At 33.8% G+C, this 66,201-nt stretch overlaps 1 protein-coding gene and 1 long non-coding RNA gene across 2 annotated transcripts; both read left to right on the top strand.

Annotated features, from left to right (window-relative positions):
* The first annotated feature begins 12,075 nt into the window (after positions 1-12,075).
* On the top strand, positions 12,076-36,377 carry LOC110097159 (mitogen-activated protein kinase kinase kinase 17-like). The gene is made up of 2 exons (XM_020823409.2): positions 12,076-13,476; positions 36,123-36,377. Exons 1-2 carry the CDS (start codon positions 12,199-12,201, stop codon positions 36,375-36,377), a joined length of 1,533 nt encoding a protein of 510 aa, XP_020679068.2. The 5' UTR covers positions 12,076-12,198.
* A 24,785-nt stretch (positions 36,378-61,162) lies between these two features.
* Positions 61,163-62,059, top strand: LOC114580756. The gene is made up of 2 exons (XR_003702312.1): positions 61,163-61,718; positions 61,804-62,059. It is a non-coding gene; the product is annotated as an uncharacterized LOC114580756 (long non-coding RNA).
* The last annotated feature ends 4,142 nt before the right edge of the window (positions 62,060-66,201 follow it).

Here is a 66,201-nt window from a genome sequence, read left to right as displayed (position 1 = left end):
CCCAATAATATTCACTAATATTGATATGATACAAATCTTCTAGTAAAAGATAGTAATCTGTAAATCAAAATCACTTGAGAGAGTTGTGTTAAACTTGTGATCTACTATGAATAATCAACATAATGAATCTAATTTAATTTTCAAGAACAATTCTTTTCATTTCAATAGGTGATAAGCAAGATAGTGCATCAGTGGAACTTTGTAAAACTTAGTAGTTTTGCGAGATTAAGTTCTTTGGTCCAATTCTTGTACACACTATAACTGTGGATTAACTTTGGCTTGATTATACTCCACGTTGTAACGGAAGCTGAAGACATTTTTTTAAATTTAAAAAAATTTTATGGACAACAACCGAAAACTATATAGAACTCTTCATAAGAGGTGGCGATAGCACCTTCACATGGGCTAATCTTCTAGTTTTTGAAATCATATTAAAGTCATTCACTATATATTATATTAAGCTGCCACAATTAGTAAAATCTTTAGTTTTTGTCTAAAAATTTATTTGCGTGATAGGTCTTGTTTGTTTGGTTTGGAGTCCCATTCTACATATAGATATAGAGATATACTAGGCTATCGGTTTGGAAGGCCGCAAAGTTAGTTTAAATCTTGTTTGGTGTTGATCTTGTAAGGAAAGTATAGATATAGACAGATATATATAGGAGATGGTTGTTTGCATATATGCTTTTGCTGAACACTACTCTAATGGGTTTAAATTGCTGTCTATTTACCTAGGCAATTGGTTGTTTATTCACCTTGCATGCGATCCGGTCTTTTTAGTGCTCTTTAAATATAGATATATATATATATATAGATAGATGTATAAACATAGGCATCTAATGTTGAACAATAATAATTAATTTAATGAGGTATTATACACACTATAATTTTGTCCAACCCCCTCTCTCTAATATCCGCTATTGCCAATCCTAATATAATTAATTTTAATTCTTGATTGTTGAATAATTTATGGCATGATATAGAATAAATAGGATCATGGAAATTACACATCAATCTCCTATTCTATTATATCACAATTTCAATGCTAAAGAGTAGAGGATAAATTATCGGGAAAACTTAAACTTCTTGCAGATTGATACAACTAAGTATTTTCCCAAAGTTCCTTCTTCAATTGGAGCTTTTTCGTTAGATTTTTTATATTTTTTTAGAAATAACACAACTTACTTGAATATATAAATATGTATATTAAATGTCTATTGGGGCTCATTACACTCTCATATATACTATATATATATATATATATATATATATATATATATATATATATATATTATATTATTATTAAATATAAAAAAGTGTATAGCTAATAAATTATATTATATATATAACTATATATACCTAGGGTTGGCTCAATATTACATTAATATTATACAATCAAAGATAATTACTGCATATTTAAATTTTAAATCATCATTAGACACATTTGATTATTCTTTTATTTGTTGATCTTTTTGACGAATTCATTGAGATTAAGACTATACTGTTTGGGACGGCATTCTTCTTTGGCTTTTAAAGTGACTTTTTAGTAAAAAATAAAATATTTGTACTAAAAGCCGCATTACAGAGGCCAGTAGAAAGATGTCCCAAACGTAGCTAAGTGTCACAATTAAACTAAATAAAGTTTTGTTTTAGACTTTTACTAGTCTCAATCATTTCGTCTTCATTTTGGTCTTTCATTAAACTAAATAAATTTTTATTTACTTTATAATATATAGCTATTAGATCATAAGTTTAAATGTGGTTTGAAATTGATTGTAATACATTGCAACGTGATGGGAGCGTACTATGGGCTCATTTTGTCGACAACAATTAATATGAATTTGCAATTGATATTTAAAAATATACACATCGCTTGCTTGATCTAATCGCTTTTTTCATTCTTTAGTCTGATTCTTATAACTTAATTCCTATTTCATGCTTTTGTTTAGACTTCGGTTTGGTCTTGTGGACATTCCTATTTTTCTAAACAATTTATTCTACTAAAAATTATTAATTAGAAAATTATAACTAAAATACTACTTCAAATTGAGTACGGCCTTCACACTAAAAGTAGTTGTTAGATCAAGAGTGGTGGGCTTTTGAGGCCTTATAACATATGTTTAAACACTTGCTCTTCCCAAATTTATGGAAATGATGCTGTGCTTATAACTCCTCCATTTGTCTTTATTCACTTATGAATCAACATTTACTTTATACAAGTTGTTAGTCGAATTTTTGTTTATTCGAACAGGCAAATTTATTTTAGTGGAAGGTTCTCTTGTCGTAGTCCTGGAAAACATGTATTAATGTATTAAAAGAAAAACTGATTTGTTGATTTAAATGATATAAGAGAATAAACTTGTTCCTCTTAATGCATCATTCCTCTTATGTTTTTAAATTTAGTTTTTAATAAATTTTTCATGATCCATCTCTAATGTACTCAAATCCAACTTAGTTTTAGTTTGAATAATTTTTTTACATTTTATTTTCTAGATCGAAATTATAATTTCTTATCTGATCAATATTTTTTTCCTTATTTAAAAAATTATTAAAAAATCCTTTTATCAAAATTTGAAATATTATTTTTCTACGTCTAACTTTACCCAAAATAGTAAAAAAAAAAACTGTTACTCGAAATAACGTCATGATTTTATAATACGTTTAGCTGGCGATGCATTCCTTGTGTGATTAGTTCAGCGGTGATGAGCATTATTGCATTATTGAGCTGGAGCTGGCCGCCTAGCGGGCCATGCATTGCAGTCCGGCACGGCCATTTCTACTTCCCCACACGTGGACACTTAGCCGTCGGGCAGCGTGAACGGCCGCTTCTCGCTTATGTGGACTCTTTCTTTTTTTTGCAAAAGCAAAAATAAAAACGTAAAGGAAAAAACAAATACAGGGAAGACAACAAGCGCAAGAAGTACACTCTCATCTTCCCTAACTCTTTCTCCATTTCTATATAAGCTTCTCTCGTGCCATATAGATAACTCACATTCGATCTATAAAATACTAGCTTATCTGAAAGCCAACCAACAAGCGTTCTTCCAATAATGGCGGCAGTGATATGGGCTCCGAGGCCCGCCATGGCCGCGGAGGCGACGGCCACCGTCTCCCTGCCCGCTTGACTGCACCGTCTGAAACTCTTCGCTGTCAAGTCAGCTGAGCTCTCCGCTCCGTTCTGCTACGCGTGAAGAGAGTATCCCTCTCCTGCACTAAACTCCCCCTCGGTGTCTCCTGCTTGGCTTGATATTGCCTGGACCCGGCGGAATCCTTTTCTACAACCTCTTCATGAGTACGCCGCTTGGCGGCTCCCTTTCGAATGAATCAAGCGATGCGCGGCAGCATCGACGAAACATCGCCCGATCATTCTTCTCGAGATCCCTCAATGGCCTCGCTTAGCTCCACGCCTCCGGGCATCGTCACTGCGACGTGAAGCCGAGATGTCTTCGATCGGATCGAATGCCGGGCATCATTGCCGATTTGGGAATGCGCGCGTAGAATATTGAGTGAGAGGAAATACGAGGTTCGCCGGATGTACATGCGCCGGAAGCGGCAAGAGGGAGACAGGGGACGCCGGCAGACGTTTGGGCGTTTGGGTTGCACTGTGGATAGGAGATGGTTACCGGTCAACTCCGTGGCGGACGTTGCGGATTCCGGCAGGCGGAATCCGTAGAATAGGTTTTTTTCCGGTGATGCGCGGCGATTCCGACCCATGGTTTTCAGATGAAGCAAGGATTTTTGTTGCTAATTGCTTTAGGATAAATCCAGAGGAAGGTGGACGGCGGGAACAACTTCTACGCCATCCATTCGTGGAATACCTCAGCTCAGCTGGAATTGCGGGAAATTTTAGGGTCTTCTCCAAAGAGAGCTCTGGATCTGAGTTTGTGGGAATCCTGGAAAAAGGGAGGAAAAGGAAGAAAGAAAAGAAGAAGGGAATTTCCCCCCTCCAGGAAGTCGCCGGTTTGGGGTTGGGGGGGGGAAAAGAAAATAACTGAGCTTTCGCGTCGGCCTTTTTCTTCCTAGCCCCAATTGGGATTTGGGAATTGAAGACTGGGAAAAAGAATTTTGCTCCCCGAAGCTTTAAAACCCGGAAGAAAGCCCAAAAACGGCCGGAGGGAAGGGAATACCGGGTCCCGCCGAATGTGGCCGGTGCGGGTTGGAGGTTAAGAGGGAAATTTTTTTTTTTTAATTTGGCCTGGCTGAAAATGAGAGAAGGGAAGAGAATAAAAAACTAAAACCCAGCAGCTTTTGCCGGAACCCGAAATTTGGCGGTAAAAATTTTATTTTTTTGCTATTTGGAAAAATGAAATTTTTTGGTGGAAAGTAAAATGCATGGTGAACATGTACTCGTCATTTTGGCGAGAAAAAGGGCCCGAAAATTAATGAAAAAATGAATTTTTTTTTTTTTTTTTTGCCCCTAAACTGCCTTTTTGTTAAAAATTTAAAATGAAATTAAAATTGGTGCCAATGAATAATGGAAAATCTTTTTTTTGGGCCTTTTTTTAAATTTTTGGGCCTTTCTTTTGGTTTTTGAAAAGTTTTTTTTCCAAATTTTAGCCGGTTTTGGCTTTTTTTATTTTGTTCCTTTTTCTTCCCCTCATGATATTCCTTCCCGTTTTTTTCCCTTCTCCTCCTTATAAAAAAAGTTTTTTAATGGCTCCTCATAAAACGTTTTTTGTGAATTCCCGTGCGGGCTTTTTAAAAGCCCAAAATTAGGACAATTGGAACCCTTTTGTGTGTGTGCAGACTAAGATATACACAAAATCATCTCCAAATAAAAAAATAAATAAGCTTTTTGGGTGCCCCCTTGAAACCATTTTGGGCCAAAACTAAGCCCAGAGCATAATAGGGAAAGGAATATGCCCCCTGACTTTTTATAAGAAAAAAGAAGACAACCTTAAAATTGAAAGTATTATGTATCCTTTTTTATCTTCGGCCAAACTTTTGGATATATTTGAATTGGATTTTAAAAAAGTTTTGGGGTAAAATTTGGGGTAATGTTTTTAGGGCTTTTTTTATTTTAAGAAAGATAAGGTTTTTTAAGTACGTTTAGCCTTTTTGGCCCATTTCTCAAAAAACTTTGACCCTAGCCCTACAATGAAATATTTTTTATCAATCACTAAATAAAATTTCAAATAATTTTATTATATAAATATATATATTAAATATATATAAGAAAGTTTGGCCCCCTATTTTTAGCCCCCTTCTTAAAGCCAAAATGGTCCCCCATTGAATACATACTAAGGGGAAGGATTTTAATACTCAATTATACTTTTTGAACAACATTCTTTCCCCTCATAAAAAATTGGGATAAGTGTTTTTTTGAATGTTAATCCAAGAAAATGGAAGGAAAAATTTAATAACACATTGGCCCACTTAATTCCAATTAAAGATGGCCCCCAAAAATAATAATAAAAAAGTTTTTTGTGTGTTATTCCGGAAGCAAAGTCTTTTGAAAAAATTATTTTTTTCAAAAATTAAAGTTCCCAAATTGCACAAATAAAACAAAGAAAAAAAAATTTTTTAACAATCAATTGGGGGGGAATGGGGGAAAATTTTGAAAATTAGTTTTTATTTTTAGTGGAGCTTTTTTTATAATTTTTTTTTTAATAAATTCAAAATTTCAAAAATTTCTCTCTATTTAATTGGAATTTTATAAAAAAAAATTTTGGGGAGTAAGTTTTTTTTCCTAAACCTTTTTGGGAAAAAAAAAAATAAAATAAATAAAATAATAAAAAGGCCCCAAACCTAGTAAAAAAAAAAAGTAAAAATCATTAAAATGAAATTTTGGTAAAAAAAAGTAAAGTATTTTTTAGAACTTATATTTCTTAGAAGAAAGTTTTCTTACTTTCCAAAAAATTTTTCCCCCCTAATCCGCTCTTGAAAAAGAAAAAACCAAATAAGGAAAATAAAAAAAAATAAAATTTTTTTTATTTGAAACAAAATTTAATGGGTTTTATCTCCAATTGTTGTAAGTAACAATATAATAAACTCCTAACTTTGGCAATAATTCTAAAACATGTCTTTACACAAGGAATTAATTAAATCATCCCCAAATGGCACCTGGGTTTTTTTTTCAAATTTTGGATCCTTACTATGGTTTATTTTATAGAGGAATTCCTCCCCTTAAATAATGTAAAAGTTTTAAACTGGTTTGTAAAATTTTAAAATCAACTTTTTTTAATTATTCCCCTTTTTTCCGACTTTAACCTCTTTTTTTTAAGAATCTAACCCTAAAACACCCTTAAAGTTTTTTTTTCCATCCCTTAAAGTTTGGGTAAGATTTCCCCTTTCCTAAAAATAGGGAAAAACCTTTTTTTTTTTTTTTTTTTAGGGTGAAATTTTCCAAGGACTTAGCTTTGGGGCCATTTTTTTTTTTCCCCCTAAAGAAGAAAAGCTTTGAAAACCTTTTTTTTAAAAGTTAAATTGTTTTTTTTTTTTTTTTCATTTTAAACTCCCTTATTTTTAAAGGATTTAAATCTTATCTCAAATTTTTTTTTTGCCATAAAAAAAGGTGTCCTAAAAATTTTTGCCTTAAAAGAATTAACTCCCCTCCTTTAAATCTTTTTTTTTAAAAATTAAAGCAATTTTTTGGGGGAAGTTTAATTTTTAAAGCTTAACCTTCATTTTTTTTTTAAAGGGTTTGGAATTTTTTAAAACATAAAGCCAAAAAAACCCTAAAATTAAAGTTTCTCCTAAATGGGCCCCAATTTTGGGCCCAAAATTTTTTAAAGGCTAAGTTCCCCGTTGATCCCCCAAAAATTTTATACTTTTTTCTCTCTCGGCACTTGGGCCCTCCGAGAAATTCTTCCTTTAAGGGAAATAATTGGGTTTTAAGTAAAAACCCTATTTCAAAAAAAAAGTAAGTTGGGGGGGACCCCTTTCTTCTAAGTCTTTATTTTAAAAAAGCAAATCTAAAACCCCTGCAAAAATTTTTTGGACCCACTAATTTTAAAAGGAATTGTTAGACAAACGGAAAAAACATATTTTGTTTTTTTTTAAGATCAGAAAACATTCCAAGGAACCCCTTAAGATTGAAAAAAAGAAAGAACCCCTAAAATTTTTTAAAAAATTTTTTCCCTAAAATTTTTTTTTTATTTTCCCTATGTTGTTTTAAAAAGTTTTTTTAAATTTTTTTGTTTAATAAATTTAATATTTAAATAAAATTTTGAAAAATTTTAAAGAGTAATTACCTAAGTTGGGTTTTTGGACTTTGGAAGTGGAAAACCCAACAATGGTCCCTAAATGAGTTTGTGGTGGGGGGGTGGGAGTGGGGAAGTGAGCTGTAAAATTTTGAAAAAAAAAAGTTCGAATAGGTTTTTTAAACTAAAGCACCTAATAAAAGGTTTTGTTTCTGTCTGCTAGGGGCTAAAAAAACAAGAGGGAAGGCGCCCAAAAAAATTGTGTGTAAATTGGTTTTAAAAATCCCCTCTATAAGTATATTTAAAAGAAAACTGAATTTAAAAATTATACGAGTTTAAACATAAATATTGGTTTTTTTTTTTTTCTTCAAAATAACTTTTTTTTTTTTTTCAAAATGAAACCAAAAATTCTTTTTTTCTTTTAACTTTTTTTGCAAAAAAATATAAAAATATGCAAAAAAAATATAAAAATAAAGACCCCAAATAAAAAACAATAACATCATGAAAAAATTTTAATAAGGTTGGTTTTTCGATTCCCAACAAGAAATCCCCTTATGTCCCCCTCTACTCCCCTAATGTACTCTCCTCATCCCCCTTTCCAGTGTATATTGGCCCTACTTATTTAGATGAGAAGTGACTCTCCTTTTTTTTATTTTTTTTTGGCCCCCCAACAGCAGGGAAATAAAGAAGAAGCCAAAAAATACATTTTATCCTCCCAGATACTTTACAACCAATCCACTTGGAGTGGCTCACTAATTTTGGTTATACTGACAAAAATACTCCTTTTTTATTCACACCCTTTTTCTAGTGTTTTGTGGCAGTAATTTTTTTTTTTTTTATTATCAGATCACCCTTTATTCTACTTACTTCTTTTTAAGTTCCAATTTCTTTTTTAAAGGAGTCTCTTAAAAATATAGTAAAAGCGGACAATATAAACCGTTTTGAAGCAAATTAAAAATTTTTTTTCGAATTTTTTTGAAATTTTCTTTTCCAGGGGAATTCGGCATCAATACTAAAGCACATCGTAACGTACGATTAGTTTTTTCAAAAAAAATTGCTTTCCCCGTATAATTCCCCCCTAAATACAGAAAACTAAACCGCCGGTAACACCGGCGGTCCATGAACCGCCGGTTGGAACCGCCGGTAATAGCCATTTTTCCTGTAAGCCTTCACCAGTGGTCCACTATGATCCTTAAACTATCATCACGCAAGTATGATCCCTTCAACCTCATCCGTTTCTGGAATATGGTTCTTGTACCACCATCGTCCGATAATTGTCCTTGAATTATTGGCATCTAACTTTGGTCTCCATACCACTGTTGCTTGATTATGGTCTTCCAACTACCATCACCTAACTATAGTCCTTGAACCATAATCATCAGTATGGTCCTCAGACCATTGTCACATGGATACAATTTTTCTAACCTCCTACAACTAATCACAATTCTCCAACTTCTATCGCATTCCAATTACGATCATCAGATCATAATCGCCCAATTATGTTCCTTCAAACTTCATCACCACATCAATGTCACATGACTACTTTTCCTCTTACCACTATCACCAAACCATAAAACTTTTTTCATTATTGCTTGATGATGGTTCTCTAACCACTGTTATCCATCTATAGTCCTCCAAATGTTATCACCCAACTATGGTCTAATGCCCTACAATAACCTAATCAATATTACATGCCTACTAAAATTCCCATAAATCATCGCTATTAATGCAAACACGTCCCATCACTTATAAGATCAATGAACGCCATCGATATTAATTTTAATACCCAAATTTAACACTTAGATTTATGTTGAATTCATTCTAAGTTAGTATCAAACCACATCAATGTGTAGGAAAGTAAATACATAACTCTAACACTTGCTTATGTCTAGTAAGAAAAAGGAATCAAAGAAAAAACATAAAATATACCTTAAAATAGAAATCTAGGGTTGAAAACTTGAAGTCGGACGGCGGTTTGGGATCGGACTGGGTCAGCGAGGTCGGACGTCGGAGTGCCGGTCGGATCTGGGTCGGCGGTCGGAGAAGTTTCGTCTGCGGAGGTCGGAGAACCTTCGTCGGTCGCGGTCGGAAGAGCAGAGGCGAGCGGAGGCGAGGGAAACGAGAGAGAAAGAACGAGAAAGAATGCAATGTGATCAGTTGCGGGCCTGGTCGTTTTAGGGCACTAACCGGCGGTTTTCCGGCGGTCCAAACCGCCGGTACAAAATTACTTATCAACGGCGGTCCAGGCCGCCGCTAAACCGCCGATGAATATTAGAATCCGACAGTTTGCCGGCGGTTTTTGGACCGCCGTTAATACCGGCGGTCTAACGTATAAAAAACACCGGCAGACCGCCGTTAACAGACGGCGGTGTAACCGCCGGCTAAACCGCCGGTAACACCGGTGGTCCATGAACCGCTGGTTGGAACCACCGGTAATAGCCATTTTTCCTGTAGTGATATAATATAAATAAGCTGCGACAATTAGTAAATCTTTAGTTTTTAGTCTAAACAATTATTGCTTGAGAGCTGGTTATGTTTAGATGAGTCCCCCACCCAAATTAAAGATTGGTCTAACTAGGCATATCGGAGGAGCCCGCCAAAGTTAGTTAAATTGTTGGTTTGATCTTGTAAGGAAAGTTAGTACATAACGAGCTCTACATTGGGAGTGGTTGTTTGCCCCTTGGCTTTTGCTAACAACTACTCTATGGGATTATGCCTCTATTAGTCAAGTGTTTCTTTCACCGCATGCGCCTCTTTTTACGTGCTCTTTACATGAATTTATTTATATCGCTGCAAGTTATCAACATAGGCATCTATGTATGAACAATAATAATTAAAATTTAATGAAGATATACTCACTTAATTTTGTCCAACTTTATTTCTAAATCGTATTGCCAATCCTAATATAATTATTTAATTTCCCTTGATTTGTAATAATTTGCATGAATATAAATTATTGTACATGAATTACACACCAACTCTCCTCATACTATTAATGTCCAATTTCAAATGCTAAAGATAAAGGGATAAAATTATCCGAGGAAAACATAACTTCTTCAGATGATACAATAAGTAATTTCCCAAAAGCTTCTTCTTCAATTGGAAAGCTTTCTTCGTTAGATTTTTTATATTTTTTTAGCAAATAACACAACTTTAACTTGAAAAATATAAAATATGTATAAAATGTCTATTGGGCTCATCAACATATATATATATATATAAGGGTTGGCCTCACATATTACTATTACTATTATAAAATCAAAGATAATTACTGCATATTTAAATTTTAAATCTCATTAGACACATTTGATTATTCTTTTAATTTGTTGATCTTTTCTGACCGAATTCATGAGATTAAGGCTTTGTTTGGGACGGCATTCTTCTTGCTTCTTAAAGTGGCTTTCTAGTACAAAAATTAAAATATTTGTACTAAAAAGCCGCATTAAGAAGCAGTAAGAAAGCTGTCTCAAACGTAGCCTAAGTGTCACATTAAACTAAATAAACTTTTGTTTAGAATTTACTAGGTCTCATATTTCGTCTTTCAATTTTGGCTCTTTCAATTAAACTAAATAAATTTTTATTTACATATTTATAATATATGCTATCTAGATCATAAGTTTATATGTGGTGAATTGATTGTTAATACATTGCCAACGCTGATGGGAGGTACTATGGCTAATTTTGTCGACAAAACAATAATATGAATTTGATTGATATTAAAAAATATAAAATAGCTTGCTTTGATCTATGCTTTTTTATTCTTTAGTCTGATTCTATTAACTAATTCCTATTTCATGCTTTTGTTTAGACTTCGGTTTGGTTTGTGACATCTTCCCTATTTCTTTCTAAAACAATTTTATTCTACTAAAAATTATTAAATTAGAAAAAATTATACTAAAATACTACTTCAAATTGCAGTAAGGCCTTCATCACTAAAAGTAAGTTAGAGATCAAGAGTGGCTGCTTTTGAGGCTTATAACATATGTTTAAACACTTGCTCTTCCCAAAATTTATGGAAATGATGCTGTGCTTATACTCCTCCATTTGTCTTTATTCACTTATGAATTCAAACATTTTATTTTACAAGTTGTAGTCGAATTTGTTATATTCGAGCAGGCCAAATTTATTTAGTGGAGGTTCTCTTTGTCCGTAGTCTGGAAAACATGTATTTGTATTAAAAAAAAAATTGATTTGTTGATTTAAATGATATAAGAGAAATTAACTTGTTCAATCCTTAATGCATCATTTTTTATGTTTTAATTTAGTTTTAATAAAATTTTCAATGATCCAATCTCTAATGTACTCAAATCCAACTTAGATTTTAGTTTGAATAATTTTTTTACTATTTTATTTTCTAGATCGAAATTATAATTTCTATCTGATCAATATTTTTTTCATTATTTAAAAAAATTATTAAAAAAATCACTTTCTATCAAAATTTGAAAATATTATTTTTCTACGCTAACTTTACAAAATAGTAAAAAAAAAAAACTGTTACTCGAAATAACGTCATGATTTTATAATACGTATTAGCCTAACGATAACGACCATTAGACTGTTTTGCCTTTGCGAGGAGAGAGAAGCTCTGCTAGGGTTTGTTTGCCTTTGCGATTTCTGCTTAAAAAAAAAAAAAAACTGTTACTCGAAATAACGTCATGATTTTATAATACGTATTAGCTGGCGCATGCATTCCTTGTGTGATTAGCGCGGTGATGAGCATTATTGCATTAATTAGCTGGAGCTGGCCGCCTAGCGGGCCATGCATTGCAGTCCGGCACGCGCACTTTCTACTTCCCCACACGTGGACCACTTAGCCGTCGGCGCAGCGTGAACGGCCGCTTCTCGCTTATGTGGACCTCTTTCTTCTTTTATCAGCAAAAGCAAAATAAAAACGTAAAGAGAAAAACAAAATACAGGAAGCAACCAAGCGCAAGTATACACTCCATCTCCCAAACTTTTCCCATTTCTATATAAGCTTCCCCTCCCACCCTATTGCAAACTCATTCGAACTTAAAATACTAGCTAGTCTGAAAGCCACACACAACAGGCGTTTCCAATGGCGGCAGCTGATTGGCTCCGAGGCCCCGCCATCGGCCGCGGAGCGACGGCCACCGTCTCCCTCGCCGCTGACGCCACCTCTGGAAACCTCTTCGCTGTCAAGTCAGCTGAGCTCTCTCGCTCCGTTCTGCTACAGCGTGAAGAGAGTATCCTCTCCTCACTAAACTCCCCCTCGGTCGTCTCCTGCCTTGGCTTCGATATTGCCCCTGGACCCGGCGGAATCCTTTTCTACAACCTCTTCATCGAGTACGCCGCTGGCGGCTCCCTTTCCGATGAAATCAAGCGATGCGGCGGCAGCCTCGACGAAAAATCCGCCCGATCATTCTCTCTCGAGATCCTCAATGGCCTCGCTTACCTCCACGCCTCCGGCATCGTCCACTGCGACGTGAAGCCGGAGAATGTCTTGATCGGATCGAAATGCCGGGCCATCATTGCCGATTTGGGATGCGCCCGTAGGATATCTGAAAGTGAGAGGGAAATACGAGGATCGCCGATGTACATGGCGCCGGAAGCGGCAAGAGGGCAAGAACAGGGGACGCCGGCAGACGTTTGGGCGTTTGGTTGCACTGTGATAGAGATGGTTACCGGCCAACCTCCGTGGCCGGACGTTGCGGATCCGGCAGGAGGAATCCGTAGAATAGGTTTTTCCGGTGATGCGCCGGCGATTCCGCCATGGTTTTCAGATGAAGCGAAGGATTTTGTTGCTAATTGCTTAAGGATAAATCCAGAGGAGAGGTGGACGGCGGAACAACTTCTACGCCATCCATTCGTGGATACCTCAAGCTCTGCCTTGAATTGCGAGAATTTTAGGGTTTCTCCAAAGAGCACTCTGGATCTGAGTTTGTGGGAATCCATGGAAAAAAGGGAGGAAAAGGAAGAAGAAGAAGAGGAATTCCTCCAGGAGTCGGCGGTGTGGAGAATACATGAGCTCGCGTCGGCTTCTTCTAGCCCCAATTGGACTTGGGATGAAGACTGGAAAGATGCTCGAAGCTTTACCGGAGAAAGCACGGCGGAGGAGGATACCGTCCGCGATGGCGTGGCGGTGGTAGAGGAATTTTTAATTGCTGCTGATGGTGAGAGTACTAACGGCTGCGACGAATGTATTTTTGCTATTGATGATTTGGGAAATAATGCATGTGAATACTGTCATTGGCAGAAGGGCGATTATGAAATGATTTGCTACTGCTGTAAAATTAAAATGATTAAGTTGTGCAATGATAAAATGAAAATCTTTTTGGGCTTTTTAATTGGCTCTTTGGTTGAGTTCAAATTAGCGGTTTGCTTCTTGTCTTTTCATCATCTTCCGTTTTCTCTCTATAGTTTATGCCTTACGTTTAATATATATATATATATATATACACACGAAGGCCCTATTTAGCCTTCTTAGCAATGTCATGAATACATACAAGGGAAGGATTATACTCAATTGAACACATCTCATGATAGTGTTTTGATGGTTATCCAAGATGAGAAAATTATAACATTGCCTAATCCAATAAGGCCAAATATAAAAAGTTCGGAGCAATCTGATCATTTTCATTAAAGTCATGCACATACAAAGAAAATTTACAATCAATTGAATGGAGAAATTGAAATGTTTATTTAGTGGAGCTATATTTTTTAATAAATTCATTCAAAATTATTCTGATTAAATTGGAGTAGTTCCTACTTGGGAAAATAAATAAATAATATAAAAGGCACTAGTAAAGTAATCATTAAATGATTGTAGAAGTTTAGACTATTTCTAGAGAAGTTCTACTTTCAAAATTTCCTAATCGCTCTTGAAGAACAACATAAGATAAATATTTTATTGAACAAATTATGTTTATCATTGTAGTACATATAATAACTCTAACTTGCAATAAATCTACAGTCTAGACCAAGAATTAATTATCATCAATGCTGGTTTCAATGATCCTTACTATGGTATTAGAGGAATTCTCCTTAATAATGTAAGTTTAAATGTTGTATTAATCAACTTAATATTCTTTAATCAACTTTACTCTTTTAGAATCTAGCCCTAACACCTAGTTTTCCATCCTTAGTGTAGATTCCTTCCCAATAGGACTTTTTTAGGTGAATTCCCAAGGACTTAGCTTGGGCTTTCCCTAGAGAAGCTAAAACCTTAGTATGTTTTCCATAAAACTCTTAGGATTAAATATCTCAATTTTTGCCATAAAAGGTGTCTAAAATTGCTAGAATACTCTCCTTAATCTTATTAAAGCCATTTGGAGTATTTTAGCTTAACCTCATTTTTTAAAGGTTGAATTTAACATAAAGCCAAAAACCTAAATTAGTTCATAAATGGCCCCCATGGGCCAAATTAGGCTAGTCGTGATCCAATATACTTTGGACTAGCCTCGAGATCTCTTAGGGATATTGATTAGTAACCCTATATCAGTAGTGGACCTCTCTAAGTCTTATTTAGCATCTAAACCCTGAATTTAACCAACTATTAGGATGTAGACAAGGAAACCATATTGTTAAGATCAAGACCCATTCAAGGACCTAGATGAAGAAGACCTGTGAAATTTCATTTTTTTTTATTTTCTATGTGTTAGTTTATTTTTGTTATAATTATATTATAATTGATTTAGAGTATACTAGTGTGGACTTGAGTGGACCCACATGTCTATGTGTGTGTGTGAGTGAGTGAGTGTAATTGAAAGTTCGAATAGGTTACTAGACCTATAAAGTTTGTCCCTAGGCTAACCAAGAGAGGGCGAATTGGTAATTTAAAAATCTCTTAGTATTTTAAGAAAACTGATTATATAGAGTTAAACATAATATTGAATTTTTTCAAAATAACTTTTCAATGACAAAATTTTAACTTTGCAAAAATATAAAAATGCAGAAAATAAAATAAAGACATAAAAACAACATAGAAATTTATAGTGGTTCGATCCAACAAGATCTATGTCCACTCCCTGAAGACTCCCTCTTCAGGTATTTGCACTATATCAAAGTGACTCTCTTTTTGCCCCACAACAGGATAGAGAAGCCCATACACTTATCCTCTCTTCCACCAATCCTTGGTGTGGCATTGTACTGACTCTTTTTCACACCCTTCTAGTGTTGGCAGAAATTTATCATCCTTTCACACCCTCCTGGTGTCGGTAGTGTACTGACATCTTTTCACATCCTCCTGGTGTCAGCAGAGAATTGTCATCCTTTCACACCCTCTTGGTGTCAGTAGAGAACTGTCATCCTTTCACACCCTCCTAGTATCAGCTAAGTATTAGTATATTTTCACACCCTCCTAGGGTCGGTAGAGAATCAGATCTTCTAAAAAGATATTCTCTCAAGCATCTTTAAAGAAGTAAGGAAGAGATTTTACATACTTATAAAGAGATCCTCACCGTTGGGCAACCTTGTGAACCCTTCACAAATTTCACTTGCAAGATCTCTCTATCCACACTCTCAAACACTCTCCCAAAGCACTCTCACTCTTGCTCTAAAAAAAAAATCAAATAAGGATTTGTTTAAGTCAATTTTTAGGAGTCTTATATAGTAAAGACATGAAAAACCGTCGAGAAAATTAAAATTTTCAATTTGATCTTCTAGGATCATATATACTAAAGCACATCATACGTACGATTAGTTCAAAAATTGCTCGTATAATTCTACACGAACCAATTTGTACTCTGATTAGCATATGTATAAACTGACATCGTATAGTATGATTAGTTCAAAATTAAATAGATTTATCTTGTATGATTTAGTATGAACCAATTTCATACTCTAGATAGCGTACTGTACGAACCCTATATCGTACAATATGATTTATTTAAACCAAACTATATTTCATTTGGTATAAAAAATGAATGAGTCCATTTTATGCTCTGGATATCATCTGTACGATCTTATGATCATGAAATACGAACAATTCAAAAAATATATCTATTCATATGGTCGAAATGATACGAACCAAAGATCATACAAAATGATCAATTCAAAAAAATTTTGAGTTCATTTCAGAAGAATTAGTATGTATCTATTTCGTACTCTAGACGTCATATGTATAAAAGTTAACTTTGTACAATATGAATGGGACTTAGAAAAGTTTCAAGGCATGGTTCGATGAACTCTGTTCTGGAGGAACATTCTGAAAAAATTATCCCGTACAATCTATGATCATATATTATGATTTGTTTAAAATACAAGTTTTTACACTCCCCCAATGTGTGTATGCATGATTACCTAATTACAATCACACTCTCTCAGACTCAAGAAAAATATAAAAAGTACGTACTTCAACTATAATAAACCCTAATCAAAATTGTCTTGAAATCTTCAGCAGCTAGGAGTATTATTTATCAAAAATGTTAGTACACATAAACATAATAAAAATAACATTTCTAATATATTTTAGGAGAAATATTAATCTATACAATAATATTTTAGAATCATCAAAATTAAATGTGATATAAACGTATAGTTAAGAAAACTAAGTTGCAACAATCTACCATTTTTTATGATCATAAAATAATTATTATTTGAGTAAACAAATAAAGCAATTTTCTTCTTAGCTCGCCCTAAATGAATAGCCAAACTAAAAATAAGGGATTCCCACGAAGATAAAAAAAACACAAAAAAAAAAACAATAACTAGTAAAAATAAAAACAACTCAAACAAAAATATGAAAACTAACAAAAACATACATAACAAAATTTGAACACTAATAAAAAAAAATACACAGTACAACATAATAGCACACATATACACATTAAAAATAAATTTTTGTCTCCCTCTTTTGACAACAACAAAAAGGGGAGGAACCCTTGAAATGAAAAGTTTTTATAGATAAACAAAATGAGTTAAAGAAGAAAAGAATTTTAAACCAATTGTAAATACAATATTAACTTTTTCATACTAAAAAAAAAACAAATTTAAAAATTTTAAATCAAAGAATAACTAAGTTAAGAAAAGTCAACTAGGTTTATTGTTCATACTAGACAAATTAAATAAAAAATGATTATTATAAAAATGTTAAAATAGAGATTAATTAATTTAAATTCAATAGTGAATATGATTATTAATTAGATGGATTTAGATTATAGATAGAATAATAAATGAAAGAACACTATAAATGTTTTTAATTTACGATATTATGCATCTTTTCAAATATTTGTAGCACACTTTGTGAATCTTTTCTATTTAGACTAAATTTTGTGCATCTTTTCACTTTGCAAACTATTGTGCATCTTTTCTTTTTTTGCAAGCTTTGTGCACATTTTTTTTTTTAATTTTTAGGTATTTCCAATATCAGTAATCTAAATTCAAATTCTGCTAATAATAAAAATAAATATATTGAAAAAGAAATAAAGATAATAAGACATCAATCTTGTAACAATTATAGCTTAGATATGTTTATCTATAAGAACATGAAATTGATCTCCTTATCTACATCAAGTGATAATTTAATTTAAATTTTTGAAAAATTAAATTTTATTATAAAATTAATTTATAGAGTAAAGTAATTTATAATCCATTCCATTGATGAACAACAAAAGATTTTTTCATTAAAAATATAAATATTTCAAGAAATGAAATTCAATACAAGTGAAAAAAATATTCCACCATTTCATTGATTATTAAGGAGCACAACCAAACATGTTTGTTATTTGATATCATTTCACATAATATCATTCAACTAACATCATCTTAGAAATTCAAAATAATGTATAAAAACACTAAACTCATAGGAGAAACAACAAAACATCAAACATAAAGACTCATAAGCAACAACAATATAGAGGAGCCCTGATCGGGAGGAGATGGTTGGTTGAATATTGAAAAATAACTACTGATTGTAGCTACATTCATATTCACTATGTCAAACTACCCTCAGATCCTACTTATTTAAGTGATTCTCATTTTGATCAAAGCATTAATCAAAATGAGTTTCCAATCTATCAAAGCGCTGGACCATTTTTTGTTAGAAATTTTGGTTAGGTCCAGATATAGGTATAGGTTATGCAGCTGGAGATCTCTCTTTTTCTTATGAATCATCATTCTCAGAACTCTAATCCCACCCAAAAAGTGATTGAAAAGAGGCATCAGTAAAGTAAATAGGGAGTTCAGTGAGAGGATCATGATGGATAAGATTATACTTCTTTTCTAAGATATAAAAAATCTAGATGTCCTACGACCATATTTTTCTCTCTTATGATGTGGAAGTTCAATCTAAGAAAGATTGTAAATATACCAAAATAAGTTGGGCTTCATTAAAATGGTTTTTAGTCATTATCAAATAAGTGACTGTGGACAAAAGAGTTATATTAAAGCAATCATCAGCATTTGGAATAATGGAGGTTCTCAAAAATATGTTGGATAATCCTCTAGAGGTTAAAGTATGTGCTCTAATCCCTTGGGTTTTCAGGTGAAGAAAGTTGCCAAGATCTTCCCTTGTAATTTTTACTCGTTGCTTGAGAACAAAGAATGTAATCCTAGAGTGGTCATGATTTACTTTCATATTGGCCAGAAAGAATTGAAATGTCTCTTTATGGTAGGCAAAGATGACATTTAGGATAAATGAAAGTTAGGTTGAAACAAATAAAGGCATGATAGTGAAATGAATATAACTATGTATGAGAAGTCGGGAAGGGGTGATTTTAGGAGCAAAAAACCTAAAGTAGGATTCATCATTTTTTTGGACAAAAAGCTATCATCCCTACCAGTTTTAAAAGAGGATCGCTTAGAGAGATGGGGTTATTTGCTGCTATTAGCCATTCCTAAGATGTGGGCTCTAGAAGGTTTGAAATGGATAATAAAGTGATGAAAAATATATCCAAAGATCCTTCTATTAAAAGAAAAACAACCTATCATACAGTATGAAATTTAGATTATATATACAATTTTAAAATTTTATGGAAAGAAAATAATTTGTACATATGAATGAATACAGTAAAAAATTAAATGGCTTTTTGTAAAATGTCAAATCTTCCAAGTTATAAATCATCAGATGCCACACCAAATACAACAGACTCAAGAAAGGAAAAAGATTACAAACTGACACAGACCTAGTCTACCCAATCATGAGCTGGTTCCAAATTGTAGTCTGATCATGTGGACTTGAAACGTTAGCACATAAGGCAATCGTAGAGAAATAAGGAATGTTTGCTATCATCAAAATCATAAACCATAGATCCGCAACACCTATCATACAGTATGAAATTTAGATAATATATACAATTTTAAAATTATATGGAAAGAAAATAATTTGTACATATGAATGAATACAGTAAAAAATCAAATGGCTTTTTTGTAAAATGTCATTTATGTGGCATTCTTTCATACAAACTTTTTGACCATACGATCGTACATACGAACATGTATTCATCCATAATGATCAGAATATTAAAGATCATTTAATGGTAGTTAGATTCGTTCCCCACAAAAATTATCCAAAGGATTGTATAGACGAAATGTGATTTCATATGTACGATCAATAATTAATAACTAAACCTAACTAGAAAGCCGTCCACACTCTTACAAACGAATCAGTACATATTATACAGTACGATGATGTCAATGTATAATATGAACTCCTATAAAAAAAACTTTGTTTTATGCACTCAAACTAGAAACCTATTATATACAAGCTACATAATTTGTACAGGACAAAAAATTTTGTACAGTATGAAGAGAAAACTTAGAAAATAGGACATGATAATCTAAAAATCTTCTCAAAACTAGTCACTTTACATCAAATGATATGTTTCTAAAAAAATAAAAAACAAAACGAAATAACACAAAGCTAAACAAACAAAAACACAAATGAAATAAACAAACAAAGAAAAACTAGTTAAATAAATATTCAAAACAAACGAATTTTGCAAAATTTTCAATTTATGAATTAATATAAATCACACATAACATAATTCTTAAGGTGCTAAATGTGTCAAAGGTCAGTGATTTTGTTAAAATATCTACAAGTTGATTTTTTGTAGTAATGTGATGCAATTCATTCTTTCCCTTAGCTACTTGATATCTAATGAAGTGATGCCTTATGTCTATATGCCCGATTCTAGAATATTGAATAGGATTCTTTAAAATACAAATGACACTAGTATTATCATAGAAAATCATAATTATGCCAATAAAAAATCTTAAGTCAATCAATTGTTATTTTAATCAAAGAATTTGTGCCACACAACTACCTAAGGAAATGTATTCTACTTTAGTAGTAGATAGGGCTACTGAATTATGTTTCATACTGGACCAAGAAACTAAAGAGGTTCTAATAACTTGATAAGTTTTAGATGTACTTTTATGATCAACCCTACATCCTCTAAAATCTGAATCAGAATACTTAACTATTTTAAAAGAAGAACTATGCTTAGGATATCAAATCCCTAAGTTTTAAGTTTCCAAAAGATATCTTAAGATTCTTTTAACTATTGTTAAATGTGGTTCCTTTGAATCAGATTAAAATCTAGCATAAATAAATACTGAATAATATATTTGGTCTGCTAGTAGTCAAATAATGTAATGATCTAATTATTCCTCTATTTTTTTTTATCAATAGATTTTTTCTTAGGGTCCTTATCTAACTGTACTAAGAAACTCATTGGTGTAGTTAATGGTTTAGTATTATCTATTTCATATTTCTTAAGGATGTCATCACTATACTTAGAGTGACTAAGAAAAATTCCTTCATCATTTTGTTTTATGCTAAAACTAAGAAAATAACTCAAATCTCTCATCAAAGTGATCTCAAATTCACTACTCATTATTTTTTAAAATTATCACAAAGATTTTGATTTATAGATCTAAATAAGTGTCATCAATATATATTTTAATAATTAGCATGTCATCTCCTATCCTTTTCAAAAAGAGAGTGATATCCATACTTCCTTTTACAAATGATCTTTCTAATAGGAAAGTGCTTAATCTTTCATACCAATCCCTAGGTGCCTATTTCTATCCATACAATACATTTTTCAATTTAAATACATAATTAGGGAATTTAGAGTTTTTTAAAATATGGAGGTTACTTAACATAAACATCATTTTGTATCATCCCATTCAAAAAGGCACTCTTAACATCCATTTGATGTAATTTAAAACCTTTTAAAAAGGAAAAGGCTAACAAAATCCTAATTAATCCAAGCCTGGCTATAGGGGAAAAATTTTCTTCAAAATCAATACATTCTATTTAATTTTACCCCTTGGTTAATAATCTTGCTATATTTCTTATCACAACTTCTAAATCATTCATTTTATTTTTAACACCCACTTAACTCTAATAATACTTTAATCCTTAGGCCTTTTAATTAATTCCCAAACATTATTTCTTATAAATTAATTTAATTCTTCCTATATGGACGAAATCCAAAATTCATTTAAAAGTGCTTAGTTTATATTAGTCGTTTTAATCATATATATATAGATAGAATGGTTCACTTCTTTGTTATGTCCATGCCTAGTCCTAACACCCTCATTAGGTTCACTTAAAATCAATTTCTTAGGGTAATTCTTAGAAAAATTTCTATTCTCTAAGCAAAGGCTCTTCTTTTCTAACATCTTCCAAATTTGTCTTTTTAGATCCTTGGAAGATATTTTTAATATGATCCTCTTCCAACTTTGGCTCTTTCAAAATACAAGATTTAATAAACACAACATGTGTGGTCTCTTCAACTACTAAAGATCTTTTATTAAAAACTCTATAAGATTTTCCAACATTAGAATATCCAAGAAAAATTCCTTCATTAGATTTTAGATCAAATTTTCTAAAGGTTTTCTGTCATTATTATGTATGAACACCTTACATAAAAAAATATTCAAATATAAAAAATTTGGTGTTCTCCCATTAAGAAATTTATAGGGTGACTTATTTAATTTGGATATACTATTCACACTATTTAGAACAAAATAAGTTGTACTAATCGCTTCATCCCAAAAATATTTTGGAAGTGAGTACTATGCTAATATGGCTCTAATAGCTTCAATAAATATTTTATTCTTCCTTTCTGCCACCTCATTCTACTGAGGGGTCCTAGGTGCTAAAAAATTGTGATCAATTCCTTTCTCATTACAAAAATTTTTAAATTTTTTATTTTCAAATTCACCTCCATGATTACTTTGAATTGATAAAATATCGAATCCTAATTTCCTCTTAATCCAAGTGCAAAAATTTTTAAATTTCTCAAATGATTCACTCTTATGAAATAAAAATTTAACCCAAGTGAATCTTGAAAAGTCATCAACTATAACAAATCCAAACACTTTACCTCCTAGACTTATAGTGCTAATCGATCCAAGAAAATCCATACGAATGATTTCCAATGGTTTGCTAACTCTAAGATCCTTAATGGAATTAAAGTAGAACTTTACCTATTTTCCTAATTAACATGCATCACATAGGTGATCCTTAGTAAAGTCTAGTTTGGGTATTCCTCTAACTAGTTTTATTTGGATAATTTTTAAATTTTTTTTTATGATAGCATGATAAAGTATCCTATGCCACAACCATGATTCATCAGAAATTATTTTGAGACAAAAAGAATTAAAAGACTTAATACAATTCAAATCAAGCATTTACACATTATTTACCCAAATTCTATGCAAAACATCAATTTTATTTTGTCTTATTATACAGCTAGTAGAAAAGAATTTACACTATAACCCTTATCACATAGCTGACTAATACTCAACAAGTTATACTTAAAGCCTTCTATAAGTAAAACATTGTCAATGAAAAAATTATTTAAATTTCTAATCATACCTATGCCTACCACTTTCCTAGTGGTATTTTCTCCCAATGTAACCTTACCTCCATTCCTGGCTTCCAGTAATATAAAGTGTGTCGTATCTCCAGTCATGTACTTCAAACTGTTGAGTCTAGTAATTAGGTTGTTAAGCCCAAGTTAATGTCCCAAAGGCTACCAAGAGGGGGGTGAATTGGTAGTTTAAAAAATTTAAGCCCTATTTTAAAATTATGTTGAACCGAAATAAAAATTGTTTCTTTTAAGTTTTGTAGAAAAAGTTTTTCAACCACAGAGTTTTTAAGACTAAGAATTAAAATGCAGAAACATAAAAATAGTAAAGTAAATGACACCAGATTTATAGTGGTTCGGTCTAAAACCAGACCAGCATCCTCTCCCAGAGGCACCCTCTGAGTATTGCACTAATACCAATAGTGACTCTCCTTTTGCACCCACAGCAAGACGGAGAAGCCTTTACAACACACTCTTTTCACCACTCCCCGGTGCGGTAGAGAACCGTCGTCCTTTTACAAAATCCACAGTGTTGGTAGAGAACCGTCGTCCTTTCACACTCTCCTAGTGTAGGCAGAGAACCCTTCGGCTATTCACACTCTCCAAGTGTAGGCAGCGAACCCTTCGACTATTCACACTCTCCAAGTGTAGGCAGCGAACCCTTCGGCTATTCATACTCTCCAAGTGTAGGCAGCGAACCCTTTACTAATCCTTTGCTTCCTTTTTAGAAAACTCTTGAATTGCTTTATCACCAAGGCAATGTCATCTTCATCCTAAGGCTGAGACTAATCACTCTTCGATTCATCCCCTTTCAACACTATGTTTTTCTCCTTTCGCTTCTCACCTAAATCAATCTGTCTTTGAGTCACTCCTTGCTCGTAAGTAATTATTGATCTAAGAAGATTGTCATTAGAATAAACATTTAAGTCTTTTGATTTTGTTATAGTAGTTACCTTTGCATCATAAGTAGTAGGCAAATAATAAAGATTTTTATTTACTTTTCGATCATTCATTAATTCCCTATCTAAGGCATATAATGAGGTGACAATTTGTGTGAAACGAGTATACATGTTAGTGATTAATTTATTTAGTTTCATGCAAAATAATTCATAATTATGTAGCAAAATATTCAATCTAGATTGTTTCACCTTGTTAGTCCCTTCATATGTGATACAAAGTATTTTTAAAATTTTTCTTTCCAGTTCTATAGGTAATGACACATATATAGTGTTTTGATTTAAGTGCATAGAAAAACTATTTAAATATTTAGCATTTAATGGAGCTAATTCTTTTTCTTCTATAGTTTTGTCATTAAATGATCTTTTGGTTCTAACACCATCAATAAGTCTAGTTGATCTAATGTAGCCTTCTTATACTAAATCCCATATGTGTAGTCAAGAGATTAAAGAAAAGTATACGTACGTGTTTTCCAAAAATTAAAAAGGATGTTATCAAACAATGGGGGTTTAGTGATCGAATATCCTTTAAGTGTGTCACGGTTTCTAAAAGTAGCCATAATCATTTTTAAAAATTTGTCTAAATTTTAATTTTTAAAAGTTTGCTCTGATACCTCTTGAAAGTTCCAATAGGTTATTAGACCTATTAATTGTCCCTAGGCTAACCAAGTGGGGGTGAATTGGTAATTTAAAAACTTATTGGTATTTTAAAAAAAAATTTAATTTTGTAAAGTTTAACACAATATTGAGTTTTTTCAAAATAACTTTTCTACCAAAAAATTGAAACTTTGCAAAAAATTAAAAATACAGAAAACAAAAATAAAGATAGAAAAACAACAAAAAAATTTATAGTGGTTCTATCCAAAAAGACCTACATCCACTCCTTGACAACTCCCTCTTCAGGTACTACATTATACCAAAGTGGCTCTCCTTTTTTCTCCCACAGTAAGGAGAAGAATCCCTTACACTTATCGTCTCTTCTACCAATGCCTGATGTGACAGAGAATCATCATCCTTTTACACCCTCTTGGTGTCGGTAGAGAACCATCATCCTTTCACACCGTCCTGGTGTGAGTAGAGAACTATCATCCATTCGCACCCTCTTGGTGTCATTAGAGTATCGCTGTCCTTTCACACACTCATAGTATCGGTAGAGAATAGTCATGCTTTCACACCCTCCTGGTGTCGACATAGAACTACCATTCTTTCACACCCTCCTTATATCCGCAGAGTACCGGCATCCTTCCACACCCTCTTGGTGCCGACAGAGAACCGAATCTTCTCCAAAAATCTTCTCTCAAGCATCTTTAAAGAAGTAAGTAAGATATTCGACAAATTTATAAAGAGATCTTCACCTTTGGGCAACCTTGTGAACCCTTCACAAATTTTACTTGCAAGATCTCTCTATCCACACTCTCAAACACTCTCCCAAAGCACTATCATTCTTTCTCTCAAAGAAAATTCAAAGAAGGATTGATTTCAATCAGTTTTTAGGAGTCTTAAATATTAAAGACACAAAAAATAGTCCAAAAAAACAAAAATAATTTATTTGACCATCCATGATCATATAGTTCGATCGCACATCATACATATAATCAGTTCAAAATTTGCTCGTACAATCCTGTATGAATTGATTTCATACTCTGATTGGCGTGTGCATGAATTAAAATTGTACAGTACGATCAGTTCAAAATTGAACATATTCGTTCGATACAATTCAGTTCAAACTGATTTCATACTCTCTATAACATATTGAATAAACCCCCATATTGTAAAGTATGATATATTTTAACCAAACCATGTTTATTTGGTATAAAAATGGATGAGTCCATTTAGTACTCTAGATGTCATATGTATGATCGTATGGTATGGATAGTTAAAAAAATATACCTATTCATATGTATGAAATGATACGCAACCATTTTGTACTCTGGACATCATCTGTATGAACCTAAGATCGTATAGTATGATCAATTCAAAAAAATTTTGAGTTTGTTTGTGATGAACTAGTTCATATCTATTTTCATACTATGGATATCATCTATACGAAGGTAACTTCATACAGTATGAACAGGCTTAGAAAAATTTTAAGGCATAGCTCGATTAACTCCGTTCTGGAGAAACATTCTGGACAAATCGTCCCATATGATCTATGATTGTATAGCATGATTAGTTTTAAAAATAATAGTTTTTACACTCCCCCAATGTGTGTGTGCACGGTTACCCAATTACAATCACACTCTCTCAGACTCAAGAAAAATATAAAAAATACATAATTCAATTACAATAAACCCCAATCTAATCTGTTTTAAAGTCTTCAGCAGTTTGGAGTATAATTTCCCTGAAATATTAGTACACACAAATACAACAAAAACAATATTTCCAATATATGTTAGGAGAAATAGTAATCAATACAATAATATTTTGGAATCATAAAAAAGACACATGATATAAATATATAGTTATGAAAACTAAGTTGCAAAAGTAATGGCTAGAGAAGTAAGCATAAAATGTGATTTTTTTGTCTTTGTCGACATATAGTCTATGGAAAAGGAGTAGAGAAGGAGTTATTGGTTGTTTCCTTGGGTGGTCACTACATGTAATGGCTAGCCATCCCTTTCCCTCCAAACCCCTAAGTTTGAATTACTTTTTACATGGAGTATTTAAGACTATATTTGTGAATGAAAAGTTGGCAGTGCTTGTTAATTTTGTTGTTATTTTATTGTTCTTGTGGTGAAATAGTTTAAATTTTGAAGTGGAAAGCTTTTAGGCTAGATCCAAGGGCATGGTTTCTCAATTATGCTTCTCTTGTACTAGAATTTAGAGAGTCCTTATGTTTATCTTTGTTTGAGTAATTGTATTTAATTTTATTTAAAATAAATGCATATTATTTTTTTTCTAAGTTTATTCTTTTTAATGTAAATTTTAGTTGAATTTTCCAACCCATTTCCCCAATAGTTTCCTTTCTTAAAGTGGTCACCAAGGGTGAAAGAGATCCTAATCTAGTTGAGTTCCAAAGAATTTGATGAAATAAAACTTGTCCAAACCTTGTGAACATTTTCAGAATTGGTTTAAACAATTTAAAGATCATTTTTTCCAATGCTTCCTTTTTTTTTTTACTATTTTGGGCTTTCCCAAAACCATAATTCTTGAAACCTTAGTTTCCTTTTTCTAGTGTTTACTCTCTTTGTAGTCTTTTAAATAAATTCTAAAAAAACCTTAAGGTATTTCAAAAGTTATAAAATTGGTGGAAACCTCACTTATGATATCTACTTTCATTTTGAACTCAAAATTCTAAAATAACTACTATATTTTGAGATATTAAATTATTTTGCCCAAATTGGTTAGTTCATAGATTTGACCAGGGTTGAGTCCATGCCCAAATTAACCATCCAAGACCCCACCAATTGAACCCATAAATTTTAAAACAACCTTAAACATCACTTTCAATATCACCTATTAATTCAATAGTAAAATCATCAACAATAAAAATTTTCATATCATAGCAAGTTAAACCATGAAATTGGATAACACTGGGCACTATAGGAAAACCTCACATTAATCGTGGCCCATATCCACCAAAAAATAAGTAATTCCACCAAAAAAAAATGTATCTCGAGTAAATGTTTGGTGAAAATTTAGTCGATGGTAAAACGTGTATCAGAAACTTTGTTCCATTTGAATTTTTCCAACAAAAACAATTTTCGTAGATTTATCGAAAGAAATATTTCTAGTGTATTAACAAACAAAATTTCTTTTTGAATTGAGCTGCAATATCATCATTTGCAAAGCACTCATTCCAGCAATTTTTTTTTGCCAAAAATTTTAGAAGAAAAATTTTGTCAGCAGTTCCAGTGGTTAAATTGTCGGAAATGTCTACTAGATATGAACTGGTGGGATTTTTCAGTGAAATTTATCCTCCGAAAAGACTGTACATTTTCATCGTATCTCTTTTTTTGGTGGAAAATTCATTGGAAACCTTTACCAAAAACAAAAAATAGCACCCCCTCACATGTTTTGTACAACATAACAAACCTGCATAAAATATTTACGCATGTCATATTGACATTAAAACATTGAATATAAAGACATGCTATTTGCATGTAATAATAAATTTGAACACAAAATATTTTTGAACATTCAATAAAAAAATTAAAATTAATCATAAAGTATAGTAATACTCTGTTGATCCAACAAAAAATGTCCAAAAATTAAGATGTCCAATATAAAAAAGAAATGCCAAGTAATATAAAAATACTAATCAGAGTCTGTATCCTCTTCTACTGATACTAACTACTTTCCACTGAAGTAATTCTTTAATTTTTGTAGCTTATCCAACAACTAAATTTGTTGTATTTGCATATGCATCTACTTGTCAGCTAGTGATTTTTTGGCTTGATCTAGCTTAGCTGTTAGGGTAGTTACCTGTTAGCTTTATAATGACTTCTGACTGCTTGTTGAGAAGCTGGAGCCACCAAATGTTTACCCCTCATATGAATATGCTTATGAGTATAAACCTAAAACACAACCTATTTGCATTTTACCTATTGCTTACAAATAAGTATGGTAGTTAGAAAAATCAGCTGATTCTTTAGAAAATCCCTCAACAGATCCAGGTTGGCTCTCTTAAAGCCGTGTATACTCATTATACAAAAGTTATTACAAGATTAATCAATTTACACATGGAATCTAAAATATTAAACTTTTATACTCACGTAGGTTTTCATTTCTCTCTCATCAACCCATTTTTGGTCCTCATGTTGCATGTGGGTATGACTATACAACTCAACAGTTGTCTTTACTCTGCCCAGTAGTTCTTTCTGTAATATCCATACATTAGTATTTATAACTAAGTAAATTATTAAAATTTTTTAAGATTTCTTACCAAACATCGACTGTGCTCAATATGTGGAACCAAGCATCCAGTATGAGGGAACAACCCATGCCCCAAACATCAAAAGCTCAATTTTGTCTATTATTGTCCCTCCTCCAAGTATTATCTATGCTACCCTAAGAACTGGTCAGCTTGCCCAATACACTCTTACCAATCTAGAGGGTTAGCTCACCTGACTTCATAATATTTGTAAACATGTCTCTCTTATGAGTTCACCATGCTTTCAAAAATCCTTTCTAATTTATCAATGTGCTCGGGCAACAAATAAAAATCTTTTTACAAAAAAAAAATGACAACATAGATAATTTTTGTTACCTTAATTAAAAAGATATAGTATATGATATATATTTTTATAATTAATAACCTCAAACTCTCTGAATAATATAATGTACACTTCTTTTTGAATTTTCTTCAAAGAAGTATAAGGAGCATCATACTTGCTCTATATGATGTTTCATATTTTATATGTCAGTTTCTTTGATAGATAAAAAATGCACAACATATGGTAGGTCAAAAAATATTTTTAAAAATTAGTAGCATGTTAAGAATATAGTAAGTATTTTGTGTCACCCTTAGGTGCAATAAACATGCACCTCTCAAACGTTTACTTTGGTACAACTGGGGTGGAAGAATGTAGAGCTGTGTCCAGCATCCACATAGAATAATTTTTCATGCAAAGGGATGAGGGGGTAGTGGGGGATAGAATGTTGGGACATATGGTGGATATGGATAAGTTAGAGGGCCTCGATGAGAATGGGGGTTGTAAGGGTACGAAAGATTACTGTGTGTGAAATCTGGAAAAGGAAAGCATGGGTCTAGTGAGTAAAACTTTGGACTACAGGCTAGCGGAATAGAGAAAGGAAGGCTAGGTTTACTCTGAGTGACAGGCTGAGAAGAAAAGGTCCTATCGATACATATAGACCTAATGGCTAAGCCATTAGCAACCTTGTTGCGCCTACCAAAAATGTTCTTGATCAATCCTTAATGAGGCTCATCACCTGAAGCTATCTACAATAAATATTAATGAAATATTACCAATATAGGTTATAATAAATATTTAATATAAAGTAAAGCAACAATAAAATAATTAAAGTAGCTATTGCTATGTTGTTAAAAATTTACTACATTATTAATATAAATTATTAATTCATAATTGATTATAAAAATCATTATGTATATTTACCTTATGTTAACTAATCTTTTGTTAACTCATTTTTATATGTTGACACATATTCACCACTATGAGATTCCTCATGATTTTTCTCTACATTTAAATCTACTTATTCTAACTGCAACTCAATCTCATTAGTTATAATTTGATTATCCATGTTATTCGTAAGATATTTTAAGCTTAACATAAGATTTTCTTGATGTGTTGGTGATAATGATGTGATTTTCTCAATGACTCCCTTGGTTTAATCTTTAAAACTATGAGCCAATCCTATTTGCCTCATAAACTACTAAGATAATTAGCAAAATAGTTTGTCTTGCTAGGCTAGCAATGATGAATGGGTTAAACTTTCGATATCTCCTACCCCCTTTACTTCTTTTATACCGTAAAGCAGATATACTCCTGTACCTCTATTTTGCAGTCATAATTGAAATGATACGTATTATTCATGTTCCCTAAATATTCCAACTGTAATACTTCTTATAATACCCCATTGTACCAAGAATTATCTCCTATGTCTGTATTCCCTTTTAAAAAAACACCAAAATTATTTATCTTCCTACTTAATATTTGGTTTGGAATTTGGGGCCATTAACTAAAAAAATATGCCAATATTTTACTAATATATTTTGTCCCCAAGCTAGATCTAGTAGTCTTTGATAGTACTGAAAGTTTGATAGGGATGTGAAGCCCTAATGAACTAGCCCAAGGCTAACTAAGAGGGGGGTGGGGGTGGGGTGAATTGATATTTATAAAATTCTTTAATCAAAACAATAAGTCAAGCCAAAGTTCACCGCAAAGAAATCAAAGTGTAGAAATTAAATATAAAAGCAGTAATAAAGAACATAAAAATTTATAGTGGTTCGGTCAACTCGACCTCCATCCATTCCCTGGAGGTTCCCTCCGATTATTGCACTAAATTTAGTGACTCTCCTTTTGCTCCCACAACAAGGCAGAGAAGCCTGTAGAAACCTCCTTTTCACCAACCCCGGTGAGGCAGAGAACCCAACTCCTTTTGCTTCCTCCTGAATTAGGCAGAGAACCTTAACTCCTTTTGCTTCTTCCTGAAATAGGTAGAGAACCTTGATCAGTTGTTGAAGTAAACCTCTCTAGAACCCCGAAGGAACTAGGGATGATGACCGAAGAAGACGATGATGTATCCTTGCTTGGAGCAACCTTTATGAAACTCCTCACAAACTCACCCTTATAAGATCCTCTCTCTCTCTCTCTCCCTTGCTCTCCCTCTCCTCTTAACTCTCTCAGATCAGAACAACAACAAAAGATGATCTCTTGGATAGAACAAGAGGTCTTAAATAGAAGAGGTTCAGAATAGCTCTTAATTGAAACAAATTGACTTTAACATTTAGGATGATATAAATATCATCCTGTACAATCAGTATAATTTATCTCAATTAGTAAGGATGATTTGGGACGATTAGAAGGTTTTTTGTTCATATCGTCTAATATAATAGGATACCGTTCTGTATGACTAGTACAAGTCATTAAATATTATCCAGACCATCACCCTGAATGGATGTTTGGATGATGGAAAAATAACTTGATCGCCCAGGCTGATCTCGCGATTGACCAAGATGATTAGTTCAATTTGGTGCATATGGTCTAGAGCATCTCCTTGAATAGAAGTTAGCTTATGTTTGATAGTCTAGGAATAACTAAAGTTTTTGAACTGATCATCCCGGCCGATCCTACGATCATCCAAGATGATATAGTCTAGAAATCAAACCTTAATTACTTTCCTTAATTACTAAATTTATTTAGGAATATTTATATTACATCATCCGGATGATGTCCAAAAATAAAAGATACCTAAGTAGATATGGCAACTGATTCTTTCTTATTTGAGACTATAGTCTCGGCCGATACGAATATCGTCCAAGATGATACGCTTAATGATGGCTTCCTTAACCAGGATGCCCTAATTAGGGTTTTTGTGTTTGACTGCTCATCCACGATAATTTTTTGATTGTGGACCTCCAAAAGAGCACCGTGCGAACAGGCCAATTAGAAGGTACAGATTTGATCGTGTATACCACTAACCATTGAGGATAGCAGCTCTCGCTAGTGCAACCTGATGGGTAGTAATATACACGACCTGATCACAGTCACGGGTTTCCCCCACCCGACACAACAGCTCGAGTGGGGTTTAGTAGATGTGGGGCAAAGTTTACCATGGGCGCAAGCCCCCTTGTTTAATTATATCTCAGGTCAGAGCCTGATCATACATTATCCTTCCCAAAAATGGGATTGGCATAAGGGTGTAGACTAAGAAGTCCTACTCAACAGGAAGAAAGGTTCGAAGGATTGAATGAACATGCGTGGTTCACACTAGCATTCGGAGGCTCTAGGGTACTAAGGAGAAACTAGAGAAAAAAAATTCAGGCAATCGACCTATACGTGAGAGAAAAGATGGAGGTGGTATCATTCTATGACGCATATAAGTAGGATTTATAGTCCCTGAAAGGAAGAGACTTACCTATTATTTAGGCATACTACTAGACCGAGTGTAGTAGTCTTGAATCGTAAAACTAGATTGGGCTTAATGTTCTACACAATACTAAGACCCGTGTTCTAGCTAATGTAGTGCAAAAAAATCTGGACTTACCCCAGCCCGGATTGGGGAGCCAGCTAACCACCTAATCACTTTAAAACCATGCTGTCAAGTCAATTATAAGAGATGGGTGGGTGGTACAGTTATTGGAAGTATGATCGATATCTAAAGAGTATCCTAATTGGTCATGGACTTATGTGGGGTGAATGCCCCTAACTAATGCAATTAAAATTTTCTTTAGTTTGTTATTAATGTAATGCATGCTGGTTGAAAGTTCTAAATCAAATATGCTATGGAGTTTAAAAATAGGCTTATATAAAAATAATTTGTAGAAAAGATTGGGCCTCCCTAGGTCTGGCACTTCATCCTCATAGGCCAGATTATCCGGACTCTTCCCACAGGCAGGGAGGTGTCTTATTAGAAAGAGAGAGAAATGCATTAATATATATGTGACCCCAGAAGATTCCGAAAGTTCCCTAGATTTGTTTGATTTCTATGTTATTTAAACGTAAATTTTAAATATAAGTTATGAGTAGAAAAATTTTCATAGTCCTTAGAAGAGCCTAACAAGTTCCAGGCAAAAATAAAGACGACATGCAAGAAAGAAACCTAGGAAGAGCAGGCAATTTCTACTGCATAAATATAATAAACACAATCAATATAAATAAACCAATCAAGTAAATGTCCATAGGCCAACTATATTTTTATTACAAACTAGGGTCTGCAGAAAAGTAAAGTGATCGGCCACCGCTTCCAACAACCCAGATTTCTAAGCCTACGACAGATGCCAGCAACTTTGAGTGGGATATTGGTCTTTAAGTCTTTAAATTTTTAGTCTTCTTCTCCTTGGAATCCTTGGATCTATCTTCTTTGGACTCCATGGATTTCCCCTCTTTGGACTCCTTCGATCCGTCGTGGCTTGAATATCCAAACAAAGTGATAATTTCCCCCTGTAGAGGGTATTGTCTTTTCTCTTTAGATATCTAAAGACATCCAACTCGATCTTCCAAATGGAAGAAGACTCTTCCCTTTGAGGATGCCTTGTTCTTTTGGAATTTGAGTTGGATAAGAATATCCCAACTCAGAGTTATTTTCACAACTCTCACCAATATTATAAATAAATTTACTTTAATTAAAAAGCATTAAATCTAATGTCACCTGCATGATTATCCTAATAAAAATCACAAGCAGTTTATATATAAGGAAATAAAAATGCACATTCACAACCACAATCTTGGCCATGCTCTTAATCATTGAGGGCTAAGAAATTTCTAGAGCACCTGTAGCAGTTATAATTTAATGATTTTAGCCTTCATCTTATTAAGGGGGCTGAGCAAGCACCTGCATGAAATAGTATTACAAATCATGACACTGCCCCCCCTCCCCCCTTTTGTATAGAATGAGCATGGCCATCTACAAGAAGAATGATATATATATATAATATAATCATAAATCGCTCTAACCTAGAGGTAGATTCTAGTGCCATCACTTATCATATCCAGAGTGCAAAAAAGTATAGCAAACACACCTAATCAATTTTCACTACAGCATGCAGTTGATAAACATAAAAGCTTCTGGACACCAGTAGAAAAATGAAATAAAAGACACCGTCCTATAGGCCTAAGTATTAGAAGTGGTGCCCTAGAATAGTAATTCTATGTGTGTGTATGGCTGGTGTGGCTGGATATGTCCTAAGCTGGGTAGTTTTTTGTTAAAATGGCTAAGTTCACGGTTTGTTATGGCTAGAAAAGGACTTTATTAGGTTTAATATTCTTGGATGTGAGGATCCTTTTAGTTATTTAGTTATTTGATTTGGTTTTATACCTTGGGGTGTTGAATTTTGAAGTTCAATGATATTAGCCAATTTTGGAAGTCCAGGGTCCTTCCTAGGTACTAGGTGAGTGGGGTCCAAAGGTCCTAGAAATAGGGTAAGGTCTGGCTCCCTATATTTTTATGCGTATACTAGACCTTAAGATTGATTTTTTAGACATGTAGTATGCTGGATTTAGAGTTTCTTATCACAAAGTTAGAATTTTCTAAGGCCCTAGACTAAGGCTGGGGTTGACCAAAAAGTTGGACGTTCTAATTTAGGTGAGTTCTGTGAATCCTTAACATTTTTAATTAAATACTAGACCCTAATTAGTAGTCTAATACAAGTGAGTTTGCCTAATGGACTTTTTTTATAATTAGTTATAAATTTCATGAGACTGGTAATTAATGGAATTATCTAAATATATCTACTTTAAGGGCTGATTTTAGCGGTGATCAAACAGCTCCAAGCTAACTAGAATCACCTACAAAGGTTACTAATTGACATAAGGAGGTGTTCCAGTGTTTTGGAAAAATTTTGGATTTTAAATAATTTTAATAATTATTAGGGGGCAAAAAGGTAATTTCCACCTAAGGTTAAATAAGTGGTTCTAACCTAATGGTCAAACTAAGGTAGCCCTATTTATTTGTAGGAGTAAGTCTTCTTAATTTTTGGGGAGTTTGATGATAAGGTAGGTAATTTTACTGACGTATAAAGTGGATTTTACTGTAGTTTTTAGAAGGTGTCGGGGCCCATTTTATAGGGTTCAATAGGGTTGTGGTTAATTAAGGGGTTCGAAACAAGCCCTAAAAATTCCTAGAAAATTCTGGAGATGTTTATAATATCTACTTAAATTTAAATATTGAAGTTTCATGTCATATCAGTGACTATCCTAGCTGCTAGAAATTTTCTAAGTCACTTAAAACGGTGTCCTTAATTATTGTCCTTTAATGATGATCACTACGTATGCTAACGGGTTTGAAGTTGATAGTTTTATAGCTAACCCTCCAGGTAACTAGCCAAGGTAACACATAAAAGTAGTTAACACACCATTATCCTTAGAGTCCTATGGATTAGGCTCTAAAACTAAGTATGGTGCGTGCACCCTTACAACATACAACTCTACGATAACAAGGAAAAATAAATGCCACTTAACGAAGGGATTTAGTGAATGATGGGACTCAATTCATCACTATCCACCTCCCCCATGATTTTCTCTTCACACATACGATCTATGCCTTAAAATTTCATGTAGTGTAGTCTCCCAAAAATGGGATTTAACATATATATATGTAATTTTGTAAATACTAAAAAATAATTATAAATATATATAATTTTGGAAAATAATCTAATTAAAAATATATCATCAAATTCTATTAATATAGGCAGACCCACTGATCACCCAATCGAGGTTCCAAAATAATCTTAAAAAAATAATAGCATATAATTAATAATAATAATAATAATAATAATAATAATCATAATAATAATAATAAATGATAACACAACAAAATTAATTTATAAAAATATTAATTATATATAAAATATTATAATAAAAATACTAATATAATAAAAACTATTGTTAAAATAACAATTTAAATAATAATAATAATAAAAGCGTATTTTTACTATTTTTTAAATAATACAAAATATATTAAAAATTTTTAAGTGAATGTAATTTTAGATCTAAGAGGATTCGAATATGAACGATTCGACATATTGCACGTATTTTTCGGCTCAAAAAAGGATTTTTTATGATTTATTGAATTTTAAATTGGTTTTAAAAATAATTTAAAATTAGTTTTTAAATAAAGCGGCGGCGGGAGGCCACGCGTCGGGCTCTGATTGGGTCCACGGACCCGGGCCAATGATTAGCGCCGCCACGAATCATTGTCCAATAATTGCGGTGGTGCGACGGGACCCACGTAGTTTACTAATCCGCGTCAGCGCGTGCTCCGGGTCGTCAGATCGGTGTGGCTTGAGCGGACGGCCACGGTTTTGCCATGTGGCTGGCGGGACTGTGGAACAGAACCGCACGGTCAGGCCAGACCGTTGATTAGACAAATCTGGGCTGTTGATCGTGCGATTAACGGCCTGACGGATGTCTGGCTCCAGCTCCAGCCGAACTGAAATACTAATGGGTATTTTGGATTTTTCTCTTGATAGGGTGCTTCAAATCAAATAAAATTTTAAACATATGATTTAGGTGTAACCAAAAATCATGGGGAATAACTTTCATTGACTAGTATTCACCCTATGAGATGTTAAATAACTTTATGTGTTCTAGCTGGGGTTCATGATATACCTCAATCCACACAGTGGATTCAAAAGTACATGGTACGGTTAAGCTTGTAGATTATCATCGTATATTTTCTTGGTTGAGCTCGAGCCTTGATTCACATTGGATTGAGCGGGGAAGGAAAATAACCTCGGTCTCGCTGGAAGATGACCGCCGGCGAGGTCTTAGCCGTGGGCTTTGGTCGGGAAGGGTGTAGGAACTCTCCATGAATACTCACATGAGGTCTCAGAGAGTTTGGGAGCTTCGTCCAAGAGAATTTGGAAAAATATCCTAAAGGAGACCTAATTTTTACTATTTAAACACCCTAGACCCCCTTCAACAGTAGGAATGAGATCAAGCATCAAATAGGAGGGAAATTAGATGCTTGAGTCATGGGTTTGAATTTTAAAATACCAATGATCATTTAAAATCATTAAAGGGGCTTTAGTGAGCCTTAATAGGTCAAAATTGACCTATTTAAGACTTGGGTTGACCAAGTCAATGGTTGACCTGGTCAACCCAGTCAAATAGGTCAAAGGGGACGTCGGTTTCAACCTTGGATGGGATTTGATTGAATTAAATTAAATTTGGGGCTCAAAGGGGGCTAATTGGTCAACCATAGTTGACCTAATCAACCAGGTTGACCCAAGGCCCAGGCTAGGGCTCAACAGACTCGGTTTGAATCCCTAAACCCATTGGGATGGGTCTTTGGTCTAGCCTGGAAAAATTTGTTCGGGGAGAAAAAGTAGGTCAACATTGATCATCCCGGACGATGTGAGCAAAAATAGAAAACTCTAAAATAGTTAAAAAAATTTCCATAAGTGTGTATGTACAACGTTACTTAGAATCAGAACCTATAATATTATAATGGACTCAACATGTCAGAAATTAATTCAGTAGGTTTCGTACGAAAAAGCTCATAGTCATCCAACAAAATATTCAACCTAGATTATTTAACTTAATTGATTACTTTATAAGTAATACACAATCTATCCCAAATTTCTTTATTAGTTCCACAAGTTGAAACACGTAAATAATCTTCAAATTTCAAAGAACAGAAAAAAAGTTCAAATATTTTGCATTATGTTGCACTAAATCACGTTCATCAAAAGTCCATTCAATGAAAGAAATTTCAGTTTTAATGTCATTAATTTCTTGAGAAGGAGGTGTATAACCAACCTTAATAAGCATCAACATGCAATAGTCAATTGATTGTAAAAATGCAGACATGCGAGTTTTCCAAAAATCAAAATGAATATTATCAAACAAAGGTGGTCGGGTAATAGAATACCCTTCTACAGTATTATGATTATCAATGATAGCCATTGATTAAAATTCAAAAAGTTTTTAAAAAACTCAATTTTATGAATCTCGCTCTAATACCACTTGAAAGTATGACAGGGATGTTAATCCATTATGAACTAGCCTAGGCTAACCAAGAGGGAGGTGAATTGGTATTTAAAAAATTCTTTAATTAAAACACAAATTTAAACCAAAGTTCACCACAAAGAAATCAAAGTGCAGAAATTAAATACAAAAGCAATAATAAAAAACAAAGAGATTTATAGTAGTTTGGTCAATTCTACTCCCCGGAGGTGCCCTCTGAGTTTTGCACTAAACTCAGTAATATTAAGAGAGTTGCTATTTGCATGTTCTACATTCTTGCAACTTTTATAGTTTTGATGATTTCAAATATTATTTTTTTATGTGTAGTTATCTCCTAACACTTTTTGGAAGAGTTCATTTTTGCTCTTGTGTGTACTAATATTTCAGGAAAATCAAACTCTAGACTACGAAGACTTCAAATCAAATTCAGCATGAGATACTTTGTGTATTTAAAGCTTATATTTCTCTTTGAATTAAGTTTGAGAGGGAGTGATTGTAATTGACTGAATAAACATACACACACTTAAGAAGATCTTGAAAAATTTGTACTAATCGTACGGGATGAACATTGTTCGTATGGGACGATCAGGTCAGTTATCTCCTTGTAAGAGCAATGGAACGAACATGAAGTGAAGAAAATTTTTCTAAGTCCTGATCGTCAAAGATGAAGTGTATTCGTCCTAAGAAGAAATGTTCTCTGGAAAATTTTCATTTAGACAAAATTTATATTCGTTCCAGGACGAGTTGCTCTCTGGAGTATTTTTGTCTAGGATGAAGTGTATTCATCCCGGGATGAAATCTCCTCTAGAGAATTTTTGTTCAGACAAAATTTATAATCGTTCCAGGACAAGTTCCCTCTGGAAAAATTTTTTCTGGACGAATCCATATTCATCCCAGGACGAAGCGAACCGACTCTGAAGATTTTGGCGATATTCTGCAGTTTTTGAGAACCGACCTATGGAATAACCATTCTTACCGGACGAACCTAGTTCATACGGGATGATGATCAGGTACGAATTTAGTTCGTACCAATATACATTTAGTTTGTTTCCAACACATTTAAGTAAAATCATTCAAGATGATCCATGATCGTACGGGAAGATCTACTACGTGTTAACTTGAAAATTTGTAGTTTTTGGACGATTTTTTTTTATCTTTGATATAAATAGTCTAATTTAGACTGCCACTTAATCTTTTTGCCTACTGATCTTCATGCCTATTTAAAGAAGAGTCAAGGAGAGAGTATGAGAGAGAATAAGGACATTTCTTGCCATTAGAGCGTGAAGGTTTCACTTGGCACTCAAAGGTAAGAGTCTTTACTCTTGGTTTGTGAGTACTTCACTCTTTTCTCTCATCCTTCTAGATTTCTTGAGAAGAAGATCTGTCAAGGAGATCAAGTTCTCTGCCGACACTTTGAGAGTGTGAACAACCGAGGGTTGTCTGCCCATACTAAGAGAGTGTGAAAGGATAAAGGGTTCTTTGCCCACACTAGGAGAGTGTGAAAGGATGAAGGATTCTCTGCCCACACTAGGAGAGTGTGAAAGGATAAAGGGTTCTCTGCCCACATTAGGAGAGAGTGAAAGGATAAAGGGTACTCTTCCTACACCAGGAGAGTGTGAAAGGATGGACAGTTCTTTGCCGACATCGGGGGAGTATAAAAAGATGACGGTTCTCTACCAACACTGTGGATAATGTAAAATGATGACGGTTCTCTACTGCACCAGGTAGGGGTGGAAAGAGTGTTTGTAAAGGCTTCTTCGCATTGTTGTGGGTACAAAAGGAGAGTTACTAGTGGTATTAGTGCAATACTTGGAGGGTGCCTCTAAGGAGTGGATGTAGGTCGTGTTTGACTGAACCACTATAAATCTTGTGTCTTTTATTTTTTGCTGCTTTTTTATTTTTCTGTTTTACTGTTTCAAAATTATGGTTGAAAAACATTTTCTATAAAATTCACTAAATTTAAATTCTCGGTTTTAAATTTTAAAAGAGGGTATTTTTTTTTAAATACCAATTCACCCCCGTCTTGATTAGGCGCTGGAAAATAAGCTTAGCTTTAACAACCTAATTCATAGAGAACAAGTTTCAACAAGTGGTATCAGAGCTTTGTTTCAAAATTATAAGTTTAGACTACTTTTCGATTAACGTAGATGGCTACATTTGGAAATTGAAATACACCCGAGGGTTACTCTATAACTATACCTCCATTGTTCGACAATATACTTTTTGATTTTTAGAAAACACGCATGTCTACATTTTTATAGTCACTTAATTATCGTATGTGGATCTTAGTTCAGGAAGGGTATACAAAACCAACTAGACTAGTTGACGGAGTTAGAGTTGAAACACCTTTTGTAGGCTGGATAGTATAAGAATGTGACTTAGCACAACTAAATGCCAAATGCTTGAATAGTTTCTTTTATGCTTTAAAATCAAAAGACTACATGCGAGTTTCCACTTGCAAAAGTGGGAAGGACATATGGGATAGACTTTGTATAACTTATGAGGGGACTAATGAGGTTAAGTAATCTAGACTTAATATATTGTTGCATGATTATGAACTTTTTTGCATGAAACTAAATGAATCCATTTCTGATATGTACACAAGATTCACACAAATAGTCACCTCTTTGGATGCACTGGGTAGAGAACTAACAAATGCTGAAATGGTTAATAAGATTCTTCGTTGTTTGACTACTACTTATGATGCTAAAATTATTACAATTACAGAGTCTAATGATCTAAACATTTACTCTATTGACAATCTTCTTGGTTTGCTAATTGCTTACGAGCAACGAGTTAGCCAAAGAAAGATTGATGCAGATGAACCACGAAGGGAGAAGAACATAGCACTAAAAATGGAGGAGTCTGAGAGTGAACACTCACAACATGAGGATGAAGATGACATCATATTGATGACTAGACAATTCAGAAGATTTATGAAGAGGAAGCAGAAGAGACGTCAGCATTGGAATAGAGGTAAATTTAATAGAAATGCCAAGGTTTCAAATGATGTGATTTGCTATGAGTGCAAGAAATCTGGTTATATCAAGACTGAATGTCCAAAACTCAAAGCCACTCCTAGAAAGGAAAAGGTAGAGGAGAAACCAATTGTAAAGAAGGGCAAGAAGAAGTTTCAAATAACTTTCTGGGCAGACTCAGCTTCAGATTCATTAGAGACTAAAAAGGAAGAGGAAGTCATTAATCTGTGTTTAATGGCTGATAGTCTTGATCAGTCAGATCAAGAAGAGATATGTGACTCATAAACTCCCCCTCACAAGTTCCTCCCCCTCTCTTCCTCTCTCCCCCTCTCCTCTTGGCTCTCTCAGGTCAAGACAGTAGTTAAAAGTCTTACAAAGTGAAGAACAAGAGCTCTTAAATAGAAGAGCTTAGAATAGCTCATTAATTATAACTTGCTGACTTTATCGTCCAAGACGATATAAATATCGTCATGTATGATCAGTGCAATTTAAGCCTAATCAGTCGGAACGACCTGGGAAGAACAGAAGAAATTTTTTCATATCGTCCAGGACGGTAATATATCATCATGTATGATTAGTTCAAATCACAGATTATCTGTCAGACAATGGCTCGAAAAGGAGGTATGGACGATCCAAATTTAGCTTGATTATTCGGGCCGATCTCACGATCGTCTCGGATGATTAGTTCAAAACTGAGGAAAATCATCCAGAACATCGCTAGGAAAAGAGATGGCCGATGTTTGATCGTCTAGGAGCAACCAAGGATTTTTGAACTGATCGTCCCAGACGATCGCGTATCAATCAAGACTTAATTGCTTTCCTTAATTACCAGATTAATTTAGGCATAATTGTATTAAATCATCCAGGCTGACGTAATGGATCGATTTGGCCGATATCCAAAAATAAATCTTACCTAAATAGATATGGCAGCTAATTCTTTCTAATTTGAGCTTATCGTCCTGGCCGATACAAGGATCATCTAGGACGATGTGCTTAATGACGGCTGCCTTTACCAGGATGCTCTAATTAAGGTTTCTATTTTTAGTCGGGTCATCCTGTCCGATATGAACATCATCCATGTTGATGTACTCAAAATAGATAATAATAGAAAAACCCTCAAGTGTGTGTGTGCAAGATTACTTAGCATCAAGAACCACTTTTATAATGGGCAAAAGAAAGGAAAAATTACAAACTGACTCAAACTAAATCTACCTAATCTTGGCTTGAGATGTACTTGATCTTGTGGACCTAAAAAGTTAGTAGGCAAGGCAGTCGCAGACAATTATGAATGTTTGATATCATCAAAAGTCTAATCCATAAACTTAGATTTGCAACAGAGGTAATTCCGGGAGTAGAAACTATGACCATAGGAGAAAGGGGAGAACCTCAAGAAGATTTTCCAAGATAATAGAGATACTCTTTATTCATCCCAAAGAATTAATCTTAGAGACCCATCACAAGGTGTGAGAACTAGGCACAAACTTAGGAAGGAGGTTAGTCATTTTATATTTATTTCTATGATAGAACGCATAAGTATAGATCAATCTTTAGGAAGTGAATTATGGATCCTAGCAATGCAAGAAGAATTGAACTAATTTACAAGGAATGATGTTTGGGAATTAGTCAATAGACCTAAAGAGCATAGTGTAGTGAGAACTAAATGAGTCTTTAAAAATAAGGTAAATGACTCAGGAACTATAGTAAGAAATAAGGTCAGACTAGTAGCTAAGGGGTATTACTAGATTGAAGGCATAAACTTTGAAGAAACATTTTCCCTAGTAAGATAGACTAGGATCCATAAGGGTGCTCTTAGCCTTTTCTTTCTTCAATGGTTTTAAATTTTAACAAATGGACGTAAAGAGTACTTTTCTAAATGGGGTAATCAAAGAGAATATTTATGTTGAGCAACCCCCAAGATTTGAAAGCTCATAATTTTTAAACCATGTATTCAAATTAAAAAAGGCACTATATGGGTTATATTAAGCACCTAGAGCCTGGTATGAAAGACTTAGCTCATTCTTACTAGATAGAAGATTTATTAAGGGTAGTGTGGACCCCACTCTCTTCTTATAAAGGCTAAAAGATGAAATTATCATTATTCAGATTTATATATATGACATTCTATTTGGATCTTTAAATAAAATCCTATGTGATGAATTCTCAAAAATAATGAGTAATGAGTTTGGGAGAGCTAAATTATTTTTTTGGTTTTAGTGTAAAATAAATGAAAAATGGAATATTTCTTAGCGAAACTAAATACATTAAGGATATTCTGAAAAAATATGAAATGGATAGTGCGAAGCCCATGAACACTCCAATGAGTTTTAAGATTCAACTAGATAAAGACTTGAATAGAAAATCAGTAGACCAGAAAAATTAGAGGAATAATCAGATCTCTTCTCTACTTAACTACTAGTATACTGGACATAATGTTTAGTGTGTGACTCTGTGCCCGATTTCAAGCTGATCCTAATGAGCTTCACTTAACTGCAGTCAAGAGAATCCTTAAATATCTACTAGGCACTCCGAACTTAGGAATTTGGTATCCTAGGCATATTTCCTCCTTTGAAATCTTAGGGTACTTAGATTATGATTTTGTAGGATGCGGGGAAGATAAAAAAAGCACCTCTACCACTTGCCAATTCATAAAAGAATCTTTAGTTTCTTGGTCTAATAGGAAGTAAAATTTAGTAGCCCTTTCCACAGACGAGGAAGAATATATAGTTGTAATAAGTTGTGTTGCACAACTGCTATGGTTGAAATAACAACTTCTAAATATTGGATTAACCATAGGAACCATCCCAATTTTGTGTGACAACACGAGTGCAATTTGTATATCTAAAAATCCAATTCAACACTCTCAAACAAAATACATAGATATTGTACATCATAATGTAGCTAAAGGAGACATAAAATTACAACATATAGCTATAGAAGATCAATTGGCAGACATATTCACGAAATCACTAGCTTACGACACCTTTAGCAGTTTGAGGATAAGACTTGGTATCATAGATATTCATGCATGATCCAAAAATAAATAAATAAAAAATGGTCTAAAGTGTTTCTTGATCGTCACACACTCACCTCACTGAACTCAAAAATTGATAATTTTTTCCATTGTACTATACAATTCATTTTCGTACTGTATGATCTATCAAAGCTACAAAAATCATTGCCCTATATCAAACCAACGATCCATATTCAATTTTTGATCTATATATCATACTGTACGATTCTCTTCATACTGTACGATACATGTGGTTGTGCATTCAAATCGTTTGATACAAAATAGTTGCACTTCGTACTATACGATATCTCTACTTCGTGTTGTACGATCCATGTGTATAAATGGATTGGGATAAATTAAACTTAGTCGTTATGATATTATTGAACTTTGTACCGTACAAATAGACATTCGTACAATACGAACAAGTTTGTCAAAGGTCGTACTGATGATTCCTCAAGAGAAATGCAATTCCTTTAGATTGTACTATATGATACTAATCATACTTTATGATTTGAACACTTTTTCCCAACCATTCATCCAGATGAAATAAGTGTCTAATCATAATATATGATCACTTCACTCATCCTCTCCTCAATACACTTTCCCTCACTTGTTCTTACTCGATGGCAAGAAAACATGGCTGACTCATCCTAGGAAGCTTTTCTTCCTCTCATTGCCACGACCACCAATTTTTTTTCATTAAGGATGAGGAAGCGTACCATAAGTTAAAGGCTTGCAAGATAACCCCCTTTCGTATGCTAAATCAAGCAACCTTAAACTTTGAGGTGATAATCTTCTTTACTTCCATCACTTTACAATTCCTTCACACCCTAGCATTCCCTTTCAATTATGAGCTCCTTTTTGAATTCCTTGCAAATCTAACGTTCAATATAGAAGCCTTGACCCTCATATCTTTTGTTTGCTAGCAAAATGTAGAAATTATCAATGCAGACCATGCTCAATACATTGGGTTTTCTACTGAAGGTCCTAGAGCCCACTCTTTCATTACAAATGAATTTGACTGGAGTTTCGTCAATCTAGTTCTTAGAAAAATTATCTGGAATCAACACCAACCACTTGTTGAGTCCTTAACCCAAAATGTCTGCATCATTTAACATGTTCTTAGAACATCAATTATACCCAAAGCTAAAGATAGTATATGCATGACCCCAATCCTATTTGTTGTCACCTACCTAATCATATCAAATACTATATTTGATGAATCCGACTTAATTCTTGACTATATCTAAAACATGTCCCTAATTTGCCTTCCTAACACCCACATAAAACTCAATTTTTCTCTTGTCCATCTCATAGTATATATTGCTCATTATAAATACTTGTTAACCTTTCCTGGTGAACCCGACAATCTACATATTTTCTATACGGATGCCTCCTTTCATTTTTTATTTTATCGGGGCCAAGTGTAGGATGAGATGGATTTTGATGAAGAAGAGGAGGCTACTCCAGCAGGAGAACCTGCTCCACCAAGATGACATGCACTACAACAAGGACATGCAATTGCTTATCCTCACGATGAGATAATCGAATGACTCAACTAACTCCAAATCTGATATGACTCCCACATCCAAAAATAACACCAACATCACGAGGAGGACATGTGATGGTTTAGAGAAAGATTTTTTTCCATTGATCAACAGTTCATGTCCATCCACCAATTCTTTCAGCCACCTCCACCACCACCTGATTAGGATCCTTCTTATTTACTAGGTCACTGTCTTATTTTTTTTCTAAGTTTTTATCTAGTACTTCTCTTTTTGGTGATGTCAAAAGGGAGAGAAGTTTGTTGTCTACTTTAGTTAGTATGCTTTGTTTAGATGTCATGTTTATCATGTCTTTTTTTAGTATCTACTTCCAATGAAATGCATATTTATTTATTTGTTCATATTTTTATTCATGTTTTTATGTTTACTTTAAAAACATTAAAAAAACTATGCTAACTTTCTTATCGAAAATATTATTTAACATCATCAAAAAGGGGGAGATTATTGCAGTCCATGACCCATAGCATGAGATTTTGATGATGACAAATAAAATCGATTAAATATCTCATTATTCATTAAATAGTTTAAATGTTTCTCTTGTATGTGAGTACTAACATTTTAGGGAGATCACATATTGCTCAAGACAACAAGAAGACTTAAGGCTGGGTAGAATTAGATGTGAAGCGTATACCTCCTTATTTTTCTTTTATTTTTTTGTTTTCTCTTTTCTTGAGTCTAGCCACAAATAGTATGCAAACTAAGCAACCATGCACACACACAGGGGTTTTTTTTTTTAAAGATTTTTTTTTAATTTTTTATAGATCGTAATGTACAAACTACTGTGGCTCAACGGCTATTCTATAAATTAATCATGCTATATGATTATGATCGTACCGTATGATGTGTTTTTAATTTGAAACCCTGGCCGCCAGATTAATTTAACTAAGTTTTTAAATCTTGAATTTTGAACTCATCGTACTGTACAATCTAATCATATAGTATAAATATTTGAATACTTACTAAATTTGAAAGTTTGTTAGGGATGTTAAGCCCTATGAACGTAGTCCCAAGCTAACCAAGAGGGGGGGTGAATTGGTATTTTAAAATTTCTTTTCACAAAGAATGAAAATCACATAAACCAAAATCACACCACAAAAATAAATGCAAAAATAAAAGTGCGGAAGCAAGAAAATAAGAACACAAGAATTTATAATGGTTCGGTCAACTCGACCTACGTCCACTCCCCAGAGGCGCCCTCCGAGTATTGCACTACAAATGTGACTCTCCTTTAGCCCCCACAGCTAGGCGGAGAAGCCTTTACAAACACCTCTTTTTGCCACACCCGGCAAGGCAGAGAACCTTCCTCCTTTTGCTTCCTCCTGAAGCAGGCAGAGAACCTCGATCACTTGTTGGAACTTACCTCTCCCAAACCTTCCAAGGACAAGAGACTCTAGGGAAGAAGAAGTGGAATAATGCTTGGAGCAACCCTTATGAATCCCCTGAATTCGAGCTTGGCCGATCCTGCGATCATCCAGGACGATATAATTGTATCAATCATCCTTAATTACTCCCTTGATTTCCTGATCAATTAAGGCAAAATTTGTGAATATCGTCCAGGACGATCAGATATCATCCTGGCCGATAATTTAAAAATACAGTATACCTTAATTGTCTATGGCGGCAGCTTATTTCTGTTTTGAGCTTATCATCCTGGCCGATACACGTATCGTCCAGGCTGATATGTTAATGTCGGCTGCCTTAATTAAGAATCCTTATTTAGACTTTCTGTTTTAAGCCTGATCGTCCAGGACGATGTAAATATCGTCCTAGTCGATATGAGTAAAAATAGAAATTCTAATTCTCTCAAGTGTGTGTGTATAGGATTACTTAGCATCAGTCTCTTTGACCATTACAAATAGACTCAAGAAGAGAAAAAAAAAAGTACAGACTGACTCAACCATAAACCTACGCAATCTTGAACTAGCTTCGTTTGTTCGTCCGATCTCTTCGATTCCTGAAAAGTTAGAAGAACCAAGTAGTTCAAGAAAATCAATAGTGTTTGTCAATCATCAAAACATAAGTCATGAAAATAGATTTGCAACAAAATTAACCCCCATGATTAGTCAATTAAATCTAGGATTAATTACTGATTGGTGATAGTACTGTACGACATGGTTCATACTGTATGATGAATCGAGGCTATTTTTTATCATCCTGAACATCGTACGGATGATCCCTTGATTTTTGAACTAATCGTATTGGATGATATAAACATCGTACTGGATGACCTAAAGCTTTTAATTGATCATAATATACATATTGAATCGTACTAGATGATGAACATTGACGAGTTTTGGTCGTCCTAGTGTTCGTCCTATACGAATAGAAGAAATATAACATATTATACTGGACGGTATTTGTATCATACTGTACGATATTGTTCAAAAAAATTACCTGTTTTTACTCCATACTATGATGAAGGCTATTTGGAATTGATAGTATTGTATGATCTTGGAGCATACTGTATGAATAGAAATGGCTAAATAAAAATTTAGGGTTTCTTGGAGCCTGATTTATATATGATACTTTTGTCTTTTGAAAAAAAAAAGAGAGGAACGTGACAAGAAGGGGAACTCTTGAGAGGGAGCTACTTGGTGAGATTTTTTGGGATTTATGAGAGGAAGGAGAATATGAGTTTATGAGGGAAAAGGAGTGTGAGGGGATCACACGGTTGCTCTAAGCCTGCTGCACCCTGGCTCCTCCTGTGGCCTGAGAAAATTTATTGGAAGCTCTTTAAGTGGGACAGCCTTCAAGGTCTGTGTCCTCAAAGGCACTCTGCCTTCTCCAAGAGGGAGAAAAATAAGAAGGTTCGTTGCTGTCACTGGGAGGGTGACATAGCGGTTGGTACTCGGCCACACCGGGGAAGGTGAAAGTGAAGTTTCATAAAGGCTTCTCTCCCTTACTGTGGGGGTAAAAGAAGAATTACTTTTGAGTAATGAAATTTCTAGAGTAGAGGACCTTGGGAGTGGATGTAGATTAAGTGACTGAACCACTATAAATCTTCTAGTGTGCTTTTATCGATTATTGCACCTTACTTATGTTTTGCAACTTACATTTGATATAACTACTTGGTGAAAATTCTATTTTAGATCTTTATTGTGTGATTTAAAATTTCACCACTTATGTTGCAATCATGTTTTAATCATTCACTTTAGCGTCAAGTTAAGGTTTGTTAAAAAAACTAATTAGAACTCCTATTTAGGATTGTTTCTTTATTATGAAAATTTCCAATTCACCCCCTCTTGGGGTATCTTGTACTTTCACACAACTCCAAATCTGACTTGACTCCCACATCCAAAAATAACACCAACATTACGAGGAGGACATGTGATGGTTTAGAGAAAGATTTTTTTCCATTGATCAACAGTTCATGTCCATCCACCAATTCTTTCAACCACCTCCACCACCACCTGATCAGGATCCTCCTTATTTACTATGTCACTATCTTATGTTTTTTCTAAGTTTTTATCTAGTACTTCTCTTTTTGGTGATGTCAAAAGGGAGAGAAGTTTATTGTCTACTTTAGTTAGTATGCTTTGTTTAGATGTCATGTTTATCATGTCTTTTTTTATTATCTACTTCCAATGAAATGCATATTTATTTATTTGTTCATATTTTTATTCATGTTTTTATGTTTACTTAAAAAACATTAAAAAAATAATGCTAACTTTCTTATCAATAATATTATTTAACATCATAAAAAAAGGGGAGATTATTGCACTACATGACCCATAGCATGAGATTTTGATGATAACAAATAAAGTCGATTAAATATCTTGTTCACCCAAAATTTTGGCAACCTCCCAACGTCTCCCCTATTTAGGGGAAACTACGGGAAACTAGGCATTCCCCACCACCCTAAGAAAAGTGTGTATGGTAGGTGTCCTCGGACACTATGCCCGTATTTCACTACATGACCCATAGCATGTCACTTGTTCACCTAAAATTTTGGCAACCTCCCAACGTCTCCCCTATTTAAGGGAAACTACGGGAAACTAGGCATTCCCACCACCCTAAGAAAAGTGTGTATGGTAGGTGTCCTCGGACACTATGGCCGTATTTTCTTCGTCCCCCATCATGATTAGAAAAGTATGTATGTGTCTTCAAACATACCTATTTGAAAAATATATATAGGTGATTTTTCTGTGCATTGTAAACGACAAAAGAGAGGACTTTAGGTGATTACCCGATTTGTCGAGAGCACCGCGATGAACTTGAAAGTTTATTAGAGATGTTAAGCCCTTATGAACTTGCCCAAGCTAACCAAGAGGGGGTGAATTGGTATTTTAAAAATCTTTCAATCAAAAATAAAAACTCAACCAAACCAAAATTCACCACAAAACAATTTAACATACGATAATTAAATACTAAAAAAGTAGTAGTAAAGAACACAAAAATTTATAGTGGTTCGGTCAACCTGACCTACATCCACTCCCCAGAGGCACCCTCTGAGTATTGCACTAAACTCAGTGACTCTCATTTTGCTGCCACAGTAAGGTAGAGAAGCCTGTATAAAAACCTCCTTTTCACATACACCGATGAGGCAGAGAACCCAACTCCTTTTGCTTCCTCCTGAAGCAGGCAGAGAACCTTGATCGATTGGTTGAAGTGAACCTCTCGCGAACCTCCAAGAACAAGGGACGATGATCGAAGAAGATGACTTGTATCCTTGCTTGGAGCAACTTTTGTGAAACCCCTCACAAACTTCCCCTCATAAGATCCCCTCTCTCCCTTTCTCTCCCTCTCCTCTAGGATTTCTCAAGTTAAGACAACAACAAAAGATGATCTCTTGGATAGAACAAGATGTCTTAAATAGAAGAGTTTTGAACAGCTCTTAATTTAGAGAAACCAACTTTATTATCCAGGATGATATAAATATCATAATGTCCGATCAGCGCAAATTTCTCTCAATCAGCCCAGACGGTTTGGGACGATCAGAAGGTTTTTGTTCATATTGTCTATGATGATAAGATATTATCTTGTATGATTAGTACAAGTCGTTAAATATCATCCAGACAATTGCATTAAATGGATGTCTAGACTATGAAAAAATAGTTTGATCATCTAGGCAAATCTCATGATCATCTCAGACAATTAATTTAAATATGTGAAAATCATCCAGACCATCGCACTTAATAGAAGGTGGTCGATGTTGATCATCTAAGAACAACTAAGGTTTATTGAACTAATTATCATATCTGATCCTGCGATCGTCCATGATGATTTGATTAAGCAATCCAACCTTAATTGCTTTCCTTAATAACAAAATTAATTTAGGTATAATTGTGTTTCATCATCTAGAATGATGTCCAAAAATAAATAATACCTAAATAGATCTTACGGCTGATTCTTTCTGATTTGAGCTTTTGCTCCCGGCCGATATAAATATTATCCAAGATGAAGCATTTAATGATGGCTACCTTATCGAGGATGCCCTAATTAGGGTTTCTATTCTTAACTGATTATCCAGGCCAATTTGTGGATCATCCCAGACAATATGACCAAAAATAGAGAACTCTAAAATCAGTCAAAAATTTTCCCCCATATATGTGTTGCAAAGTTACTTAGCATCAAGAATCACATCATTTATAATAGACTCAAGAAAGGGAACAGTTTATAAACTGACTCAGACCTAGTCTACCTAATCTTGAGATGGTTCAAATTGCAATTTGATCTTATGGACCTAAAATATTAGTAGGTAAGGCAGTCGTAGAGAAATAGAAGTATTTGTTATCATCAAAATTATATTCTTTAAAAAACATATTCATAACAATCTCCCCCTTTTTTATGATGGCAAACACAAAAAAAATAATTGAAGCAGTTCAAAACAATTTTAATGGAAACAAGTGAAGAAACAAACACAGTTCAAATAGTTCAACTAACCAACATAAAAACATTATAAAACAGACTAGAATAATACATAGTATAGCTACTCCCCTTTTTGACATCATAAAAAGGAGGGAAAAAGAAAAATGTAAAAAACTACTAAACAGAAGTAAAACAACATCACATAAAAATAAGCAAACTAAAAGAAAGATGGTCCCTAATCATCTAAAGGAGAAGGTGGTGGTGGTGGATGTTGCTGAAAGTAACTAGAAAGATTCGCAAACTACTCCCCAAGATAAGCCATATCCTTGTCGTGCTAGTGCTGCTGGTGAGCCACGTAAGCATTGAAGCGAGTAACTTCCTCCTCATGTTGCTACTCCTGTGCAGCGATGTACATCTCGAAGCGAGTCTCCCACTGGTCAAATCGCTCCACTAGCTGATCTAGTTAAGAGTGCTGGCAGAGTGGAGCATATGTAGGAACAGGTGCAAGAGCTGCCTCCTCCTCAGCTCCCTTAGCTTCCTCGTGCCCCGAGTGGAGACAAGTACTGTGAAGAATATGTAAAGAGTTATTTGAGTAGAAATTAGGCTAAAAATTTTGTGGGGCAGGATATTGGAGGTTATATTTTCATTCTAAGACATAGGCAATGATATGTCATAGGGCAAGATTGGGCTTCCTCCTATGTCCTGGATCTCGAATAGTAGTCAGATGTTCAATATATAAAAAAATCATATCAATGGCATTAAATTCACGATGAGCCAAAATATAAAAAATAGTGATCGAAAGAAGAGGAGTGATATGAATGCGATCACCAGCTTTTGGAAGAATTAAGGTGAGAAGGACATGCTGGATTGTCCTAGCATCTTTGAGTAAGGTGCAAGACTCTCCAACGTGAAAGTGAGAATTAGTGTTTCTGAGAAACTGGTTGGCCGGAGCCCAGTCATAGTCAGGATTAGAATATAGGGTATAGAGTTTGCCTATGTGGTGGAAAGTTACAAAAGCTCTTGATAGTCCTGATATGTGATTTCGATGGGACATCGATTCACATAGGACCCGAGAGTAGTGTAAGAAGAATTTATATAGAGGCTAGCAAAAAATTAAAAAAGATGTTCAAAATTGAAAGGGATAGAGAGAGTAAGAGGGAAGGTCAAGGAAGTGTGTACAATCAAATCTAGGACATGATAGGAAAACATGTGTGGGTTGATAGTACAAGATACAGTAATCCCAGTTGTTTTGTACATTTGATAGGCGGCTTGATCATTTGCCTCAGTGAAGCGAGGGTCTATATTTGCCCTCGAGGAACTCCCAAAAGGATGGCGAGATCTCTTTCCACTAGCCATTATCAAGAAACCGGTAGGAAAGTAAGAGCAAAAGAGAGGTAAAGAGGAGTTGTGTGAGAAAAATTGATTGAATAGCTCAGTTTATAAAGAATCAGACCGATCATCCAGGATGATCACATAATCGTCCAGGCCAATTAGGTGCAATAATTGCATCTAGGATGATTGGTCAAAAAGACGGCAAAGTCATCTAGGACAATCAGATATCATTCGGGATGATAAGACACAGGAGATCATCCCGAGGACTCAAGCCAGATGACCACTGAAAAAGAAGATCATCCTGGCTGATTAAGTGGATCGTTCAGGATGATGCATAATAATGGATTGTACCGGCCGAATTAAAGTTGAGTGCTGAACTTTGCCATGTGGATCGTTTAGGATGAATAGGTGTATCATCCAGGACGATTACCAATAATTGAGCAAAAATTATGAAAATCTTCCAGGATGAGGAGGATCATCCAGGATGATCACAAATAATTAAAACATAAGATAATCAGATTGTCTAGGACAATAATGAATCGTCTAGGACGATCAGAAGCAGAGGAGTCAAAATATTAATTAGATAAAATTTCAAGAGTGAATTGAATAGATCATCTAGGACGATATGAATATCATCCGGGACAATGTTACAAAAAAGTTTCAAAATAGAAAATGGATGAAAATGATTAGAGAAGGCCTAAACATATGAAAAATCAACTTAAAAAAATAAAATACAAAAAAGATAACAACAAAAGAAAAACAAAGATTGTTTTTTAATCGAAGCTTGAATATGATAAATTCTCTATGTGATTGAATTAAAAATTTTGTACGAATCAATGAGTTAATATTATCGAAATCCAAGAAAAATGATAAAATAATTGATCCTGTTAGCCTTAACTCGGACTTCTCCCAAGGGAAATCATCTTTTGAAAATAGGGATCTAAATCAAAAAAATCAATTGATAAAAAAAAGAGATCCGTTCAGGACTTGGTTTCAAAAAAATATTTTATAGAAAAATATATTAAAGTAATTAGTTACAATCATGAATTTCTGAAATCAAGCATTTGAAAAATATCAAGTGTCACATGAATTCTTTTAAGAATTAAAATTTTTGAAAGAGAAGAAGCTTTCGTTTGGTGGGCTCAATTTATGCCTCTTATCAATTTGATTGACGCTCTTTACACATATTTTAATTTTTAATATACTTTGTGTGTGTGTGTGTGTGTGTGTGTGTGTGTATTCAATTTGACATCATTGCGTATCTTTTGATTTTGGCATCATTGACCACTTTTTTTTCATTTATTTTTTACAAACTAGATACTTTTTTCAAAATTCTTAAAAATACTCAGTTGTGATCATATCTTCCATATATTAAAGGAAAAAAAACTCACTCTCTAATATAAGGAAGAATGAATTACAGAATAGAATAAAAAATCATATGATAAATTTAACGACAATATTACAAAAATCTGAATGTAAAATAAAGACTTTAAATATTATATATATAAGATAGATTACTATAGCAAGATTGAAAAGATCTCAATTTAAAAATTCAGTTGTTAATGTGAGATAGATTTTTATTTAGAAAATAAAATTACACCACTAAAAGAAGTTAGAGAGAGAAACAAGCAATGGTATTTTCCCCCTTTAATTGATTTAGAGATGTCAATCATTGACTACAAATTTTTAAAAATAAAAATACTACATAAGATATCAATTCAGTAGTGATTAAAAGAAAAAAAATAAAACAACGAAGAAAATCAAATCAACTAAAATGAAATAGATGAAAAGTAAATAAAATTAGTAAGGAAAACACTACAAAAAGAAAACAACAATCAACAGATAAATGATCAGAAATTAAGTTCATGCATTTATATCAATCACACCCAATCTGATTCTTAAAGTGTTGAAAGTGTCGAAGGCCAGTGGTTTAGTAAAGATGTCAGCTAGTTGATTCTCAGTTGTCACATGGTATAACTCAATGTCTCATTTGGTCACATGGTCTCTAATAAAGTGATGCCTTATGTCTATGCTCTTGGTCCTTGAATGTTGGATAGGATTCTTAGAAATGCAGATGGCACTAGTGTTGTCACAAAGGATTGAAATTGTGCCTACAGAAAAACTTAAATCAAGAACTTGCTGCTTCAATAAAAGAACTTGGGCCACACAACTTTCTAAAGCAATGTACTTAGCTTTAGCAGTGGATAGTGCAATAAAATTTTGCTTCTTACTGGACCAGAAGACTAAAAACTATCCTATAAATTGATAAGTCCCAGAAGTGCTCTTTCTATCCACCATATATCCTGCAAAATCAGAATCAAAATATTCAATAATCTCAAAAGAAGTGATGTGCCCAGGATACCAGATTCCTAAGTTTTGGGTTCCTAAGAGGTATTTAAGAATTCTCATAACTGCAGTCAAGTAGAATTCTTTAGGATCAGCTTAAAATTTAGCACAGAGATAAATACTAAACATTATATCATGTCAGCTAGCAGTAAGGTAAAGTACAAATCCAATCATCCCTCTGTACTTCTTTTGATCAACTAATTTTCCATTTGGGTCCTTGTCCAACTAAACACTAGAGATCATGAGAGTATTAATTGACTTAACTTTATACATTTCATATATCTTCAAGATGTCCTTTATGTATTTTAATTGATTTAGAAAGGTTCCATTATCTAGTTGTCTTAAGCTAAAACCCAAAAAGTATAACAACTCTTCCATCATACTCATCTCAAATTCCCTACTCATTATTTTAAAAAAATCATCACATAGCCTTTTATCAAAAGATCCAAAAAGTATATCATCAACATAGATTTGAATAATGTGTAAGTCATCTCATATTTTTCTCAGAAAAAGGGTGGTGTCAACGCTCCCCTTAATAAACTCCCTCTCTAGCAAGAATGTGATAAGCCTCTCATATCAAGCTCTGTGTGTCTGCTTTAATCCATATAAGGCCTTTTTTTAATTTAAAAACATGATTTGAAAATTAGGAACTCTTAAAACCTGGGGGTTGCTCTACAAACACATCCTCTTTTATTACCCCATTTAAAAATGCACTCTTAACATCCATTTGGAAAAGCTTAAATCCTTTATAACAAGTAAATGCTATTAGCACTCTAATGGCTTTCAATCTAGCTACAGGGGCAAAGGTCTCCTCAAAATTAATCCATTCTATTTAGTTGTACCCCTTAGCTACCAATCTTGCCTTATTCCTAACCACCACACCAGAATCATTCATTTTATCATTAAAGACCCATTTGGTTCCAACTATACTTTACCTCTTTGGTCTTTCTACAAGCTCCCAAACATCATTTCTAATAAATTGATTTAATTCCTCTTGCATGTATAAGATCCAAAACTCATTCGAAAAGGCTTGATTGATGTTGGTGGGTTCAATTATTGAGATAAAGGTAGAGTGATTCACTTCCTTCCTAAGTCCATGTCTAGTCCTAACACCTTCAGAAGGGTCTCCTATGATCAATTCTTTAGGATGACTCAAAGAAATCTCTAATCTCTAGGCAAGGTGTGTGTAGGTTCAACCCTTTCATTGAAATTTATATTTTATACTCCATGGGTAACTCACCTACGCCTTCAGTGTTTTGGGGTTCTACCCTCTTCTCCAAATTTTCAACTCCTGTGGTAATCTCTCCAACTTCATCTTCATCCTCAACTCTAGACTTCTTAAGATCAGATTCATCAAACACTACATGAGTAATCTTCTCCACCACCAAAGTCCTCTTATTAAACACCCTAAAGGATTTCCCAATACTTGAATATCCTAAGAACACTCCATCATATTTTGGGTCAAATTTTCTTAAGTGTAACTTCCCATTATTAAGAATGAAAACCTTACAACTAAAGATGTGGAGGTGGGAAAGGTTGGGTATCCTACCGTTAAAGATCTCATAGGGTGTCTTATCAAGTTTGACTCTAAAATTTACCCTATTTAACACATAACAAGCTATGTTTACTACTTCAGCTCAAAAGTATTTTGGAAGTGAATACTCAGCAAGCATGGCTCTAGCGGCTTCAACTAAGGTCTAGTTCTTTCTTTCAGCTATACCATTCTAATGAGAGGTCCTAAGAGCTGAGAAGTTTTGACTAATCCCCTTATCCTCATAGAAGTCTCTAAATCTCTCATTTTCAAACTCTCTCCTATTGTCACTACTCAAACTCTCCCCCATGGTCACTAAGGATGGTCAAAATCTCACAACCTAGCTTTTTCTGAATCCAAGTGAAGAAGGATCTAAACTCATCAAAAGACTCATTCTTATGTGACAGAAATCTAATCTAAGTAAACCTTAAGTAGTCATCGACAATCACAAATCCATAGACTTTTTCCCCTAAGCTGGTAGTGCTAATGGGTCTAAACAAACTGATGTGAAGGGCTTCTAAAGGTCTAGAGGTGCTAATATCATTAATGGAGTGAAAAGAAGATTGAACTTACTTCCCTAGTTGGCATGCATTACAAAGGGGGTCTTTAAAGAATTTAAGCTCGGGAACACCTCTAACTAGGTCTTTCTGGGTCACTCTCCTATGGATTTTTATACTGGCATGACATAATCTCTTGTGCTACAACCATGAATCATCAGCAATAGTTTTTAAGCAAAATGAAGCAGCACATTCAATATTATTTAAGTCAAGCATGTAAACATTATTGATTCGCTAGCTTTCCCTATAAAACAGTGTTGTTATTTAAGCTTATAATGTAAGTATTTGCTAAGAATTTTAAGATGAAGCCTTTATCGTAAAGCTAACTGATGTTAAGCAAGTTGTGTTTCAGTCCATCTACAAGCAGAATATTTTCAATCAAAAGGTTCTTGTAGTTTTTGATTATACATGTGCTCACTACTTTCCTGGTGGTGTTGTCTCCAAGAGTAACATTGCCTCTATCCCTAGCCTCTAACAAAATGAATTAATTAGCATCTCCAGTCATGTGTCGTGAGCATTCGCTGTTCAAGTACCACATGCTCTCACAAGGCCTTTTGTGAGCAAGCCTACAAAATCATTAAATGTCAAATTTAAGAACCCAAACATGTTTGGGTCCCTTCTTATGAAAAGAAAAATGTAATGCATATATATTATGCTATGAATCATATAATTTGGGTCTCCACACCCGTTGTGTACTATAATGAATAGTGCAAGTGTGTGAAATGTGTCATAATATGCCACATGTAAAATATCCAACACAAGAAAAAAGATTTACTAATCTATTCAGATAGTAATGCTTCCTTTTAAAGTTATGTGATACATGTAATATTGGTTTGTTATTTTCAAAAGCTTTAAGGTTTTGTTATTTTTTTAACTCTTTTTCTAACTCAGCATAAGATGACTTCAAGGAATTATGTGTATCAGATAATTCAGTATGTTTTTTTATTTAATGCATCAAACTCATCAAGTAATGACATGTGATTTGTATCAATTGTAGAATGATCTTTAAGTAAAATTTCATGCTCTTTTATAAATTTAAAAGCTCCAATTTCAAACTAGCATGTGATATCTTAAGTTTCCTATATGATGTATGGATTTGTTCAGAAACTTCAAGTAATTGTTCGTAGGTTAGTTCACATACCTCTTCTTGGTCAAACTGACCAAGATGAACGTCTGCCATCAAGCACAAGTTTATAGTGTCCTCTTCAGCTTCAGTCTCAGAGGAGTCCGATGCCGAATCCGCCTAGAATGCCTTTTAGAACCTCTTCTTATCCTTTTTGAACTTGGATTTCTCCTCACCCTTTTTCTTGCTTGAGTTAGCTTTAAGTGTAAGATAATCAGCTTTAATATTTTCCAACTTTCTGCATTCAAAGCAGATCATATTATTAGAATTCTTAAAATTTTTGCTGCCCTTACCATTATTCCACTTCTAATGTTTCTTGTGCTTCTTTCTTAAAAAGTTTTTGAATTGCCTCATGATTAAGGCAACATCATCGCTTTTAGACCCGAAAGAACCAGTTCGTGTTGTTAGCCTTCAGCTCCACAGTTTTCTCATTCTTTTTCTTAACTACATCAAAATTTCTCTGATTCACCTCTTGCTCGTAAGCAATGTGTGATCCAAGCAAATTATTAAAAGAATAAGTATTTAAATATTTAGATTCAGTTATTATAGTGATCTTAGCATCAAAGAAAGAAGGCAAGCTTCTTAAAATTTTATTTACTCTTTCATAATTAGTTATTAGCTCTCTTTCTAAAGCATGCAATGAGGTGACAATTTAAGTTTACCTAATATATATGTCAGAAATTGATTCAGAATGTTTCATACGAAAAAGTTCATAGTCATACAATAATATATTCAATCGAGATTACTTAACTTCATTGGTTCCTTCATAAGTAATATACAATCTATCTCAATTTTTTTTTACTAGTTGCACAAGTTGAAACACGCATATAATCTTGAAATTTTAAAATATAGAAAAAATAATTCAAATATTTCGCATTAAGTTGTGATAAATCTCTTTCATCAAAAATCCATTCAGTAAAAGAAAGTTCAGTTTTAATGCCATTAATTTCATGATAAGGAGGTGTATAACCATCCTTAACTAGCATTCACATGTGATAGTCAATCGATTGTAAAAAAGTAGACATGCAAGTTTTCCAAAAATCAAAAGGAATATTGTCAAATAAAGGTGGTCGGGTAATAGAATACCCTTTCATAGTATTACGATTACCGGAGTTATTCATAGATCAAAATTTAGAAGTTTTCAAAAACTTGATTTTATGAATCCCGCTCTGATACCACTTAAAATATTGTTAGGGATGATAAGCACTTATGAACTAGCCCAAGCTAACTAAGAGGGGGGTGGGGGGGGGGGGGAATTGGTATTTTAAAAAATATTTCAATCAAAAATAAAAACTCAACCAAACCAAAATTCACCATAAAGAAATTTAACGTGCGAAAAAAGCAGTAGTAAAGAGTACATAAATTTATAGTGGTTCGGTCAACTCAACCTACGTCCACTCCTTGGAGGCGCCCTTTGAGTATTGCACTAAACTCAATTACTCTCCTTTTGCTCCCACACAAAGGCGAAGAAGCCTATACAAAAACCTCCTTTCCACCGACGCCAGTGAGGCAGAAAACTTTTGCTTCCTCCTGATGCAGGCAGAGAGCCTTGATTGATTGCTGAAGTGGACCTCTCTCGAGCCTCCAAGAACAAGGGACAACGATCATAGAAGACAACTTGGATCCTTAATTAGAGAAACCTTTGTAAAACCCCTCATAAACTCCCCCTCATAAGACCCTCTCTCTCTCTCCCCCTTTCTCTCCCTGTCCTCTAGGCTCTCTCAGGTTAAGATATCAGCAAAAGATGATCTCTTGGGTAGAACAAGAGGTCTTAAATAGGTGAGTTTCGGAATAGCTCTTAATTTAAACAAACCGACTTTATCGTCCTGGCTGATCAGCGTAAATTTCTCTCAATCAGCCTGGATGGTTTGGGACGATCAGAAGGTTTTATTCATATCATCGAAGATGATAAGATATCATCCTGTACGATTAGTACAAGTCATTAAATATTATCCAGATAATTACACTGAATGGATGCCTGGACGATGGAAAAATAGCTTGAGTTTCCAGGCTGATCTCACGATCGTCTCAGACGATTAGTTCAAATCCTTGAAAATCATCCAAACTATTGTACTGAATAGAAGGTGGCCGATGTTGATCGTTCAGGAACAACTAAGGTTTTTTGAACTGATTGTCCCGGCCGATCCTGCAATCGTCCAGAACGATTTGATTGGACAATCAAACCTTAATTGCTTTTCTTAATAACCAGATTAATTTAGGTATAATTGTGTTTCATCATCCAAGATGATGTCCTGGATGATGTCCAAAAATAAATAATACCTAAATAGATCTGGCGGCTGATTCTTTTTGATTTGAGCCTATCATCCCGGCGGATATGAATATCGTCTAGGATGATGTGCATAATGACTGTTGCCTTAACCAGGATGCCCTAATTAAAGTTCTTATTTTTAACTGATCATCCGGGCTGATTTTTGGATCGTCCCAGACACATCGTTTATAATAGACTCAAGAAAGGAAAAAGTTTACAAACTAACTTAGACCTAGTCTATACAATCTTGAGCTGGTTAAAATTATAGTTTGATCTTGTTGACCTAAAATGTTAGTAAGCAAGACAATCGTAGAGAAACAGAAGTGTTTGCTATCATCAAAATTATATTTCCTGAAAAATAGATTCATGACAGAACTTCATCCCACCACGCTAAGAAAAACATGTATATGTGGTCGTTTTATCGCGCTGCAGGCATCGAAATTGGGCTCTCGGAGTTTTAGGGATCGAAGGGGTTATAACTTTGCATTCCGATGAGGTGGTGTGGAGGCGATGATGAAAACTAAAATTCATAAAATCTCTCTTTTTTTTGGATTTTTCTTTTTCTTATTCTTTTTTTTTTTTGCTCTCTCTCTCTCTTTATATATATATATATTTGAGAAGTGGAAATGTCAGATTAGGGCCTGGGTAGAGCGAGATCCGGGTTCGGTTCAATCGCTAACTGGGGAGGAACAGGAAGGAGGAGCTCGGGTATAGGTCCTGGCGTCGGCTGGAGATCGGGTAGGGAAGGAGGTCGGATGCACGTAGGGGGACTGATCGTTCGGGCTTCAGAGAGATCGGGTGAGGGTCGGCTTCGATCTGGAGTGAAACCAGCGTCAGAGTGGGAAGCAAAGTGGATCCGACGGGTAGAGCTAGGTCAGATCGGGCTTTGGTTTGGAGGTTCGATGGTGTTCGGACACAATGAAGGCTCTATTAGAGCTTTCGATTAGGGCTTATGGATGGAGGGATTAGCGGCTTTAGCTTGCGAACTGGATAGGCGACGGACAGAGGTATCGGCTATGAGGTTTGTGCGTGGGATATGCGGGAAAGAAGCGGAAACGAAGCCCCTCACTTCGTCTTCATTTTATTGACTCGAGCAGATGTGTGATCGAGGCGAGCTCGTGAGATATCCTGGAAGAGACACACTCGCAGTAGGATTTGCGAGATTCCTTCGACGAAACGAGGTATCTGAGCGGGATTTCGGGGATTCGATAGAGGTAAGGTATGATTTCATTTTCGTTTCCTTTGGGTATTATACAGAGGTCAACACTAACTTAGGTGTACTTCCCCTTGAATTAACAGACGATCAAAGATACTCATCAGATGAAGATTACAAACAAGATGACCATCCACATCTTGTACATTTATTTGATATTTAAATTGCTATTCAAATTTTATGTGAAATATGACAGTTCCTAAATAGTTGTTTGAAGTAATATTTGTTATACCAACCGCAAAAAAGTCTCATTACAATGGAATAACACCAGAGATAGAGGAGAAGCTTGATATCATGTTTATATATCACATTATCGCAATTGACGGTAATATTTGGGTTCCTTATGCAGGTGTACTTCCCACTAAATTAATAGATGATCAAAGAAACTCATGTTGTACATGTTAATGCAGTTGTACATGTCATTGCAGATTTGTAGTACACTTAAGATGGTCATCCACTTCTTGTACATGTCAATGCAGTTGACCCTCCAGGAAAATGTGACTTACAAATATTACAAAATGCTGCCCCATTCATGCATGGATAGAAAAGAGTGAAACACCTAGGTTGGGACTAGGTAGATTTTTGTAGACCATGTCGAGGATCTCATAAATGTTGCTAGATCTATAAGCTTTTCCATAACCACATCTAATGTCATGCGTAGATCAGTTACAATACTTTTGGTGTTGGAAGAGATAGCTAGCATACCAAATATCTTTGATAACATTTGAGCTATATGACTTTGTCACAGATTTAATGCTTCATAAGAATAACAAAGAGACTTTCATGTAACTACCCTTTGAAAGAAAAGTTTGGTGGCTAGCTTAGAAGAATAGTCAGTAGGACTATAACTTAATTAATAACAGAAGAGACATAACTAAGCATCTTTGTAATTCTTCTTTTTTAGGCAATCAATCCAGAAATAAATTGTGTTATTAATTTCAATTCCCTATAGCAGTGTTCCTATAGTTTGTTTACATTGCAATTTACTTATTAACTGTGTTGTTTGAGTACGAACAGTATCCATGTTGTTCAATGAAAAAATGTTATTTTGATTTCTGCTATAATGCTATTGCATGAATAAAGGAATCTTTTATGCTATTTTTGCTGCACGAAATAAAAACTCCATAAATTTTTTCTGTGACACTTGATCTATAGAATCTATGGCTGTACCCAAATCTTCAGAGCCATGGCAGTCTCTTTAGAAACACCACCTCATCCCTGAAGAACCTTTCTTAGTGTCTAGTTTCCCAGAGAACATGTCTAGATGTTAAAATCAATCAAAAAAAAGAAAAGAAAAAAAGAGAGAGAGAACATCTCAATGCTTTACTGACTTCCAAAACATAATAAAGTTTCATTATTCTGGCATAAAGTACGTAGATACTACATAAGCTATATTTAAAACTGCTGGCTTGATAATGGAAAAAAAAAAAAAAAAAAAAAAAAAAAAAAAGAGAGAGAGAACATCACAATGCTTTACTGACTTCCAAAACTGAGATGAATAATAAAGTTTCATTATTCTGGCATAAAGTACGTAGATACTACATAAGCTATATTTAAAACTGCTGGCTTGATAATGGACAATAAAACATCATTATTGTACTAATAAAATGTCATTATACTAGAAAGGAAGATGAAAATTGCATCCTCATAAATAAAAAAGCCAATTTCATCACCGTTTTTCAGGTACAGGTAGAATGTAATTTACTTTTAATAAGTAAAAATTTTAACTACCTGTAATATTTTCCTGTGTTCAGTTTAAGAAAATCTGGTAGCAAGTACTTTACATTGTAAGATAATTATTTTACATATGCATTTATCATTATTTCTATATTCGATGCATTTTTTCAAGAAAACTTCCATTCAAAGTTCATGTCTGCATAATTAAGCCATTGTTTTGGACGGCTTTTTTACTGCTTATTAAAATAATTTTTTAATACAAAATTTTAATTTTTATATTAAAAAGCTGCTTTAAAAACCATTCCAAACAAAACATAAAACAATTAATTAAAATATCTTTATAGCATCTTAAGTTGATAGGAAGCATTAGTTGAGCAAAAAGTTTTAATTTTACTGTATTTCTGCAGAATAGCTGCAGCCAACAACTCCTTTTTCTAGTTCGCTGAGTTACTGCTTCATGTGCATGGATTCATATTAAATTTTTTTCTTTACTGATTGCTTTAAAATGTTACATGTAACGTTAAAAGTTTTGTATTAAAATTTTTTCATTACTTTTGTCTAAAGTAGCGGAAGCACGCCCCTCCAGTCTAATATTATATTTTGCTTCAAATTTGTGTTCTTATAGGACTTGCCTCTGAAATTATCACTCACGCAGTGGAATTAAGGTTGTCCTAGTTTGATTTTACATAATTTTAACTTCAGCTATTTTTATTTTATAAAATACGAAAATATTTAAAAATAAAAAAATAAAAAACATCTAGGAGTTTCTTACAATATAAGATAATTATTTTATATATGCATTTTTGTAAAATATCCGCAGCTAGCTGCTCTTATGTAATTTCATCATGAATTCCTATTAAAATTTTTTCTTTACTGACTGCATGAAAATGAAATATGTTACAATAAAAATTATATTTTGGGATTTATTTCCTTTACATGTTTTGTGAAGTAATTTTATAATTATTTTTTGATAATGAAATGTTATGTATTGTTTGAATCTTAGATCCATTATTTCTGAGGGTTCGTTATGTTTTGAAAGTGACAAAATTGATGAAGATATGGCTCAAGTTAATGAGCATTTTGGTGTTTAGTCATATATTTATTGCATCAAATTTGTCTAATACATGACTACTAATCATTATGTGGATAAGAGTCCTCGCATGATATTAACACATACTAGAGATAAATGGGTGTGCGAGTTATCATATGGACATCTGATGAGATTTCATAGTATGTTTAGAAAGTCGCAAGTTATTTTAATGGATTTACTTTGTTTGGTTAAATCATCGGACGGGTTACACGGCTCTCATAGAACTACTAGTAGAGATACACTTGCAATACATTATAAATTTTGGGACATAATGAGTCTATAAGAGCCACAAGTGGGCATTTTCCCACACTCCACAGAAACCATTGGTAGATATTTTTATACCATTCTACAAGCATTAGTTCGTCATTAATGGACATTATTGTCACACTAGATAAGTGTTTTTATGAAATCCCATCACTAATTCTTTATAATATACCATGACTTCCATATTTCAAGGATAGCACATTGATGCATGCATCCCTGTTGAAGAAAAGGTTGCTTACCCAATATGACATCATTCACCAACTAAGAATGTTATGGTTGCATGTGATTTCAATATGTATTTCACATTTGCTACTCCTAGATGGGAGGATTCAACTTATAATGCTCGTATATTTCAATTGGCTGTGATGGATCTCAGATGTAATTTTCCAGCTCCACCTCTAGGTACTCAAAATTTACATGATGAATTTCTTATATATATTTCATCTTGTAGTACGAACAAAAATTAACATCTCTATAAATAGAAAAAAATTTCCTATCTGATATTGTTTACTCAAATTTTTGTTAGTTAATGTTGGTTACCCACTACAAAGTGGATTTTCAAAGCCTTACATAGAGACGAGGTATCACATACAAAATTGTGTGTGAAGCAGGAGGTCTATAAGGGAACACCTAGAGATTTTCAAGAGTAGAAACTCAACACTTTGAAGTGTAATAGAATGTTCATTTGGCATGTGAAAAAAAGAGTATTATGAAAGAGATTCTTAATTATTCATTCAAGAGGCAACACTTTTTTGTGGCTACTACAATGACAATACATAACTATACTGAAGATATATATTATAGATTGATCATGAATTCGTGGAAAGTGTTGTAGATGAAAATTTTGTTCATCTAGAGGCACATCAGTCCAGAGTAGTAGAGAAAGCCGAACAAACTGCTATTTTGGATGTTGATGTAGACTTAGTTGATACGGTAGGTGAAAATCAGATTATTAAATTTAAAGATAACATTACCACGAAGTTAGGCAATTATAACAGGTAATATATATTTACATTGATTTTGATATATATGATTGTTTTTGTAAGTGTTATTAATTTTTAAATTAGAGGTCACTTTGTGAGCACTATTTTGATTCTTAAGTATTACTCATATATTTCAGGTGTGCTAAATAAATTTGAAGATGAAGATATGCATCAACAGTTGTGTAGACCCATTCACTTAACACAAAAAAGAGCAAAATCGACGACTCCAGTGACAATTGGCAGCACGATGTGTTACTTAAAGGATTGAATGACCTCTAATCATCAAACATACTGAGTTGTTGTGATTAGAGCATCGAATTTAACTAAAAGGAAGTGCCTCACATTCAAACTAAGTGAAAATGGTCCAAATCGACAATTGACGCCTGAAAATGACACATAACTCTACCCAAACGACGCTCAATCGTAAAAATGACTTCGTTGTTGCATTCATATCATCTTATCTATAAAAA

The sequence above is a fragment of the Dendrobium catenatum genome, unplaced genomic scaffold (assembly GCF_001605985.2).
Source record: "Dendrobium catenatum unplaced genomic scaffold, ASM160598v2 fragScaff_scaffold_1232, whole genome shotgun sequence".
Taxonomy (NCBI): domain Eukaryota; kingdom Viridiplantae; phylum Streptophyta; class Magnoliopsida; order Asparagales; family Orchidaceae; genus Dendrobium; species Dendrobium catenatum.
The sequence above is the reverse complement of the archived record's forward strand: the minus strand, read 5'-3'. Positions and strand labels throughout refer to the sequence as shown.

Bases quoted from the DNA above. Each gene is read 5' to 3' on its own strand.
- LOC110097159 (XM_020823409.2), top strand. From the start codon at position 12,199: ATGGCGGCAGCTGATTGGCTCCGAGGCCCCGCCATCGGCCGCGGAGCG. The intron at 13,477-36,122 runs GTTTGCTTCTTG...ATTTAAAATTAG, and splicing joins TGGTTGAGTTCAAATTAGCG to TTTTTAAATAAAGCGGCGGC.